Here is a 72,089-nt window from a genome sequence, read left to right as displayed (position 1 = left end):
CCCACCCCCTGCACACCACCATCACCCAGCAGAGGAGCTCCTTCAGTGGCAGACTGCTGTCACCAAGCTCCTCCACTGAGAGACTCAGGACCTCCTTTGTGCCTCGTGCCATCAGGGGGCACAACCACTCTCTCAGGAGGAGGGGGTCTGAAGCCGCAGGGTCATCAAGGTCGGGTGAGAAGGGATAGACGTGGGGGGCCTGGGACGCACTGTGGATTCACTGTGGGACACTTTGTGGGGGTCCTTAATCAGTTCACAGCTCGGCTCATTCACGTGTTACTCATCACACTTCATCGACTCCCAAAGCTCTTTCTTCTCTTCTTCTCCCATGTGCCTATGCTTCCTTCCTTTTATTTTAGGCTATTCTTTTTCCTGTTGTTATAATTATGTAACAGCATGTATATAATGTTACTTATACTTCTGTCATGTGTGTATTTATTGTATTTATTGTATCTCTTGCGAGCAGATGTCACCTGAATTTCCCTTGGGATCATTAAAGTATATATCTATCTATCTATCTATCTATCTAATTTATTGATTGATTGTTAAGATTTTCTGCTCAATCAACATCAGATCAACCAATCCCACACCAGCAGCTACTGCACACCCTCCATAACTGCAAACAAAGACGGATACACACCACCCTCTACAACTGTAAACAGACACATACAGTATAGATATGAAACGTAGCGTTACTTTAGACCGGCCACAGACTCAAGATTAGTTGTCATTCTCAGCTACATCAGCTGTTAGCAGTTAACCTTTAATCAGATCACAAACAGTTGATTCGTCCATTCATTAACAGGTAATACAATGTAAAGGTACATAGAGAAGAAGAACTGATTCGTAGTCAAAGTGTTTGTACATTTTTAAATAGGGTTAAAGGTCCTGAAGCTCCTTATTCTGCCTCTGATTGGTTGGACTGACTGTCTCTCAGGATTTGTTCATGATGCTCTGAATGAGACAAGTCTTGTTTTCTCCTGGGCAGGAGGACTGCGATGGAAAAGCCACTACAGACGAGCCCCCCTCCTGACAGCTGCTCCTGTTCGCCCCCTCATGGACGAACAGGTCAGCATTACAGGACGCTTCCTGCCCCCACACCATCCTGTCACGTTACGTGCACAAATGCACAGTGAGGAGGGCGACCTGTGGGAGGCCTTTGCACATTATAATACCAAAGCAGACGGAACCGTCAACTGTGAGTAAAGCTTCTTTTTGTTCTGTACATTACAGTAATCCATTACCAGAAATGTAATATAGTAGTTATTTACAGTAAGCACGACAGTTATTATAATAACTAGAGACTAAAGGGAGCCCGTGGAAATTCCACGATAGAACAATAATATCAGACTTCATACCAAGCATAACCAATCCAAGAACGAGACTGGGATGCCGTTCCTCCTGGAGGACGACCTTCAAGAGTTCTCCACCAGGGGGCAGCGCATCGATGAGGAACGTAAATGAATGAAGTATTTTCCGCACTATAAGGCGCACCTAAAAGCCCATTATTTTCTCATAAACCCGCAGTGCACCTTATAATACGATGCGCCTTATATATGGATTAAAATTAATATTGGTTAAAAACAAGATCGCTGAAAAAAAGCCGGCAGTCTGGCCAGCAGTCATGCTGCACTACGCCACCATGGGGCACCCTCAGAAGGCACTCGGGCCAGACTACGCCACCTAACAACGGTAGTCAAGGGTCGTCGCTGAAGTTCCAGCTTTCACTGACCTGCTGTCTGAAGGCGGAGCAGCCTGCAGAGAGAGCCCCGGTGACCGGCTACCATCACGTAGAAAAACATTAAGGAACTTTCAAGAAGTCTGTTCATAAAGTTTGACTGACTGATCTCAGTATTTCACAACTACTGTGGCGCCGGAAATAACCCACTTTAAACTTAATTGGTCTAAAAAATTCCATTGTCAAGTGTCAGTACTGTAATCTGGACTCTAGTGATGGTGTGTGTGACTGTGTGAGTGAGAAAAACAGAGAGAGCATGTGTGTGTGTGTGTGTGTGTGTGTGTGTGTGTGTGTGTGTGTGTGTGTGTGTGTGTGTGTGTGTGTGTATGTGTGTGTGTGTGTGTGAGGGACAGCGACACTCCGGCTGCGCTGTGTGTGACTGGCGACAGTCAGTTCTGAGGATGTTCCTTCAGCTATGCCACCTGGGATGGGCTCCAGCTCCCTGTGACCTGCATGAGCGGATGAAGCCGTCAGGAAAATGAATGAATGAATAACAACCACAGTATTGACAAGTTTTACTCGTATTGTGCTCGTACTCGTCAAAAAGGCATTATCCATACCAGATACTCGTCTCAAACGAGTATCGGGTATAATGATAATAATAATAATAATTAATAATAATATATTATTATTCAGTCAGTCAGCAGAGCTCTTGCGATGGGGGCGGGGGGTGTCCCATCCCTGTGTGTTGAGCCAACCAGATGAGTCCGTTGTTTCCAATGCTGGCGATCTGGTACCAGCAGCTCTGCATCCTCAACAGCAACCCCCTGTGGTCGGAGGTCGACGACAATGACGTCAAGCCATCGGGGGCGGGGCTTGCCTCGAGGCGTTTCCAGCTACAGTCTTAGGGTCGAACTGGAGAATGGCTCTTGTTGGGTGACATGACCCAACCAGCAGGTGTGACGTTGCGCCGCCTAGCAAGAAGCTGTGGGCTGGGACGTGGGGGCTCTAAGCACTTTGTTGGAAACCTGCTGGGCCACCTGATGTTTTCGATGGTTCTGAGAGCCCTGCTATCAAAACCATCTATACTGGCTGCCGGGGTCTTATTTAAGGGCCAAGTTTCTGAACTGTAGAGCAGGATGGAGAGGACGGCAGAGTTGTAAATTTGCAGCTTCGTCTTGCGTGAGATGGTCTGGTGCCGCCAGAGTGGCTTCCAGACAGACTGCAGAGGCTCTTATGCTGAGAATCTCTGGTTTAAGTTCCCCATTGTCCGTCACTATGGACCCCAGATACATAAAGCTCTTGACAGGCTCCACTGTCATCAACCAGCTGCAGGGGAGGTGGATCCGGTCCGTCACCAACATGCATGAGTATGGTTTTGGTCCAGATCACTCGAAGACCAAGCTTCTCTGCCTCTATTCTGTGTCCAGGGCATCTCTTAGCTGGCTGTAGGATGTGCTGAGTAGGATGGTGTCCTCAGCATACTCCAGGTCGGTCAGGTGGTAGTTTCCTAGGGACACCCCAGGGACTTGCTCACAGACCCTGGACATCAGATGGTCGATGATACAGTTAAAAAGGTCAGGAGCGGCCACACGGCCCTGGTGAACAACAAAGGAGATGGAGAACCAGTCGGACTCTATATCGTTGATACGGACACAGCTCTCTGCATTTCTGCAGAGCAGCTTGAGCTCTATTATTATTATTATTATTATTATTATTATTATTATTATTATCCATCCATCATCAACTGATTATCCGGGGCCAGGTCGCGGGGGCAACAGTCTCAGCAGGGATGCCCATACTTTCCTCTCCCCAGACACCTCCTTACAGTTCCTCCGGGGGGGAACCCGAGGCATTCCCAGGCCAGCCAAGAGACATAGTCCCTCCAGCGTGTCCTAGGTCTTCCTCGAGGTCTCCTCCCAGTAGGACATACCCCGGAACACCTCCCCAGGGAGGCGTCCAGGAGGCATTCGGAACAAGCACTGGCTCCTTTCCCCCCATCGAGGTGACATTCAATGTCCTAGAGCCAGACTCTTTTTCTGGGGACTGGGTCGTCGAGCCCCATGCTGACAACTGCCACCCAATCCACACTGCACCTGTCCTCTACAGTTTCCTCGGCGGGTAGTGAATCCACCGGAGGTTGGGCCCATGTCGTCCTTTCGGGCTGAGCCCGGCCGGGCCCTGTGGGCAGAGGCCCGGCCACCAGGCGCTCGAGTACGAGCCCCAAACCTGGGCCTGGTTCCAGGTTGGGGCCCCGGTTGCGCCATACCGGGCGACGTCACGGTCCTTGATTTTGTACTCATCATAGGGGTTTTTGTGCTGCCCTTCGTCTGGCCCGTCACCCAGGACCTGTTTGCTAAGGGAGATCCTAGCAGGAGCGTAAAACCCCTGGCAACATAGCTCCTGGGATCATTCGGGTACTGAAACTCCCCCACCACGATAAGGTGGCAGCTCTCGGAGGAGATTATTATTATTATTATTATTATTATTATTATTATTTTTATTATTATTATCCATTTTTTGAGCATGTTGATGTGGAATGTCTGCAACGGCTGTCTGCGCTCCGGCATGTGGATCTGGTACGTCACCGGACCCATCTCCTGCTTGACCTTGTAGGGACCCTGCCACTTTGCCAACAGCTTATGCTGTGACGTCGACAACAGCAACAAGATGTCTTCACCCGGCTGGAGAGTTTGCTGCGTGGCTGACCAGTCATACCACCGTTTCTGCTTCGCCTGGGCCTGGAGAAGATGCTCTTTGGTGATGGCGGTGGACCTCATGAGCTGCTCTCGCATGTTCAGGACGTAGGAAACAACGTTCATGTCCCGTGCTGTAGCCGGAGCCTCCCAGGTCTCCCGGAGCACATCCAGAGGACCTCGGACCTGGTGGGTGTAAAGCAGCTCAAAAGGAGAAAAGCCCGTCGAGGCCTGAGGGACCTCGCGGTAAGCAAACAGCAGATATGGCAGCAATTTGTCCCAGTCTTTACCAGTCTCTGATACAAACTTCCTGAGCATATCTTTCAAAGTCTGGTTGAAATGCTCTACCAGCCCGTCAGTCTGAGGGTGGTAAGGGGTCGTCCTTATTCTCCTAATACCTAACAGCTGATAGGCCTGTGTGAGCATATGGCTCATAAAATTGGGACCCTGGTCTGTCAAGACCTCCCTAGCTATGCCTACCTGAGAGAAAAACTTCAGCAAAGCTGACACTACTTGCCTAGCAGTCACCTCCCTCATGGGGATAGCTTCGGGGTACCTTGTGGCATAGTCACTTATAACCAGAATGAACCTGTTTCCTGATTTGCTTCTCTCCAGGGGCCCCACAACATCTACTCATATTCTTTCAAATGGAGTACCAATGACAGGAAGTGGAATTAGAGGCACCGAGGCTGTAGCTTTCCCTGCTGTTAACTGGCATTCAGGACAGGTTTTACAGTACTCCTTAACCTGGGTATGCATTCCTGGCCAACAAAACCTCTTTGAAATGCGCTGGAGGGTTCTCATAAAGCCTAGGTGACCTGCCCAAGGGATTGCATGAACTACCCTCAGAACCTCATCTCTACAGGGTTTGGGGAGAACCAGCTGTCTGCCATCCTCACTGAGTCTATACAGAAGGTCATTTTATATTACATAGTGCTCACAGTGGGGAAGCATGTCTGTGTGTTCTTTTCCTGTCTCTTTAAAACAGTGCACAAGAGTAGAGTCTTCACGCTGGCACCTAGCAAGATCACAGGGAAGTGATTCTACCTGCAACTCTGGAGCTGGAACTTCTGGCTCTGCCTGCTCTGCAGACTGCTGCATAAGACCTCCCACTTGCTGTCTGTGCCTCTCCAATCTGTCCTCCTGTGTAACTGTGGGCTCCCTTACAACCTCCCCGTGAAATGGCACAAGCTGTAATGTGTCTACCTGTATATTGGGTGTGGTGGGTAGAGTTGGCATAACTGACACTGTCTCAGGTGTAACAGGTGGCTCTGCCTGCTGGATTAAAGAGGATGGTGGTGGCTGCACCTCCGGCTATTGAGCCTGCCTAGATCTGGCACGTGTCACCACACCACAAAACCTTTCCCTGCTCTCATAGATCAGATCATACAGGACTGGTAAATCTGTACCTAGCAGGATGGGGTAGGGCAATTCTGGGACAACACCAACTTTCATGAGGTACACCTGACCTTTAACCTCAAGTTAAAAGAATGCAGTAGGGCTCTGCTCTTCATGGCCATGGACACAGATGACTGAGACTGAGTCTCTATCATTAAACAATTCTTTTGAAACCAGGTGAGACTGCACTAGGGACTGCGAACATCCTGTGTCTAAGAGGGCCATGTATGGCTTGCCATTTAGCTTAAAAGTCGCCAAAGGGGACTCCGGCTGCTCTTCAGGGGGTACAGTGAACTCAGGCCTAAGAACATAGCACAGACTAGTGGATTTGTGCTTTTTGAGGGCGCAAACTGGGCAAGTATAGCCTACCTCACCACAATTATAACACACATTCTGTGACTTATCACCTGGCTGGGCCTTTGTGTTAGCATACTCCTGAACTGGCCTGCCTGAATTAGGTTGGAAAGGAAAACCATTCTGCGGACCACCCCCTTGAACCAACCGTCAGACTTACCCCCTCGCCTGGCGCTGTCCGGCGTAGAGGTAGGACCCTGGACACTTGTGTGCAGAGATGTAGGTGTCAACAAGTTCTGCTTCCTCTTCTGCCATCTCCGGATCCCGTTCTTTGACCCAGACCTTCACTTCTGGGTAGAGGACCCTCAGGTACTGCTCCAAGACCACCATAGAGCAGATGTCTTGCAGACAGATTGTCCCAGCCATTGGTGGATCGAATCCCGCTCCCTCCATGATATCACTGGAGTGTGAGCTGATGGTGGGAGGTGTCAGCTCATCCCCCAGCCACTGCCGAGGTGCCCTTGAGTGAGGTGCCCTTGAGCGAGGCGCCGTCTCCCCTACAAGCTGTTCAATTTGGGGTGCATTCCGGAAGCCGCTGCCTGTCACTCTGCCTCCCAATGTGTGTAGTTTGTTTTGTGTGTATTAACTGCATGCTTGCAGACCCCCCTGTGTGCTGTGTTCAGGGGGCCTGTATACTGGTAAAAACTAACACAGAATGTATACCTTAGTGACAATGTAATTTCCCCTTGTGGGATTAATAAAGTGTACTTATTCTTCATCTATTGTTGTATTGTTTTTGTGTTCCGCGGGGCACCAGCATCACACCCAGAATGTACCCCACTTCTTGTCCCAAAATCGCCGGGATGGGCAACCCCACAACCCACAACAGTGGAAGAAGCAATTAATGAAAATTAACTGCATTTTTTTGTGTTTTCACCTGTGTGCAGGCAGTTAATGGCTTTCTCCTCTGACCTCTCCATAGTGACCAGGGATCACTCAGTCGGGGGTTCATATTTGGGCTGTGAACCGATGGGACTGTTCTGGAGCCAGCAGCCGGCTCCTGGATCAAGAGAAGGTTTAAGGCATGTGATAAAAGTTTTCAGGGAGATCAAAAAAACATCAATTCCTATACTAATAAAATTTACATTTTATCATGTCATATTTAAGTCTGTGTGACAGTTTTCTTGAGCATTGTGGGGACATTTTCATTACGCTAAATGCTCGTTAGCTTTGCAGTTAAAGGTCAGAATAAATGTTTGATGAGAGTTTCCTGAATGAGCTTATCTCTTTTTTACAGGCTAAAAAAAAAAAATGTAGAGACTCCGTTTGTCACGCTGCTTTCCTTACTGGAGGGTCATGTTTCACCCAGTGAGGGGTCGAGCACTGAGCTGGCTGCTACCACTATTGAGCGTTGGTACATGGCACCAGGTGTACAAAGAACAGAGATTCGCCAGGACGGTCTTGTAGCTACGCTGTTTTTGCCACCAGGTGAGATCAAGATTTGAAGCGTTCAGTCACAAGAGCAGCTGGATTGAAACTGTATGGATTGGTTCTGCAGGACCAGGACCATTTCCTGCCATGTTGGACATGTGGGGATTTGGAGGAGGATTTTTGGAATACCGCTCTGCGTTGTTCGCCTCCAGAGGATATGCAAGCCTGTCCCTTACTTACAAAGATCACAAAGATTTACCTGGCCCAAGAGAAAGCATTAATGTTGGTGATCCATATTTCAGGGTAAGATAAGATCTATACTTCATCTTATGATCATTATGATCAGTATTACGTATACGTGTCACTAAATCCATGTATTCTCTAAAAATGTTCTTGTCTGGACAGTCGGCCTTCCAGTTTCTTCAGAATCATCATCAGGTCTGTGCAGACAGAGTTGGGATCATTGGTTTGTCCTTTGGAGTCTACCTGAGTCTTCGAATTGCATCACAGACTGGTATCAATGTACGTCTGATTCTGTCATCCAGTAAATCTACAGTTTGATCAATATATACCTTATGCTCTATGTATGCAAGAAAATTACATGTGTTCATTGAGAAGAATAGGTATAAAATTAAATGTATTACTGAACAATAGAAAGGAAATAATGTCAAATCCATCAATCCATCATCTACCACTTATCCAAGGCTGGGTCGTGGGGGCAACAGTCTCAACAGGGATGCCCATACCTCCCCCACCCCAGACACCTCCTCTAGCTCCTCCAGCCTGAGGCGTTCCCAGGCCAGTCGAGAGACATAGTCCCTCCGGAGTGTCCTAGGTCTTCCTTGAGGTTTCCTCCCGGTAGGACATGCCCGGAACACCTCCCCAGGGAGGAGTCCAGGAGGCATCCGGAACAGATGCCTGAGCCACCTCAGCTGGCTCAGGTCCTTCTTCACCATGACAGACCTATACAGCTACTGCATCACTGCAGAAGCTGCACCGATCCGTCTATCAATCTCACATTCCATCCTTCCCTCACTTGTGAACAAGACCCCAAGATACTTAAACTCCTCCACTTGGGGCAAAGACTCTCCACCGACCTAAAGGGGGCACACCATCCTTTTCTGGTCGAGAACCATGGCCTCGGATTTAGAGGTGCTGATCCTCATTCCACTCGCGTCACACTTGGCTTCAAACCGTCCCAGTGCACGCTGAAGGTCCAAGTTTGATGAGGCCAACAGGAAAACATTGTCTGCAAAAAGCAGAGATGAAATCCTTTGGTCCCCAAACCAGACTCCCTCTGGACCCTGGCTGCGCCTAGAAATTCTGTCCATAAAGATTATGAACAGAACCAGTGATAGAGGGCAGGCCTGCTGGAGTCCAACATGCACCTGGAACAGGTCTGACTTACTGCCGGCAATGCAAACCAAGCTCTGGCTTCGGTCATACAGGGACCGGTCAGCCCTCAGCAAAGGGCCACGGACCCCATTCTCCCGAAGCTTTCCCCACAAGAAACCACGAGGGACACGATCGAATGCCTTCTCCAGATCCACAAAACACATGTGGACTGGTTGGGCAAACTCCCATGAACCCTCGAGCACTCGATGGAGAGTGTAGAGCTGGTCCAGTGGTCCACGAACGGGACAAAATCTGCATTGTTCCTCCTGAATCCGCGGTTCGACAATAGGTCTCATCTTCCTCTCCAGTACCCTGGAAAAGACTTTCCCCGGGAGGCTAAGGAGTGTGTGCCTCATATGGTTGGAACACAACCTCCAGTCCCCCTTTTTGAAAAGAGGGACCACAACCCCAGTCTGCAAATCCAGAGGTACTGTCCCCGACTGCCATGCAATGTTACAGAGATGTGTCAACCATGACAGTCCCTGCACATTCAGAGACTTGAGATACTCAGGGCGAATCTCATCCACCCCAGGTGCTTTGCCACTGAGGAGTTTGGCAACCACCTCGGTGACTTCAGCTTTGGTGATGGACGAGTCCACCTCTGAGATCTCAGCCTCTGCTTCCTCAGTGTAAGACATGGCAGCTGGATTGAGGAGATCCTCAAAGTATTCTTTCCACCTCCCGACAATATCCTCAGTCGAGGTCAGCAGCTCTCCGCCTCTACTGTAAACAGTGTTGGCTGTGCACCACACAGCACGGCATTCCTTACTTCCGGTGTCCACCACTGGGTTCGGGGGTTACTGCCACAACAGGCACCAGAGACCTTGGGACCACAGCTCCGAACAGCCGCTTCGACAATGGAGACAGAGAACATGGTCCACTCTGAGTCAATGTCCCCAGCCTCCTGCGAGATCTGGGAGAAGCTCTTCCAGAGGTGGGAGTTGAAGACCTCACTGACAGATGGTTCTGCCCGACGTTCCCAACAGACTATCAAAACACGTTTGGGCCTGCCGAGTCTGTACGGCCTCCTGCCCTGCCGGCAGATCCAACTCACCACCAGGTGGTGATCGGTTGACAGTTCTGCCCCTCTCTTCACCCGAGTGTCTGATGATATGACAACAAAGTCGATCATCGACCTCTGGCCTAGGGTGTCCTGGTGCAATGTGCACTTATGGACATCCTTGTGGTTGATCAAGGTGTTCTTTGTGGACAAACTGTGACTAGCACAGAAATCCAATAACAGAACACCACTCGTGTTCAGATCGGGGAGGCCGTCCATCCCAATCACCCCTTTCCAGGTCTCACTGTCATTGCCCATGTGAGTGCTGAAGTCCCCAAGGAGAACAATGGAGTCCCCAGTCGGAGCACTATTCAATACTCCTCCCAGGGACTCCAAGAAGGCCGGGTATTCCTCACTGCCATTTGGCCCGTAGGCCGAAACGACAGTGAGACACCTGTCCCCAACCCGAAGGTGCAGGGATGTGACCCTCTCATTCACCGGGGTGAACTCCAACATATGACGGCTGAGCTGTGGGGCCACAAGCAAGCCCACACCAGCCCGCCACATCTCACCTTGGGCAACACCAGAAAAGTGGAGAGCCCAGCCCCTCTCAAGGGTTTGGGTTCTAGAGCCCAAGCTGTAGTTGGAAGTGAGCCCGACTATATCTAGTCGGTACCTCTCAACTTCCCTCACAAGCTTTGGCTCCTTTCCCCCCAGCGAGGTGATATTCCATGTCCCTAGAGGTAGAATCTTTTTCTGGGGATTGGGTCGTCGGGCCCTAAGCTGACGACTGCCACCCAATCCACACTGTGCCCGTCCCCTGCGGTTTCCTCGGCGGGTAGTGAGTCCACGGGAGGTTGGGCCCACGTCATCCTCTCGGGCTAAGCCCAGCCAGGCCCCATAGGCAGAGGCCCAGCCACCAGGCGCTCGCATGCGAGCCCCAAACCCGGGCCTGGCTCCAGGGTGGGGCCCCGGTTGCGCCATACCGGGCTACGTCACGGTCCTTGATTTTGTACTGATCATAGGGGTTTTTGTGCTGCCCTTCGTCTGGCCCGTCACCCAGGAACATAAAGCCCCTGGCAACATAGCTCCTGGGATCATTCTGGTACTCAAACTCCCCCACCACGATAAGGTGGCAGCTCTCAGAGGAGATTATGTGAAATAAATGTATGAAATTTGTAAAATGACGTTCCTGTGGACTTTTAACTATGCACGTTCCCCTTTTCAGCCAGCCTGTTTAATTTGCATCAATGGTCCAGTGGGAAGTTCTGTGAAGCTCTTAGATGAAGAGGGTAGAACTGAAGCATTTGAAAGGTAAATGACCAAAATGTTCTGACTTACAGAATATTTTAAAATCCATATATATAAAGGATTGTCTTGAAATCTTTTTCTATTGTAATATATTTCACATAATTTCACAACATTTTGGATTGAGATTGTATTATCAAGAGATGACTGTGGAATTATTTCACAAAATTAATTGAGTTTAGTTTCAGGCATGAAAATCTTAGCAATTTTTCATTGTTCATGAATTAAATGTTATGTCAATGATTGGGTAAAACAGTTATTCTGGCTTGTCACACAGATTTTATGCACAAGTTACAGATATTTATCACATATATTGTTTTCTATTGTATCTCTGTTTTTCTTTCTTAACTTGTATTTTTAGAAGAAGGAAATATTGGCGGTATGATAGTCAAGGCCATGGCAGTTTTACAGATATGACCTTGCCTGCTAACCTTGACCCAGGGAGCAAAGTGAAGGTAATGTACTCTTTGTCTCTATCCTCCTGTACCCATGTACCCAAACACTCAGGCATGCTTCAATGGTCTGTGCATATAATCAGTTAGGGATGAGCGAGTACACCACTGTCTGTATCTGTATCTGTACTCGTAACGAGCGGGACTTGAATCGGAAGTGGGTGTGGTTTGACCGCAAATTGGTGGGGCTTAAATCGCTACATTATTTTAGGTCTGAAATTGGTATGGATAAATCAGAAATCGCTATATTTATTGTTTATTTTAAAGCTATTTACAGAACAGCCTCAAAATTGAGATTCAAATCAATGTGTTTGATCACAAAAGTAGAACTATTTACAGAACAATTTTTTTATAAACTCAGAACATGAAGTGCATTAATGAATACAGCACATGCAACAGGAAATCATGAACTATTAAATATGCATGAACAAGAATCGTCATTCTCCCGGAGGAGCTGGATGAAGTGGCTAGGGAGAGGGAAGTCTGGGCTTCCCTGCTTAAGCTGCTGCCCCCGCGACCCGACCCCGGATAAGCGGAAGAGAATGGATGGATGGATGGATGGAAGAATCGTCATACAAAAATTTCTATTTTTTTTCTTTTTCTATTTTTTTTTATTTCAATGATCAAATTGTTTGTTGTAAATTATTTATTTAGTTTTACCACCTAATGTTCTTGCCATTTTTTGTCAGTAAAATATCCAAGAATAAATTGGTGGAATAGGTAAAAACACATCAGGACACTAGATTAAAACTATAATGATTGAGTGTTTTATTTATTTAATTGACACGACATAACTTCTCTGCAATTACACATCCAAATAAAAACAAATATAACTCTGTGAAATTAACAATGAAAATTATTAACAATTACGAACAATCCAAAATGCTGTGATGGCTGCCCCCCAGCTGGAGACACTGATGTTACAAAGCCCAGATGGTTTGCTAATGGCTCCCAATAACTCACAGTCAACACAGGTAACCTGTACCTTCCATCTGCAGCTCCCTCGACCTTATGACATGTGACACAATCATCCTTTGCTTTTTTTGCTGACACATTCTGCTCTTGGTACTGTCTTCTCCTCTCCATCTTCTGCTGCTCCAAAGGGACTCTTCTCCATCATCTGTCAGGCTTCTGCTTTCATGTGTCCTGAACAACGTTACTCTGGAGTCGCATCATGAGGTTCCTCTGTGACATCATCTTATTGGTGCACTTCTTAACAGGATGGAAGCATTAATGGCAGCCATGTTCAGAATATTATGACATACCACCGATGATCAAACACATCTACCCCAGCCTGGTTCTGTTGTGGTTCTGGACGTAACCGTCTCCAGTTTAGCCTCGTGGACACTTGTGATGCTGACAGCTGTGTGGATTGTGATTAGAATGGAGACATGTTTTCTTGGTTAGCATTGATAGACTGTTAGGGTTGACTGTCACATGTCAGCCCCTCTTCAGTGTGCAGGGCCCTTTGCTCCTCTACAGATGGAGGAAGCTCTGGTCTACTCTTATTTACTGGACCAACCAGGGGGGCTTTCTGGGCCTTTAGTGCCTTGGAAAGTTCAAGAGGAGTAAAGAAGTTATCAGTGGTGATACCCCCCCCCCCCGCCAACACAAGTTACCTGTGCTGACTGAGTGTTTGTGGGGCATAAGAAACAACCTGGTGTTGTAACATCAGTGTCTCCAGCTGGGGCAGCCATTACAGCATTATTGAATGTTCATAATAGTTAATCATTTTATTGTTATGGTCTCCTGATGACACCAATCTGTTTTGAAGCAGGACACGATTGTTTTAATTTCACACTTTGAGTTTGGATGTGTAATTGTAGAGAAGATTTGTTGTGTCAATTAAATAGATAAACATTCAATCATTATAGTTTTAATTTAGTGTCCTGATTTGTTTTCATATATTCCACCATTTATCCTTGGATATCTTCAATGATAATCCAAATTATATACAAATATTGTTTGAGCAGTCAAAATCACTGCCTATGGGAGTTTTAGAAGTTGCAGAATTCTGGGACGCCGAGTGTTAAGATGTGTGTGTGTGTGTGTGTGTGTGTGTGTGTGTGTGTGTGTGTGTGTGTGTGTGTGTGTGTGTGTGTGTGACGAGTGTCAATGTTTTCATCTTTTTTTATATTTATTTATCCTGTTTTAATTTCTATGCATTCATATCTGCCATATCTACAGTATCTATCTATCCATCCATCCATCCATCCATCTATTTTTTGCACATGTATGTAGGTTTTATCGATGAATGCCTTTTGTTTTTGCAGCTTGAGGAAATCACCTGTCCAGTGATGTACATACGGAGTGAAGACGACCTCAACACTGCAGTCCATGAGAACGCAAATTTGGTAGGTTGTTAAAGTATTTTTTCAGTTAAATTGTGCAATAATTGAAAGTAAATGAAATATTTTTACATTTTAAATGATATTTATGGGCTTGACACATGTTGGTTGTTGGTCATCAGATGGAGGAGACCCTCCGTGCTGCAGGGAAGTCCCACCTGTTTACTTTTTTGTCATATCCTGGTGCCGGTCACCTGATAGAACCACCTTACTCACCACATTCAAGAGTATCTTTTTGGAGCATAAAACCAGAAAAATGTGAGATAATATCTGTCACTGCATTTTTAGTAGAAGAATGGTCATTGTAATTTGTACTAATGATGAAAAGTAACAGAAGAATTGCTTCTCTGGGTTTTACGTCTTGTAGTGTTCTGTCTGTGGGGAGGACATCCAGCACCTCACGCTGCTGCTCAGGAAGATGCCTGGAAAAGAATCCTCAGGTTTATGGAGGACCAGCTATCTGCTAAGTTTTACGTTAAATAATGTCCCAGTTGTCACGACCCACCAGTGACCGGACGCTTGGAAAGACCCTCGGTAGACAGTCTTTGTGCCATCGGTTTATGTAGCTACTGTTTGCAGTTTTTTTGTCGCTTTACATTTGGAACTACACATTAGAATATTCTTCTGAATTTTTTAATGTATAGCTATTTTTGCTGGGGATATGCTTATTTTAAATTGTGTGCAAATCTAAAGTTACCATGCATTGTTCAGGATATAATGAAGCCAGTGAAGCCTATATGTGGTATCAATCTGGTTTATTTTTGTTGGTTCATGTTTTTTTTTTTTCATTTTTGTGTTTTAATTCAATTTTAACAAATACAAGAACAACAACACAAGGGGGAGAGCAAAAAAAGAGTAAATTAGAAAAACAAAAAACACACAAACAGCAGTCCTTCATACACACACCCACAAATTGAAAGAGGTAATCAATCGGGCTACAGGGTATGGCAACATCCAGGTGAAGTCAGATCTTACAGGTTTCGAATATTCTGTCCATTTGGACCAAATCTGATAAAACTTATCTCTTTGTACTTTGAGAGTAAATGGCAACAGTGGGTGGTTCAACCCTTAGCCATTTTCTTGTTGGTTTTTTTACTTGCTGCAAGCAAGATACCAAGCAACTTATCATTGTTACAGTTTGTCAGTTGATACATTTCCCAAATATAAATTTTCACATTTAAAAGAAATGCTTGAAACAAATATATTATTTATGTGTTAATAGTTCTTTTTCCAGTAAGGTTGTATGATGGTACACTTCCAGAAGATACAGTACGAGAGTGGTTAGCTTCATTTGTCCCGTAAAGTCTCCAACAGGCGTCTCCACTACCCTGATACCGTTTCTGAGTTGGTGTAATGAAAAATATCACCACATTCTTCCAACAAAATCCATGCCAAGTATTTGATCCTGTTGCAGTCCACTGCAAACTGAATATTTTGTCCCAACTCCCCTCAGAGATCTCTAAATTTAATTTTTTCTCCAATTTCCTTTCTATGTAGTCTGTGCTCTCAGTTTTGGACTGTTGGATACCATTATATAACACAGAGATTATTATCTTACAATCTTGAGACTGAGTTAATGCTAAGAATGCCTGTAGGAATCCTGTAGCGAGTCCACCCCCCCCCCCCCCCCCGTCTTTTCCGAGTTGTGAATGAAATGGTGTCTAACTAATTTGGTTCTTCCTGAGTATGAGTCCATTTATCACACTCAGCTCTGATCGGATGTTGTAATATTGTTGACTATCACCGCTAGGCCTCTTCTCTTTCAGATTTTTCATGACCCTCTGTAGTATTGGATCCTTCAAGTTTCAGGTTTAAAGTTAATTTATTTTTATATAGCCCAGACTCACTCTTCCTGGACGCCTCTTCCAGGAGTGGACAGACGAAGCAATAGATATGCCATGTACAGATTAACAACACAGTAATAATAACAATGACAATAACAATAATAAATGTATGACAAAGACACGCTGATCCATCCAGTAGAGCGAGTCACCACCAGACGATGAAGCACACAGAGGTCACCGATTGCCGAAGATCCACCACTCTGAGGACAAACCAAACAGTGCCTAAGTCATTGATCTCAAAAAAGTTATAGTTTAAGATTACTCTGCCAAACCCCAAAACCACAGCAGAACCAAATGAGGCAGAACCAGCACTCCCCTAGTGGATGGTGAAACAGGACCATTGTGCAACTTGTGATATCACCAGCCACGGAAGCAGACAGAGGTAGCCGATTGCCGATGATCCACCACACAAAGGCCTGAGAGAGAGAACAGGAGAAGGAGGGAGAGAGACAGAGAGAGAGAGAACAGGGGGAGAGTGGTGCTAGAGGGACCAGAATAGCAGAGGATTAATGGGAGGCAGGGGCCTAACTAAGAAATCCTATGGCTCGTCAGCAGGACTAGGCCAAACCTAAACATTGAGACTGGCACCTCCGCTATTACTTATATGTTAGGTAGAACAGATATGTTTTGAGTCTAGATTTAAAGACATCTATAGATTCAGACTGTCTAATACCTATAGGGAGGTTATTCCACAAGAAAGGGGCACGATAGGAGAAGGCCCTCTGGCCAGCTGACTTCTTTTTAACTCTAGGAACACACAAGAGACCTGTATTCTGAGAGCGGAGAGCCCTAATCGGCGTGTAAGGTTTAACCAGATCAGACAGATAGGTTGGAGCAAGCCCATTAATGCTTTTGTATGTCAATAAGAGTACCTTAAAATCGGATCTAACATTAATCGGGAGCCGATGTAATGCAGCTAATGCTGGGGTGATATGGTCAAATTTCCTAGTTTTAGTTAATATTCTTGCTAATGTAGCCACAAGAGGACACAAGCCAGTGTCTTATTGTGCCAGTCCCAAGCCCGGATAAATACAGAGGGTTGCATCAGGAAAGGCATCCGGCGTAAAACTTTTGCCAAATCAAAGATGCGAATCAAACCTATGACTTCCATACCGGATCGGTCGAGGCCCGGGTTAACAACGACCGCCATCGGCGCTGTTGACCTACAGGGCGCCGGTGGAAATTGGATTACTGTTGGTCGAAGAAGGAGAGGAGGAAAGTGCGTTCGCACGAAGAAAGAGAAGAGGAATACCAAGAGTATAGGACTAAGAGTAGGGACGTTGAATGTTGGAACTATGACAGGAAAAGGTAGAGAGTTGGTTGACATGATGCAGAGAAGGAAGGTAGACATACTGTGTGTCCAGGAGACCAGGTGGAAAGGTAGCAAGGCTAGAAGTTTAGGAGCAGGGTTCAAGTTGTTCTATCATGGTGTAGATGGAAAGAGAAATGGAGTAGGAGTTATCTTGAAGGAGGAGTTTGTTAGGAATGTCCTGGAGGTAAAAAGAGTGTCGGATAGAGTGATGAGTCTGAAGCTAGAAATCGAAGGTGTGATGTTCAATGTTGTTAGCGAGTATGCTCCACAGGTAGGATGTGAGCTGGAGGAGAAGGAGAAATTCTGGTTGGACTTTGATGAAATGATGCAGAGCATGCCTAGAAGGGAGAGAGTTGTCATTGGAGCAGACTTCAATGGACATGTTGGTGCAGGAAACAGAGGTGATGAGGATGTGATGGGCAGGTTTGGTATCCAGGAGAGGAATGCAGAAGGACAGATGGTAGTTGACTTTGCAAAAAGGATGGAAATGGCTGTAGTGAATACTTTCTTCCAGAAGAGGCAGGAACATAGGGTGATCTATAAGAGTGGCGGTAGGAGCACACAGGTAGACTACATCTTGTGTAGACGGTGTAACCTGAAAGAGATCAGTGACTGTAAAGTAGTGGTAGGTGAGAGTGTAGCCAAACAGCATAGGATGGTGGTGTGTAGGATGACTCTGGTGGTGAGGAAGATGAAGAGGGCAAAGGCAGAGCAGAAGACGAAATGGTGGAAGCTGAAAAAGGAAGAGTGTTGCAGGACTTTTAGGAAGGAGTTAAGACAGGCTCTGGGTGGCAAGGAGGTGCTTCCAGATGACTGGACAACTACAGCTAATGTGATCAGGGAGACAGGTAGGAGAGTACTTGGTGTGTCATCTGGAAGGAAAGTAGATAAGGAGACTTGGTGGTGGAATGAGGAGGTACAGGAGTGTATACAGAGAAAGAGGGTAGCTAAGAAGAAGTGGGACACTGAGAGGACTGAGGAGAGTAGACAGGAGTACAGGGAGATGCAGCGTAAGGTGAAGGTAGAGGTAGCAAAGGCCAAACAAGAAGCTTATGAGGACTTGTATGCTAGGTTGGCCAGTAAGGAGGGAGAGACTGATCTATACCGATTGGCAAGACAGAGAGATATAGATGGGAAGGACGTGCAGCAGGTTAGGGTGATTAAGGATAGAGATGGAAGTCTATTGACAGGTGCCAGTAGTGTGATGGGAAGATGGAAAGAGTACTTTGAAGAGTTGATGACCGTGGAACATGAGAGAGAACAAAGACTAGAAGAGGTGACTGTTGTGGACCAGGATGTAGCAAAGATTAGTCAGGATGAAGTGAGGAGGGCATTGAAGAGGATGAAGAGTGGAAAGGCAGTCGGTCCTGATGATATACCTGTAGAGGTTTGGAAGTGTCTAGGAGAGGTGGCAGTAGAGTTTCTGACTGGGTTGTTCAACAGGATCTTAGACAGTGAGAAGATGCCTGAGGAATGGAGGAGAAGTGTGCTGGTGCCCATTTTTAAGAACAAGGGAGATGTGCAGAGTTGTGGCAACTACAGAGGAATAAAGCTGATGAGCCATACAATGGAGTTATGGGAGAGAGTAGTGGAAGCTAGACTAAGGGCAGAAGTGAACATTTGTGAGCAGCAGTATGGTTTCATGCCAAAAAAGAGTACTACAGATGCAGTATTTGCGCTGAGGATTTTGATAGAGAAGTATAGAGAAGGCCAGAGGGAGCTGCATTGTGTTTTTGTAGATCTGGAGAAAGCTTATGACAGGGTGCCCAGAGAGGAACTGTGGTATTGTATGAGGAAGTCTGGAGTGGCAGAGAAGTATGTTAGAGCAGTGCAGGACATGTATGAGGACTGTAAGACAGTGGTGAGGTGTGCTGTAGGTGTGACAGAGGAGTTCAAGGTGGAGGTGGGACTGCATCAGGGATCACACTCTGAGCCCCTTCTTGTTCGCTATGGTGATGGACAGGCTGACAGACGAGGTTAGACAGGAATCTCCATGGACTATGATGTTTGCAGATGACATTGTGATCTGCAGTGAGAGCAGGGAACAGGTGGAGGAGAAGCTAGAGAGGTGGAGGTTTGTCCTGGAAAGGAGAGGAATGAAGGTTAGCCGCAGTAAGACAGAGTACATGTGTGTGAATGAGAGGAACCCAAGTGGAAGAGTGAGGTTACAGGGAGAAGAGATCAAGAAGGTGGAGGATTTTAAGTACTTAGGGTCAACAGTCCAGAGCAATGGAGAGTGTGGAAAAGAGGTGAAGAAGCGTGTACAGGCAGGATGGAACGGATGGAGGAAGGTGTCAGGTGTGATGTGTGATAGAAGAGTTTCAGCTAAAATGAAAGGAAAGGTGTACAAAACGGTGGTGAGACCAGCGGTGTTGTTTGGCCTAGAGACAGTGTCACTGAGGAAAAGACAGGAGACAGAGCTGGAGGTAGCAGAGATGAAGATGCTGTGGTTCTCTCTGGGAGTGACCAGGAAGGATAGGATCAGGAATGAGTACATCAGAGGGACAGCACATGTTAGAGGTTTTGGAGATACAGTCAGAGAGGCCAGACTGAGATGGTTTGGACATGTCCACAGGAGAGATAGTGAACATATTGGTAGACGGATGTTGAGTTTTGAACTGCCAGGCAGGAGGCCTAGAGGAAGACCAAAGAGGAGGTTTATGGATGTAGTGAGGGAAGACATGAAGGTAGTTGGTGTGAGAGAAGAGGATTCAAAGGACAGGACTACATGGAGGAAATTGATTCACTGTGGCGACCCCTGAAGGGAAAAGCCGAAAGGAAAAGAAGAAGAAGAAGTTAATATTCTTGCTGCTGTGTTCTGAACCATCTGAAGGCCACTAGTACCAGACAGAGGCAACCCTGATAACAGAACATTACAATAGTCAAGTCTACAGGACACAAAGGCATGAATCAAAATCTCTGCATCAGCCATGGCTGCCCTTAAAGCCCGACGATCACGGCGCCGTGATCTGAGCGCATGTGTTTTTAAACCCTTCTTAACTAATGAAGTCTGTCATGTGGGTTGCTGTGGTCATGTTTCCGTGACAGTATAGATGTGAAACTTTCTTCCGGTTTTTATTTGGAGCCGATTGACCCCGGAAAACCGGAGATCTGATCATTTACATAAGAACAAAGGAAAGCGCTTCAAAGCGCTCCTTATCCACAGGCGGCCGACGCCGTGTTTCTCTCCATGTAGTCGCCATTATACAAGTGATTCACGTGATGTGAACATGTTTTGCGATTCGTACATGCTTGTCATGTGATGCAAACACGTACCATGATTGGTGCATCTTGTTACGTGACGTAAACGTCACAATAACGCACGCCATTACGCGCACAATTTACGCTTGACGCATGCGCATTCTTACTTTGAAGCACTCCTTTGTAGAGTGGCACAAGTGACAGAAACTACATATAGTAATGTTAGAAGTCTATGGCAACCTTTTTTGAGTTCAAAATCAAATTCAATGAGCATTTTTTGGGGTTTTTATGTACAATAAAATACAATTTGTTCCACTTTCGAATTTGACTGTGTCTATTTGGGCCCAAAAAAACTCCTTCAAGAGTGGCACAAATGACACAAACCTTTTTAGAGTTCAAAATGAATTTGATCAGCATGTTTTTGGTTTTTATGTGCAATTACATAACATTTTTCCATTTCCGGATTTGACTGTGTGTGTGTGTATTTTGCTCCAATATGTCAATATAGTAAGTTATATGGAAATAAAAACTATCTTCAATAGCTGAGGTTGTGCTGAAGATAAACATACCAAGCATGAGTATGTTAAATCATTTTAATGTGGTAATAGAGACAAATATCAAAAGTACCAAAAAACGGCCAAAATAGGTCAGGGCTAAAAGGGCTAAAGAGGACCTAATTTTGGAGATACTACATAGATGAAAGAAGGCGATCTTTGTCACCTCTTTAATATCCTGGTCAAAGGAGAGAGTTGAATCTAGCGTTACTCCTAGGTTCTTGACTGTTGAACTTTGGGTTATAAAGCAGTTATCTACAGATATTGTTAGTTGTTGAAATTGGTTTCTATGTCAGGCAAGGCCAATGATTAACATCTCAGTTTTGTCTGGGTTTATGAGCAAGAAATTACTGGACATCCAACTATTCACGGCAGAAAGACAGGCTTCTAGTTTAATTCAGATCGATCATCTGCTTTTATGGGTATGTAGAGTTGTGTGTCATCAGCATAACAATGGGAACTTATTCCAAAGCTGCGTATAATTTGACCAAGAGGTGCAACATACAGGGAGAATAACAGAGGACCAAGTGTCAGGTTCAGGCAACCTAAAACATTCAAAACACACTCAAAAAGGAGAAGACAACAGTTTATATTTTTTACTCGCGAGGAGAACGGACAGAGATGTGCTCGATACAAACGTCTATCCGCTCTAATGATTTCTCTGCCGAACCCTCTTTTTATTTAGGGCAGTCCCTGTTTACATTTATTTTTCTAAGGGATGGGGGGCAGAAAGACAACAGTAAAACAACATCTGGCATGATGCAATAAAAAAGTGACACAGTCATTCTAATCTGTTTTAGGGCATCCTCTCCTTTGATGATAACAACCAGTGTCACTCTTATTGTCATTCAGAGGTCGCATCCTGCTCAAATGGCTCCCACCAACACTCTGGTGGTCCCCCTGCTGGTTTCGTCTGCCTAGAAAAGAACTTAAAACATAGTAATACACTTCATACAGATATAAACATTAACATGGCCATGCTACAAAGAATAAAGGAATATAAAAAGAGTAAATATGAGATAAATTATATACATTATTCTAACATTTCCCTCCTGTTTATCACATATTTGCTCAAAATCTCATATCGCTGTATCAACTTCTTCATATTGATTTTTAGTTGTCAGTTCATTCTTATGAGCACAAATATGTTTACACTTGGAGATCATGTCTATATGTCTAGGTCAAAATTGTCACTGTCGTCGTCAGTGTAGTCGTCAGGAGCAAGCAAAGGATGCATTTGAGCCATGTTTTCCTCCAAAGGTGAGATTGCTGTGGTGATCAGACGATTAACAAGAGAACGCAGACAGGGTATACAACAACATCCACACAAACTCATAATTGCAGAGAAAACTGCAATTGACACCAAAAATGAGGTTACTAAGCCTCTATACCTGCCAAAGGTATTCATCCAGGAATCTCACATGGACGTGTCGACACCAGAGTGTTCCTTCATCTTGGCATTGAGAGTTCTAAGTCCCTCTATGGCTTTGGTGAGGCTTCCATCAGCAGCTGTGTTATTGGGGATAAAAGTACAACACTCTTCCCCAAACATGGAACAAACCCCTCCCTTCTCTGCCAACAGCATGTCCACGGCTATTCTGTTCTGGAACGCCATAAGGGAGGTTGCTGATAATTGATTGTGAACTGCTTCAAATCCACTCTTTGTCCAGTTCCCCAGTTTTTGGACATTGTAATGGATGTAGTTGATTCTGTCTACATTTTTGTTAATCGTACACCACCAACAAAACAAGGACTCAAATCCTCCTGCTACCTGATTGACTAATTTGTATTCGTCAGGAACCCCACGCGGCACACCAATGGCATCGATATAAGTGGGGTCATTATCATGAAGTGAACGTTTTTGTTTGCGTATCATTGGGAAATCGTCTCTATCAGCTAACGCGGCGACTCTATCAACAGACATTTTGTGAATTGACACCGGCAGCATCAATGTAACCAGAGCACAGGTTCCTGTATAATTGTGTGGCAGTTCGTCAAAGAGTCTGTCGTCCCCACACCACCACCAAATATCTGCTCTAGCTACTGGTTTGAAATTTTTTGGTACTCTAATGATTTTGTCACATACATTTCGAGTAAGATTTCCTAATTGTTTCCCAAGTCCAGTTATATTGATGCAAGAAAAATTACCAGGTGCAACATTTTTAGAGAACAATGGTTTTTCTTTATCAGTAGTGGTAACTGGAAAGACATAATCCCACTTGTCACACTCTGCGTTAGGGTTAGTATTGTTCATGACTTCTATTACACATCGTTTACGGATGACTGCTGGAACCACTTGTAAAATTCTTTTTGCATATTTGATGTTTTGCAGCTGAAATGTGTGAGGCTTTGACACCTCACACAGATACCACATAAAAAGAAAGATTGACAATAAAAAGAAAATCAATGCCCAACATCTTAGAACTTGTTTTAAACATTTAGGGGTCATTTTGGCTGAAATACGATGCCCTCTACCAGGATTGGTGTCTTGTAAGATCTTCACTGACTTTCGGATCTCACCAGTCTCTACACGTCTGGATCCACCCTATTATCAGGCTTTAGCTCACCTCCCCTATAGGGCCTTTCAGCCGAAATGACCTTTTTACAATGTGGTATAATTTTGATGTATCTGTCCTACCATCCCTCCTGTTGAGACATGTGTAACACCATGGCTCAAAATAGTGTGCTGCACACTTACAAATGGCTAAGGTTTTTGGCAGTTGTACTGCTTTTAAAAGATCAGATAAAAGTTCTGCACGTGTCACTGGTTTGCCTGTAGATGTTATCATGCCTTGGTTTTTCCAGTATTGAGCAAAGGTGTGAATTGTAGCAAATGCATACTGACTATCTATATAAATTGTCACATCCCTATCTTCAATTTGCATGCTTCGGTTAATGCTACTAATTTAGCGGCTTGAGCTGAATAATTTGACGGTAAGAATTCGGCCTTTACTACAGTTTTTTGCGTTACTACTGCATATCCTGTTTGCGTTTTACCTAAATCATTTTTCTTAGAGGAACCATCTACAAATAGCACTTCTCCTGTTTCGAGTGGTTGATCTTTTAAATTATTTCTGCTTTTAGATGTCTTTTCTGCTATTTCTTGACAATCATGTTTAATGCCATCATCAGGTAGTGGTAACAATGTAGCTGGATTTAACGTTGTGCACCTCTCTATAGTCAAATGTGGTTGGGATAACAATGTTGCCATGCAAGACAAGTGTCTTGCAGGTGATAAAAATGTCATATTAGTCTGTAGGAGCAGAGCAGAGACAGCATGTGATACTCTCAAAATCAAATGATGAAACAAGACTTAAGTAGCGCTTGTTTCCACAGCCATGGATACTACAATGACTACTTTAACACAGTGTGGCAATGCACACGCAACACTGTCTAATTTAGACGACAACTATGCTATTGGCTTCATTTTATCTCCCCATTGTTGTACCAAAACTGAGGTCATGAAATGACCTTTACAATCTACCATTGAATAAAAGGTTTGCTGTAATCTGGCAAGGCTAGATTCCAGTGCTAGATACCAGAGTTTGCTTTATTTTACAAAAAGGCATATTCATTCTCTACTGTCCATTTTAGAGGTGCTGTTATTTTAAGGTCTTCGTCATACATCATTTTAATCAAAATTGAGGTTATTTCCACATAGTTTGGCATCCAATTTCTGCAATAATTTATCAAGTCTAAAAATTACATCATCTGCTTTTTAGTTTGTGGTATAGGTGATTGAAGTATTGCAGTTTTCCTATCTTCTACTATTGTTCTTCCTCCTGCACTCAGATTATGTCCCAAGTATTTCACCTGTTGTTTGCACATCTGTAACTTATTTTTACTCACTTTATGTCCCTCCTCAGCCAAATGTTTCAATAGGGCCACTGTATCTTTTTTGCATGTTTCTTTGTCAGGTGATGCTAGTAAAACATCATCCACATAAATCAAAATTTGGCTATTTCCTGGAGGTTGGAATTTTGTCATGCTAGCATTCATTGCCTGAGGGTAAATAGTTGGACTCTCACAATACCCTTGGGGTAATCGGGTATAAGTATATCTCTGGCCACCAAAGGTAAATGCAAACCAAAACTGACTGTTCTTATCAACAGGTATAGAGAAAAATGCATTACTGATGTCTACAACAGTGAAAACTTTAGCATCTGGTCTGAGTGAATTTAGCAAAGTGTAAGGGTCTGGGACGCATGGTGCTCTTTGAATGACAGCATTATTTACGGCCTGTAAATCTTGGACCATACGCCATCCTACAGATGGTGCTTGCTTTTTTACTGGGAATATTGGAGTATTACATGGTGAATCATTACATTTTATTATTACACCGGCAGCTATTAAGTCATTAATTACTGGTTTTATGCCTTCATATGCATCCTGTTTTAATGGATATTGTCGCACACAAGGTCTATGTTCAGTTTTAGGTCTAATTTGTACAGGTAGGGTTCCTTTTATTAAACCAACATCAGTGGAATTTCTAGACCATAATTTCTCTGGAACGTCTTTTAACAGTTCTTCCTCTTCTTGTGTGAGCACAAACAGTCATTGGTTAGACAGATTTTTAGTATACATGTGTACGCCTTTTTGTACTTGGATTGTCCAGAACAATGCTTTTCTGGTCAGTCCAGTGGCAGCACTTGTAGCTATGGTGTTAGAGATGTGTTCCCAATCAACTGCATTTTCACCTTCTAGTACTATTTTACTCAAATCTTTCCAATTTTCTGTATTACTTTTATACAAAGCAATAAAAGGTGCTGTCCACATTTTTAACAGTCTTACTGTCTCTGTTGATAACAACTTAACTGCTGCAGCTGCATTAGCTTCCCCATCTGAATAGACATAAGTTACTGTGACTCTTGTTGGCGTGGCTTTAGTTAAACTCTTTTCATAATTTTCATCAGGTCCTGGTGTGGTTTTGTACCAGAGTGTGATATGCAAATCTTCCTCTGACATTTTGTTCTGTATTTTAGGTACTATCTTTTGTCCCTCTGTCATCAGAGCTGTGGCTGTCTCATGAGGTGTTTTATTTGGAATATCAAGGGAGTAATAATAAAACAGTTCACCTGTTCCCTGGAGAACAAAAATGTCTCCCTTTTGAAGGTCTGCTTTTCTCTTTACTACAATGTTTCCCTCAAAACTTGGCACTAATGCTAATCCTAGCAATAGCAGACCGTCACGGCCTAATAGATTTACAGGACAATCAGGAAATATTAATATTGACATTTGACAGGACTGTCCTTGGGGATCTCTCAACCAAACGGGTTCTGATTGTGGTACAGCGGACATTTAGCCATTAGCAGATTTTACTATCACACTCTGGTTACTTTGTCTGGAGCCTGGAATAGACTCCTTACGTATCATTCTTCACGCACCAGTGTCACAGAAGAAAGTCATAGGTTTTCCATTTACCATTAGCAATGTTTCTGGTTTTACTCCATCCATCAAGAACAAATCTTTTAAGTTTATAATTAAGAACTTCCTTTGTCTCACATTCCACTTTAAAGTCTTTCTCTATCTATCTATTTATTTATTTATTTATTTTCTGTCAACGAATCACATTCTCTTAGTCAATCTTAATCTACTCTTTCCTTATCAGGACAATCTCTGGCTACTGTATATGTCCTTCCTTCCCACAACATTAACATTCTGACATGTTCTATGTAGCTCCACCTCTTCCATCTCCTCCTCCATGTCTCCTACCTCCAAAGCTGCCTCTAAAACTTCCCTGATAGAATATTTCTTCTTCTTTCTGATTAAAGGCTCCTGCTGACTTCCTGTTTCTTTTCTTTCACTTATCTTTACCTTCTCTTATCAACGTGCTTAAACTTTCTAAAGAATTCCCGTTCAATATTCCCATTAATGTAAACCCCTTTTTATGATTCGGTGCCAAAATAAAACATTTATAACCTCATATTTACCCCATAATTTGAATTGACTCAATGGGTAATATAAATTTAATACTTATACTTTCAATGGCTTATCAATCACACAATGCACACTCACACTGATCTTCCCATACGTATATGGTTGGATCTTATCAAACACACACTAACTTGGGTGACCTTATTTCAGCCAGGTGGCTGGTATGACACTTTCATACTGAGCAGCTCTCCCCTATAGTATACAGAGAATATATACCAGAAACTGAAAGACTCACCACAAAGTTTATATCACTTATATAATTTATACATTCATATGCCCATTTTATTTCAATGGAATATACAGTATGTGCTAATTCTTTCCTTTTCTTCCTTTGTGTTTATACTTTTCTTTTGTTATTTCTTTTTTTTCTATTTTTATTTTTTCCCCATTATGTTGTAGCTACCCTTTATTATTATTATTGTTATTATTATTATTATTATTTCATGAAGCGCTGCTATTTTTATGTGTTTAATTGACCTCCAATTTATACTATCCTCTATTATCATCTGTCTTAAATTTTAAACTTTTTTTAGGATCCTGTTTTTCAATAAGTTTCCAATCTTAACACTGCAGTGTGTCTTTGGCCTTTATTTGACTTAGTCCTTTCCCCATTTTAAAAATTTAGTCCAGTCTGTCAACACCTAGGGTGTACTAAAGACTGGTTTTCTGTCAGTAGGGCAGCAAATCAATTTCCTGTTGTGGTAATTCTCACTTCAACTCTTTCGAGTGGAGAATTCTTGCCTTTGCATCCACACCAGTCTGCTGCTTACGATCCTACTGTTTTGGTATGAAATAATAACACCTAGTGGTATTTTATTTCCATTCACACTCTCACTTTCTCACATAAACGTTTGTCCACGGAATTTAAGCACCTATCTTGCAGGACTCCGCCATCCTTTGATTTAGTAAGCCAATTTACACGGATCTTCCGGACTCCGTCGTCCAAATTTGTTACACGGAATTTGTCGGACTCCGTCGTCCATCAATTATCACGGAATTTGTCGGACTCCATCGTCCCTCGTTTACCTGCTAGTGACTAGTATTTTCAGGGTTTGTACTCTTCAGCCAATTTACACGGATATTCCGGACTCCGTCGTCCAAATTTAGTTTACTTTGCGCATCGGCCCACATTCATTCATTTCCTTTTAAACAAGCTTGTACTCACCACTGTTGTCTTCCCTCTCGGAATGCCGTCAACCTGTAGATCCCAGCTGGTGACTAGGAGGCCGGTCCTGGAAAGGATCTGTTAGGCTGCTCCTAGGCTAGCCTGCCGTGGCCACGGTCTTTCCGGTGTCCTCGTCACCCGCTGGAATCCTTAGGTGTATTGGCATCCGGTTCGAAGGACCAATTTAATGTCAGGTTCAGGCAACCTAATACATTCAAAACACACTCAAAAAGGAGAAGACAACAGTTTATATTTTTTACTCGCGAGGAGAACGGACAGAGATGTGCTCGATACAAACGTCTATCGGCTCTAAGGATTTCTCTGCCGAACCCTCTTTTTATTTAGGGCAGTCCCTGTTTACATTTATTTTTCTAAGGGATGGGGGGCAGAAAGACAACAGTAAAACAACATCTGGCATGATGCAATAAAAAAGTGACACAGTCATTCTAATCTGTTTTAGGGCATCCTCTCCTTTGAAGATAACAACCAGTGTCACTCTTATTGTCATTCAGAGGTCGCATCCTGCTCAAATGGCTCCCACCAACACTCTGGTGGTCCCCCTGCTGGTTTCGTCTGCCTAGAAAAGAACTTAAAACATAGTAATACACTTCATACAGATATAAACATTAACATGGCCATGCTACAAAGAATAAAGGAATATAAAAAGAGTAAATATGAGATAAATTATATACATTATTCTAACACCAAGTACAGACCCCTGAGGCACGCCATATTTGACGTCGGAGAAGGCAGACGTTTTATTATTATAGGAGACGCATTGTGTCCTATCAGATAGATAAGATTTTAACCAAGCAAGAGCTAACTCACAGACACCAAACTGTCTCTCCGGTCGGTCAAGGAGTATACAGTGATCTATAGTATCAAACCCTGCACTAAGATCCAAAAGATCTTAGACAACCATTACGATACAGTCATTCAGGCCTCCATCCCCCAACTCCGTGGTTTTTGTGGAGCGGATTACGAGAGAGCGCTACAGTGGGGGAGGGCTCGGTACAGACATGTCGGCATTCCCCCCACCACCACCAACGGGACCAGAGGGGGACCCTAGGGGACCCTTGACTCATTCCGTCCTCCCAGCGCGCAGCCCCACCCTGGAGGTGGTGGCTACGGTTCACCACAACTCGGTCCTCACACCCACCCCTCCCTCTCCAGTCCTCCCCATTCCCCTCCTTCACTCAAGTTTCAAGTTTCAAGTTTATTTATTTTTATATAGCCCAGATTCACAAACAATGTCTCAAAGGGCTTTACAATCTGCACATGGACGATATCCCTCTGACCTTTGTGCACTGCAAGCAGTGCGACCCTCGCATCGGATAAGGAACAACTCCCCCCAAAAACCCTTTTAACAGGGGAAAAAATGGATGGGAGAAACCTCAGGAAGACTGCAGAGGAGGGACCCCTCTTCCAGGAGTGGACAGACGAAGCAATAGATACCGCATGTACAGATTAACAACACAATAATAATAACAGTAACAATAACAGTAACAATAAATGTATAACAAAGGCATGCCGATCCATCCAGTAGAGCGAGTCACCACCAGCCGATGAAGCACACAGAGGTCACCGATTGCCGAGGATCACCACTCTGAGGACAGACCAGACAGTGCCTAAGTCATTCAGCTCAAAAAAGTTAAAGTCAAGGTTACTCTGGCAAAACCCCAAAACCACAGCAGAACCAAATGAGGCAGAACCAGCACTCCCCTAGTGGATGGTGAAACAGGACTACTGTACAGCTTGTGCTATCGCCAGCCATGGAAGCAGACAGAGGTAGCCGATTGCCGATGATCCACCACACAAAGGCCTGTGAGAGAGAACAGCAGAAGAAGGAAGAGAGACAGAGATAGCAGAGATAGCAGGGGCGAGAGTGGTGCTAGAGGGACCAGAATAGCAGAGAATTAATGGGAGGCAGGGGCCTAACTAAGAAATCCTATGACTCGTCGGCAGGACTAGGCTAAACCTAAACATTGAGACCGCCATCCCCGATATTACTTATATGTTAGGTCGAACAGATATGTTTTGAGTCTAGATTTAAAGACATTTACAGATTCAGACTGTCTAATATTTATAGGGAGGTTATTCCACAAGAAAGGGGCACGATAGGAGAAGGCCCTCTGGCCAGCTGACTTCTTTTTAAATCTAGGAACACACAAGAGACCAGTATTCTGAGAGCGGAGAGCCCTAGTCGGCGTATAAGGTTTAACAAGATCAGACAGATAGGTTGGAGCAAGCCCATTAAGGCTTTTGTATGTTAATAAGAGTACCTTAAAATCGGATCTAACATGAATCGGGAGCCAGTGTAATGCAGCCAAAACTAGGGTGATATGGTCAAATTTCCTAGTTTTAGTTAATATTCTTGCTGCTGTGTTCTGAACCATCTGAAGGCCCCTAGTTCTAGACCGAGGCAACCCTGATAACAGAACATTACAATAGTCAAGTCCAGAGGACACAAAGGCATGAATCAAAATTTCTGCATCAGCCATGGCTAAAGTGGACCTAATTTTGGAAATATTACGTAGATGAAAGAAGGCGATCTATGTCACCTCTTTAATATGCTTGTCAAAGGCAAGAGTCGAATCTAACGTTACTCCTAGGTTCTTGACTGTTGAACTATGGGTTATAAGACAGTTATCTACAGATATTGTTAGGTTTTGAAATTGGTTTCTATGTCGTGCAGGGCCAATGATTAACATTTCAGTTTTGTCTGGGTTTAGGAGCAGGAAATTACTGGACATCCAACTATTCACAGCAGAAAGACAGGCCTCTAGTTTACTCAATTCAGATCGATCATCTGCTTTTATGGGCATATAAAGTTGTGTGTCATCCGCATAACAGTGGAAACTTATTCCAAAGCTGCGTATAATTTGACCAAGAGGTGCAACATACAGGGAGAATAGTAGAGGACCAAGGACAGACCCCTGAGGTACGCCATATTTGACGTCGGAGAAGGCAGAAGTTTTATTATTGTAAGAGACACATTGTGTCCTATCAGATAGATAAGATTTTAACCAAGCCAGAGCTAACTCACAGACACCAAACTGTCTCTCCAGTCGGTCAAGGAGTATACAGTGATCTATAGTATCAAATGCTGCACTAAGATCCAAAAGAAGGAGAACAGAAGTGGTATCAGAGTCCAGATTTAATAGGAGATCATTCACAACTTTGGTAAGTGCTGTTTCAGTGGAATGGCGGGCCCGAAAAGCTGATTGGAATGGTTCGAAAAGACCGCTTAATGATAAATAATCTAAGAGCTGTTGAGATACTACCCTTTCTAGTATTTTAGATAAGAATGGAAGGTTAGAAACTGGTCTATAATTATTTAAAGACTCTTGGTCGAGATGTGGCTTTTTAAGCAGAGGTTTAACCACGGCCGCTTTAAAGCTAGTGGGAACAACACCAGTTGCAAGAGAAAGATTAACTACATTTAACATAGTAGGGCCCAGCAATGGCCATAATTCTTTAACTAATTTAGCAGGGAGAGGGTCTAAGAGGCATGTAGTAGGTTTGGAGAATGAGACCAACTTCGATAATTCTACCAGAGAGACATTCTCAAAGTGTGTTAAAGAGAGAAGTTGGGTTTTAACACCCAGAGAAGGAACCACATCAAATTTTGATCCAGGTGAAGCTGAAGAAGTAATTTCATGTCTAATGTTATCAATTTTACGGCAGAAAAAATCTTGGAAATCATCAGCCGCCAATAACAAGCTGCTTGCCGTTGACTGTTTCTGGGTCAATCTGGCTACAGTATTAAACAGAAATCGAGGGTTGTGTTTATTTTTACTTATTAATCTGGAGAAATAGGCAGCTTTAGCGGTGGACAGAGCACGTTTGTAATTTAAGACACATTCGTGCCAAGAGATGTAGCATGATTTAGATTTAGATTTACGCCACCTGCGCTCTAAACTCCTACAGGCCCGTCTGAGAGCGCGTGTCTCCTCGTTAAACCATGGTGTAGACCTGCGCACCCCTATGGTTTTAGTTTTTAGAGGTGCAACTGAGTCCAACAGACTAGAAAGAGCTGAGTTTAGATCACTAGTGTAATTTTCGATTGATCCTGTTGCTACAGTAAAAGGAGTCAATACCTCAGGTAGAAGCTCACTAAGTTTAGATACCGTTGACAAGCCGATATGGCGAGTAGTGACTAAATCAGGAGTAATGCTATTTTGACAAGTAAAGGCTGCTTTAAAAGTAATAAGAAAATGGTCAGATATCACTGACGTAAGTCCATTGTTTCCCCCCTTCACCCCTCTCCTTCCGATCCCCTCTCTCCATCCCGTACCTCCTCCCCCCTCCGTTAGGACCTCCTCACCAACGTAATAGCCCCAATCAGTGACTCCATCTCCTCTTCTCCTCTCCCACCCGCAGACAAACTGAGCGTCCAGTCCACTGAGCTGGAGCCGCCGCCAGCCAACTGCTCCGGCAGTCCCCCCCCCCATCCCTGCTGCAACAAATAGTGATCAGTGATGATGAATGACACTCATGTCAGCGAATCAGTGATGAGTTCATCCATAGCGTCTGAGTGCATCACTGTGGCTTCAGGGAATTCCCCAGTGGGGCTCCGCCCTCACCTGGACCCCCAGAACCACACCGACACCCGTCTGCCCTCACCTGGACGCCTGGAACCACACCGACACCCGTCCGCCCTCACCTGGACGCCCGGAACCACACCGACACCCGTCCGCCCTCACCTGGACGGCCGGAACCACACCGACACCCGTCCACCCTCACCTGGAAACCCAGAACCACGCCGGGTCTCACTGTCCACAAACCCATCCTCGTCATCGGCGACTCAAACCTTTCACGTATCCCTACTTTCAAACACCCCACTATCCAAATCAACAGTTTCCCGGGCGCCACCTTCTACCACATCATCTGTATTATAAAAGAACTTCACTTCACTTTTTCAGGTTGTGGACTCGGATCCCATTCACTGGACCCCCCAAATCGCTTCACCATCCTCCATTACTGGTGCAAGCAGTTAAACTTCCAGTGGGGGGTAACAGTGTAACCACGACACCCCATCTCCACAACCCACACTCCAATGTTTTGAATCTTTGTTCCACCTTCCATCTCACACCTGAAATTCAACAGCTGTTAGAGAGGACTCACCTTCATCCCCACTCCACTCTCTCCCTCCCAACCGGACCTCCGAGGGGACCTCCATCTCTTCCACAGACGCCTCTTCCTAATTGATCATTTTGGAACATCAAACATGCAGGAACCAGTGTCGTTCGCCAGGCCGTTCAGGTGGGAACTGAACCCGGACTTGGCGTCCCCGGACCTCCGGGACCTGGTGGACGCCAACCTTCGCTCCCTCAGCCGCTGGTGTCCACACACTCCAACCACCCCCAACATCACCCCGTCACAACAACAGATCATCAAACAATTATCAACCAACACACACACAGTCATCAAACCAGCAGACAAAGGCAACCAAATAGTTCTACAAGACCTCAATAACTACATCCTGGAGGCACACCACCAACTCAACAATACAAATTATTATAAAAAGTTGGAAAAATCATTACAAGCAGAAACGCAAACAATCATCCGATGCATAATATCAGATCTTTACACCAAAAAATACATCACATACAAACAAAAAACCTACCTGGACGGCCCAGACGAACCCCGACCGCGCCTGTTCTACTCCCCAAAATACATAAACCGCCCCAAACCTGGACGGTCCCCTCGGTGGTCCCAGTAGGGAGACCCATTGTCAGTGATTGCGGGTCCGAGTCCCAACACATTGCCGAATACATAGACCACTACATCAACCCCCTCTCCCACCTGCACCCCAGTTACATCAAGGATACGTACACATTCGTCCACCGTCTGTCTTCCCTCCAGGTCCCGCCCCACACTTTTCTCTTTTCAATAGACATCGACTCCCCATACACTAACATAGAAACCCACCTCGGCCTCTCTGCCATCAACAACATCTTCCTCCGTCACCCCACCCCTCCCGACCCGACTCCACCATTTTACAACTTCTAGAAATAACCCTCACGAGGAATGATTTCACCTTCAATAACCAGCACTACCTCTGTGGCTGTGCGATGGGAAGGAAATACTCCCCCTCATACGCCGATATTTATCTGGCCGAGTGGGAGAGGTCCGCAACTGCCCCCACCAGCCGCTTCTCTACGCGAGGTATCTAGATGATATTTTTGGGCTGTGGGACAGATCAGAGACAGAATTTTTACAATTTATTCACATCCTCAACTCCCACCACCCCAAGATCAAGTTAAAACACAAAATCCGCCAGGACTGTATATATACGTTTCAAATCAAATTGCCCCTGAGTTTTAGAAAAACCAACTTAAGTGTATTATGAATCGTATCTTTGCTTTGGGAATCCTTGATTTTATTAATACAAATTTCCTTCTTTGAATTATTACTGTAAAATAAAGCATGCATTTAAAGTTTAGTCATTTTATTGTATATATTTGGAATATAAATGGCACTTAACCGTAGCACTTATTAATATTCATATTGAATATTGTGCACCTGGCAGGGGCAGTAATCTTTTCGAAGGTGGATCACCCGCAAGACATTCCTAAGACTGCTGTCATCACTCCGTTTGGATTATTTGATTTTTTGCGGATGCCGTTCGGCCTTAAAGGGGCAGCGCAGACTTTTCAAAGGATGATGGACTTCGTCCTGCGAGACATGCCCTATATTTTCGTTTACCTGGATGACATCCTGGTGGCCAGTGCTTCTGTAGACGAGCACCTGTCACATCTTCGTTTGCTGTTTGCTCGGTTAAGTGAACATGGACTTATTGTGAACCCGGCCAAGTGTCAGCTTGGCCAGACTGCTATTGACTTCTTGGGACACCATGTCTCGCCCCTGGGAGCCGTCCCCCTGCCTGTCAAGGTTGAGGCCGTTTCTGCCTTTCCTCAACCCCGGACTGCTAGGGCCCTGCAGGAGTTCCTCGGCATGGTGAACTTTTACAGCCGGTTAATTCCCAGGGTGGCTCACCTCATGCGCCCACTGTACGAGGTGCTGAGGGGTCAAAAGGCCAGCGCACCTGTGGACTGGTCGCCGGAGAGGGTGCAGGCTTTTGAGGACGCCAAGGCTGCACTCGCCAATGCTGCCCTGCTGGCACACCCATCAGCTGCTGCTCCTGTGGCCCTGACGACAGATGCCTCAGATTCTGCGGTGGGGGCGGTCTGCGAGCAGTGGGTGATAGGCGCATGGCAGCCCCTGGCCTTCTTCAGCCGGACGCTGAGGGACAGTGAGCGGTGGTACAGTACATTTGACAGGGAGCTGCTGGCTCTTTTCCTGGCTACACGTCACTTCAGGTTCCTGCTGGGGGGCTGCGAATTCACCGCCTTTGTGGACCACAAGCCTCTCACCTTTGCCATGGCCAAGACTACTGAGCCGTGGTCTGCGAGGCAGCAGTGCCACCTCTCTGCCATTTCGGAATTTACAACTGACATTCGCCATGTGGCAGAGAAGGATAACCTGATTGCTGTCTGCCTCTGACTCACCTCTGTGCATTTGGGGGTGGACTACTCTGCCATGGCCGCTGACCAGCTCACAGATGGGGAGATCCAGGCGTTCTGCTCAGCAGAAACTGGACTGCCCCTGGAGGATGTGACTTTTCAGGGCTGCGGGGCCACGCTTCTGTGACGTTTCCCTAGGGCAGCCCCACCCCTTGGTCCCCTCCAGCTGGCGCCGCTGGGTTTTTGACTCTGTGCATGCCCTTTCACACCCGGGCTCTGTGCATGCCCTTTCACACCCGGTAAAGCTTCGGTAAAGCTGGTGGAGGCAAGGTTCGTCTGGCCGGGCCTCCTGAAGGACGTCCGGGGATGGGCTGCTGCCTGCGTGCCCTGTCAGCGTGCCAAGGTGCACAAACACACTAAAGCACCTCTGGAGCCGTTTTTCATTCTACAGAAACGGTTTCTGTGTCAACGTGGACCTGGTGGGTCCGCTTCCCCCATCTGGGGGTTTTACTCACCTCCTGACCATGGCAGACAGGACCACCAGGTGCCCGGAGGTGGTGCCCCTGTGTTCCACCGCAACAGTGGAGGTTCCCCGGGCGTTCATTTTTGCCTGGGTGGCCAGGTTTGGTACATCCTCTGACCTGACGTCCGACCGGGGACCACAGTTTACCTCTGAGCTCTGGACGGCAGTAGCGGGGAGCTTGGGCGTGAAGCTCCATCGCACTACGGCGTACAACCCACAGGCTGATGGGCTGTGCGAGCGTTTTCACCAGTCCCTGAAGGCAGCGCTCCAAGCGGCACTCAGACGGCAACTGGATTGATCAACTGCCATGGGTCTTGCTCGGCCTGTGTTCCCCGCCAAAGGAGGACCTGCAGTCTTCATCAGCGGAGTTAGTCTACGGCCAGCAGCTGAGGGCCCTTGGGGAGTTCCTGCCGGAGGGTTCGGTTTGGCATCCCAAAGGACCTTCTCGCTGCAGAATATGTTTTCATCCAGCGCAATGCTCACCATTCTCCACTCCGGCCTCCTTACAATGGGCCCTTCAGGGTGATTGAGGCAGGGCCGAAGTCCTTCAAAGTAGAAGTGGGGGGACGTTCAGAGCGGGTTTCTGTGGACCGCCTTAAGGCTGCGCATCTACTGTCAGAGGAACTGGTCACGGTGGCTCAGCCCCCGCGCCACGGCCGGCCGCCCCTTGTTTCATCTCGTAAAACTTCTGCTCTTGTTCATGCCTGTCTTAGAGGTCGTGCCTCTAAGACAGCCCGCCGGCCAGAGGAGCTGCCCCCGACCCCTGCACGGCCCCTGCCCGCTGTTAGCCGTAATCGTTGGGCCGAATTATCAGGCCGCCCGTGCGGGGCTGAGACTTTTTCGGTGGTTGGCCTATTCTGGATGTTCAGGGGGGGGCGCTGTGTAGTGGACACTTGGAGAGTTGTTTCACACCAGGCAGGCACAAAGGAGGTGTGATGTCACGGGGTTAAGGGGTGTGATAGAGGAAGTGGGTATTTAAAGGAACGGTGTTGGTTGTTGTGTTACACTTGTGAATACACTGAACTCACCCGCACCCTTGCCTCGTTCCTGCGAACCTCCACAATATCACATTTTAAGTTATTCTTTTACTAGAAGGGGAGCTAAATTTTATTACAGTACTAATTTATTGCTCATTATTGTTATTTTATTTATTTGATATTTTTCCTTCCAACCCCCCCCCCCTTTTTTTTTCCCCCAACCGGAACCCCCATCCGCCCCTTTTCCATAGCCTTCTAACCCCCAAATCTTCCTTCCCTTTCCCTCACCCCAAGCAGTCGTACTTAGATCAATTGTTTGCCCATTTTGGTACCCCCCAGGATGGTGTGGAGGTAACATCCACACCTCATAAATGAAGACTGAGGGTTCGAACCCCAGAAGGACAGCAGTTGTTTTTCTCATCATGTTTTTAACTCATGTGTGTATCTTTCCACAGACACCACAGAAAAGGCATAGCTCAATGCACTAAACAGAAGCTTCACAGTTGGGGGGGGGCAGGGTTCAAGTCCTGCCCCCTCCACCACTTGTTTTTTATTTCTAGTGTGTTTTATTGTGGACCAGTTCAAGCATTCTTCAGCTGTCCTGCTCCATTTTCCTTTTCATAAGAGTGCTTTTTAAATTCTTGTGTCCATCTAATCCAACCCCCCCCCCCCCCTTTTTCCTCACTCCTTACCTCCCTCCCCCCCCCCTGCTAATTTTAATTGATTTCAATTCTTTTAAATCCTTGATTTTATCAATGGCATTCTGAGGTGACCCCACTCCCGGACCCCACGTGCCGGTGCACTTCATGGTTCCTTTGAAGGAACCACACTATCTACCTTACCTAACCCCTAACCCCCAAAAACCAGAAGGCCTGAGTCCACGTGGTTTTTAAACACCACTAAGACATTTTAACTGTGGGTTTGAACTGGTCGTTTTTACCCCCCCTTCCCCTTTTCTCATTTTTTAAAATAGCACAAAAAAAACCTCTACCCTCCCTCCCCTTACCCCTCCCTCTCTCTCCTTTCCCTTAATTACCCCCCCTCTATCACTCCCTCGTTTGTTCCACTTAATTTAAAGCCGCTGAATTTGGTTTAACATTTGGTACTGTGGAAGCGAAATAATGCATGTGTGGGTCACATTTCAAATCAGAGGAAACACATTTTCAAGTTTGGCAGCGAATAACCAGATTGTCCGAAAAACAGGAAAACAGGAAGCTTGTCAACCTGACATGGGCTGGTTACCTAGATTTGGACAGTTGCCGGGAACAATTGGTTTCCTGTTTTCTCATGAATAGGACACGTACAAAGCTCACGCACACACAAATGGAGGACTGTGACTATAAAAGTGTCAGGAGACATGCATCCAGGGGCTGTTCCCGATTGATCTGTACTGATGATCTGCGTATCAATAAAAGAATTCCCGTTTTGGCTGTAACATCATCCTCGTTGTACTTTGGTTTTTATTTTGGTATTTTGCTGGACAAAACACTCTCACCACAGTACTCTTAAACTTACCCATTTTGTCGCCTCCCTCAATCCCGTTTATCATTTAAAAACCTTTTATGCTTTAATATTTTTACTTTTTACCAACTGATTTTAGTCCATTTTATAACCAGCCGGTTTTTCATTGTTTTCTTACCCTTATTGGCTCTTATTTACTTTCTTAAAGTTCAGCTTTTTAAACTTTAAATTTCTATTATTATTATTTTTATTTGGATTTATTTTAATTGATTTTTAATTTATTTTATAATCAGTCCGCTTTTATATGGTTTTTTTCGCTGTTGTCTGCTGTTTCTTATTCATTCAATTTCTTTTAATAATGCCTTTAAAGTTTACTAAAAAATTAAGATTTAAATGGGTTAATTTAGTATGAGTATGAGAGTATGAGTCCAATAACATCATCGATGATATTGACAGACAGACAGGTTCAACAAACAGACAAGTTCAACAAATACTTATCTAAGCATGATGAGAGCTCTGGAGACGATGAAAGAGTTCCTCCGGTGTGTTGTTGCAGAGTACTCTGGGTACAGGAAAAAACTTCAAGTACAAACTAGAAAATGGATCACATCTCTTTTTATACCATAAAGGTGTGACTAGGGGGGGTATTAACCTCCTCCCATCTGCTGAGGACTGCCAACCACTCAGTGTGGTGGAGGACGAGGGGTTCAGGGAACTCATCCAGGTCCTTGAGCCCTCATATGTTTTACCAACCAGAAAGGTTTGTATAGAACATTTCTAGAGTAGTAGTTGATATATCCACTTTGTTTAATAATTCATTTCAATGTATTGACTTACTTTTGGTTGAACTTAATTTTCAGACTGTAAAGGAAATGGTGGCCAAAAGGTACGAGGAGGAACGCGAACGAGTGAAATTGGAAGTATAGCAAGCTGTGGCAGTAAGTATACCAGCTGACATGTGGACATCTGTGAACATGGAGGCGTACCTGGCTCTAACCTGTCACTACATAAATGAGAATATGCAGTTGTGTACATCTGTGTTAGGAGTGCAGTACTTTCCATAAAGTCACACTGCTGACAATTTGTCCCAGGTCATAAGGGGCATGATGGAGGACTGGGCCATAACCAGTAAAGTGTTTTGTGACCGGCGCAGCAGCAAACATGGTCGCATCCACTAAACAGCTCATAATTCTGGACTCAATTTGCATTGCACATAGATTAAATTTAATAGTTAGAAAATCATGTGACGACATCCCCACACTGACATCCATCAGACACAAAGTTAGGAACATTGTCACATACTTCAGATCCAGCACCACAGCCAAGGAGAAACTCGCTCACGTGCAGCGACAGATGGGACGGCCAACCCAGAAACTCATCAATGAGGTGGCAACACGCTGGAACAGCACATATGAAATGCTGGCGAGGCTGCATGATGAGAGGGAGCCAGTGTGGGTGGCGCTCACCTCATTGAACTCAGGCATACCTCCGCTGTCGGATGATGAGATTACCAACATCGGAGAAGCACTTCTTGTGCTTGCTCCGTTCCATCAAGCCACAGTGGAGATGTCTGAAGAGAAGAGGGTTTCAGGGTCAAAGGTCATCCCGATAATGCTATATCTCTCACTTGAGTGTAACTCCTCTAATTTGCACACACCCACAGCAACACAGTTACAGCAACACCTCAAGCGTCGAGTCACAGAGGCTGCCTCCAATCTGGAGTCATGGAGTGTGCTGACCCTATCGACACTTCTAGACCCCAGATATAAGTCACTCGGGTTTCCTAGTTCCTCCAAGTGCTCGGAGGCCATCAATAGGCTAAAAGCTGAATGTGCAGCTGTGATTGGGCGCACAGCAGAGGAGCCACAGCTGGGACCATTGTCACAACAGCTGTCTGCAAAAACGTCAGGCATGTTATTCAGCTTCATTTGTGCATTTGTTTGTAAATCATATACTAAAATGCCATTTGTTGTTTCTTAGACCTGTGGAGCCACCTGGACGAGGAGGTCAGCAGACGGACCAGCAGCTCCACAGCAGATGCTATTGTGGAGGTTCAGCGGTACCTGGCAGTGGGCAATGCTGCTAGGTCTGCTGATCCTCTGCAATATTGGGGCAGCCAGAGGAACACCTTTCCACACCTCTTCTGGTTGTCCCTCAACAATCTATGTACACCAGCGTCGTCTGTGCCGTGTGAGGGTATTCTCCAAGGCAGGGGAACTTGCTTCAAAAAAGAGAAACCGCTTACATCCAAAGACCTTAGAGCACCTTTTATTTTTAAACAAAGAATTATAATAAAAATCACCCAAATCTTCTCTTTACTTTGATTTTCACATGTTATGACCTTATATACAGTCAAGTTAAGTTTCCTTTATTGACCCCCTCAGGGAAATTCAGAATCACAGCAGCCCCATGTGGGGGTGGGGGGGGGTAACAATAGACAGTCACAGAACAAAGAACACATAACAACAAACAGATAGCACATAGTTATCATTGGTTTTTATACACACATTCACACTATTTATTGATTGTATATAAAGGTAAAGATATTTAATATTAAATGAAGATATGAAATATTACAATATACAGTATAAAATACAATAACTTAAATAGTATTATACACATTATACATTATACAGGTCATTGCTTCTGTATGTCAGTTGGGCTGACTAGGTTGCCTGTAATGATTTTTAATGATTTCCAGTAGGTGTCGGTATTGAGCAACACAGTATCAACACAGTATCAACACAGTATCAACACAGTATCAACACAGTATCAACACAGTATCAACACAGTTTGGAAGTGTGCCACAACACCTCATGAGGCCTCATCTACCCATCACTAGCTGTCAGCATCACAAGTGTCCACGAGGCTAAACTGGAGACGGTTACGTCCAGAACCACAACAGAACCAGGCTGGGGTAGATGTGTTTGATCAGATGGGGGGGGGGGTATTCAGTGTGAGCTCCTACATGATGAGGGCCATCGGTGGTGTGTCATAATATTCTGAACCTGGCTTCCATTAATGCTTCCATCCTGTTAAGAAGTGCACCAATAAGATGATGTCACAGAGGAACCTCATGATGCGACTCCAGAGTAACGTTGTTCAGGACACATGAAAGCAGAAGCCTGACAGATGATGGAGAAGAGCCCCTTTGGAGTAGCAGAAGATGGAGAGGAGAAGACAGTACCAAGAGGAGAATGTGTCATAAAAATAAAGTAAAGGATGATTGTGTCACATGTCATAAGGTTGAGGGAGCTGCAGATGGAAGGTACAGGTTACCTGTGTTGACGGTGAGTGACTGGGAGCCATTAGCAAACCATCTTGGTATGGTAACATCAGTGTCTCCAGCTGGGGGGCAGCCATCACATGGTTATTGAATGTTCATGATAATTAATGTTTTCATTGTTAAGGTCTAATGATGACACCAACTTGTTTTCAAGCAGGAAAATGAGAAAGCTGTGGTGATCATGCGATGAGAGGGTCAAGGGGTTTGTTCATGGTGAAGATCAATTAGTTAGGTACGTGTGTTATACAAGTACCTTATTGCCACACTGTAGGGTGAGGGAAAGTGTGTGTGTGTGTGTGTGTGTGTGTGTGTGTGTGTGTGTGTGTGTGTGTGTGTGTGTGTGTGTGTAATCCGCGCTGAGTGAATGCTGTAGCAGATAATTAAAATGAAGGAAATCTAAGAACGAGTGTTTTTAATAATGTTTTTTATTGTTATTAAATCACACGGATGTGCAGTTTCCTTTTTTTTTGACTAACGTGACCGTTCTGAGGAATTGCTCTCTTTGTGTGTTTGTGTAAGCGCTACCATTTGTTCTCTTTAAAGTGATAATTATTATTTCTGTCCATTTTAATGAATACCCAGAGGAAAAATTTACTGCTCAAAACTTGCTCTTCTATTGGTCAGGAGACAAGTTTGAGATTCATACCTCAGTCTCATTTTAGTTTCCATTTCTCTAAAATGTTTCTCACGTGTTTCTCCTAAATTTCACTCGGAGAAATGGCGGGACGGCCTGCTAATCTCAAGGGAGTGTTTTTCATGGCTCCTTTGTTTTCCTTTGGAGTGTCTCACCTATTACTATGGAGCCATACATGAGCCCCCCTCTCATCCCCACACACACACATCCATATCTTGTCACTATGGGGGAGAGGTAAAGTTAATGAATTACCCGATGAACAAGTGGGGGTAGTTATGAGTACAACAAAAATGTTTTTTGTATAAATGTATAAACGTGTCAGGCGGCCTTTGACAGAAGATGAGAAGCTGTGCAAGGGAGAGGTGTTTCTTCATTTTCAATTTGATGTCCAACGACGATTGCTGTGACATGGGGAGTCTGACTCTTCATAGTGACGTCACGTTCAGCGATGTCGATCAATTTGAGCAGCTGTTAGATTGTAAAATCGTGATATTTTACCAAGATACTGATGAGAATAACCGTAGAAACAACCTGGCTACCTTTCAAACAGGAACTCCTTCATGTGAAAAAACTTACTACTGTATATGCTCTTGCACAATAATCACTATTATGGGATATGTAATATTAAAGGGTTTCTAGGAGTGAAATTCTTTTGTGAACACTGTTACACCGGTTATGATAACCGCTACAGACATTCCTGCGTCAGAAGCTGTAAAGTGTGCGGGACAAATTGTAAAGATACTCCAGCTCAGAGAACCTACTGTACAGCTGGTAACAGGTTCTGTACAAATATCCAGTGTTTCAACAGTCATCTTGAACCGGGCTGGCGTCAGAAACTTGAAAAAGCAGTCTCCAGTTGTGAAACTTATAAAAGATGTCCAAGATGTAAAATTGTCTACTACACTTCTGTTAAAACCCCCGCGTCCATAAATGTGCCGTTAGACTGTGTCCAATCTGTAAGCAGCCTAAAACCGCTTTACCCCCTCAGGGTGAAGACTCAACACCGCGCGTTGTCTCCACTATTCAGAACTCTGATTCTGTTGTGGATGAGGATGAAAATCATAAATGTTTTATCCGTGTGAAACCTGTCAGGTTCAGGCAACCTAAAACATTCAAACACACTCAAAAAGGAGAAGACAACAGTTAGACTCGCGAGGGGAAACGAACAGAGATGTGCCCAGTTACAGATGTCTATCCGCTCCCAGGATTTCTCTGCCGAACCCCCTTTTTATTTAGGGCAGTCCCTGTTTACATTTATTTTTCTAAGGGATGGGGGGCAGAAAGACAACAGTAAAACAACATCTGGCATGAAGCAATAAAAAAGTGACACAGTCATTCTAATCTGTTTTAGGGCATCCTCTCCTTTGAAGATAACAACCAGTGTCATTCTTATTGTCATTCAGAGGTCGCATCCTGCTCAAATGGCTCCCACCAACACTCTGGTGGTCCCCCTGCTGGTTTCGTCTGCCTAGAAAAGAACTTAAAACATAGTAATACACTTCATACAGATATAAACATTAACATGGCCATGCTACAAAGAATAAAAGAATATAAAAAGAGTAAATATGAGATAAATTATATACATTATTCTAACATTTCCCTCCTGTTTATCACATATTTGCTCAAAATCTCATATCGCTGTATCAACTTCTTCATATTGATTTTTAGTTGTCAGTTCATTCTTATGAGCACAAATATGTTTAACACTTGGAGATCATGTCTATATGTCTAGGTCAAAATTGTCACTGTCGTCGTCAGTGTAGTCGTCAGGAGCAAGCAAAGGATGCATTTGAGCCATGTTTTCCTCCAAAGGTGAGATTGCTGTGGTGATCAGACGATTAACAAGAGAACGCAGACAGGGTATACAACAACATCCACACAAACTCATAATTGCAGAGAAAACTGCAATTGACACCAAAAATGAGGTTACTAAGCCTCTATACCTGCCAAAGGTATTCATCCAGGAATCCCACATGGACGTGTCGACACCAGAGTGTTCCTTCATCTTGCCATTGAGAGTTCTAAGTCCCTCTATGGCTTTGGTGAGGCTTCCATCAGCAGCTGTGTTATTGGGGATAAAAGTACAACACCCTTCCCCAAACATGGAACAAACCCCTCCCTTCTCTGCCAACAGCATGTCCACGGCTATTCTGTTCTGGAACGCCATAAGGGAGGTTGCTGATAATTGATTGTGAACTGCTTCAAATCCACTCTGTGTCCAGTTCCCCAGTTTTTGGACATTGTAATGGATGTAGTTGATTCTGTCTACATTTTTGTTAATCGTACACCACCAACAAAACAAGGACTCAAATCCTCCTGCTACCTGATTGACTAATTTGTATTCGTCAGGAACCCCACGCGGCACACCAATGGCATCGATATAAGTGGGGTCATTATCATGAAGTGAACGTTTTTGTTTGCGTATCATTGGGAAATCGTCTCTATCAGCTAACGCGGCGACTCTATCAACAGACATTTTGTGAATTGACACCGGCAGCATCAATGTAACCAGAGCACAGGTTCCTGTATAATTGTGTGGCAGTTTGTCAAAGAGTCTGTCGTCCCCACACCACCACCAAATATCTGCTCTAGCTACTGGTTTGAAATTTTTTGGTACTCTAATGATTTTGTCACATAAATTTCGAGTAAGATTTCCTAATTGTTTCCCAAGTCCAGTTATATTGATGCAAGAAAAATTACCAGGTGCAACATTTTTAGAGAACAATGTTTTTTCTTTATCAGTAGTGGTAACTGGAAAGACATAATCCCACTTGTCACACTCTGCGTTAGGGTTAGTATTGTTCATGACTTCTATTACACATCGTTTAGGGATGACTGCTGGAACCACTTGTAAAATCGGTCTTGGTCCCATGCATACAACGCAGTCACTGTTTGTCACTTTAGCAGCCTGTTCTACCATAAGCAGCCAATTGTTATTTATTCCACTAACACAGGTTTTAACGTGTAGCCAACCATCGACATTGTCAAAAGATACACTGACGGCTCTAACGCCAGCTTGTTGCGTGTAGTTATTCATTTTTGGTTGTTCCTTTGATTCCATGGTGCTGTTTACGCACACAACAACAGGGAAATAAGGGTCTGATCCTTGGGACCAGGCCCACAGCAGTAATCCCCAACAAGATGTGTTAAATAATGTGGCATTTGGGGGCCGTATTTCACCATCTGGAAGGGAAAAGGTTCATCTGAGTTGGTCTCCTAAATGACTGAGGGTCACTCTATCTTTAAAAAAGGTGGCCTCTTCACTATGACCAGGTGGCCAGTACTGCCCATCTTGGGTCGTAATAAAAGCGCTCCAATCAAGTCGTAAAATGTGTCCCGTCAAGTACCACCAATAGCCTGTCCAATATTTACCCAAGGTTTCTGTTTTACTCCAGAATCCTTTCAATGCTGTTATGGGAATATCTACAGAGGTCGTAGTATTAGGAGGCACAGTAAGGGTTATCGAGTTGTTATACACCCAGGATGTTATCCATGGAATGTAAGTTTCCGGTGCAACGTTTCTTTTTGCATATTTGATGTTTTGCAGCTGAAATGTGTGAGGCTTTGACACCTCACACAGATACCACATAAAAAGAAAGATTGACAATAAAAAGAAAATCAATGCCCAACATCTTAGAACTTGTTTTAAACATTTAGGGGTCATTTTGGCTGAAATACGATGCCCTCTACCAGGATTGGTGTCTTGTAAGATCCTCACTGACTTTCGGATCTCACCAGTCTCTACACGTCTGGATCCACCCTATTATCAGGCTTTTGCTCACCTCCCCTATAGGGCCTTTCAGCCGAAATGACCTTTTTACAATGTGGTATAATTTTGATGTATCTGTCCTACCATCCCTCCTGTTGAGACATGTGTAACACCATGGCTCAAAATAGTGTGCTGCACACTTACAAATGGCTAAGGTTTTTGGCAGTTGTACTGCTTTTAAAAGATCAGATAAAAGTTCTGCATGTGTCACTGGTTTGCCTGTAGATGTTATCATGCCTTGGTTTTTCCAGTATCGAGCAAAAGTGTGAATTGTAGCAAATGCATATTGACTATCTATATAAATTGTCACATCCCTATCTTCGATTTGCATGCTTCGGTTAATGCTACTAATTTAGCGGCTTGAGCTGAATAATTTGACGGTAAGAATTCGGCCTTTACTACAGTTTTTTGCGTTACTACTGCATATCCTGTTTGCGTTTTACCTAAATCATTTTTCTTAGAGGAACCATCTACAAATAGCACTTCTCCTGTTTCGAGTGGTTGATCTTTTAAATTATTTCTGCTTTTAGATGTCTTTTCTGCTATTTCTTGACAATCATGTTTAATGCCATCATCAGGTAGTGGTAACAATGTAGCTGGATTTAACGTTGTGCACCTCTCTATAGTCAAATGTGGTTGGGATAACAATGTTGCCATGCAAGACAAGTGTCTTGCAGGTGATAAAAATGTCATATTAGTCTGTAGGAGCAGAGCAGAGACAGCATGTGGTACTCTCAAAATCAAATGATGAAACAAGACTTAAGTAGCGCTTGTTTCCACAGCCATGGATACTACAATGACTACTTTAACACAGTGTGGCAATGCACATGCCACACTGTCCAATTTAGATGAGGCATACGGTATTGTCTTCATTTTATCTCCGCATTGTTGTACCAAAACTGAGGTCATAAAATGACCTTTACAATCTACCATCTGAATAAAAGGTTTAATATAATTTGGCAAGGCTAATGCAGTGCTAGATACCAGAGTTTGCTTTATTTCACAAAAGGCATTTTCAGCCTCTACTGTCCATTTCAAAGGTGAGGTCATTTTAAGGTCTTCATCATACATTATTTTACTCAAAGGTGAGATTATCTCTGCATAATTTGGCACCCAGTTTTCTACAATAATTTGTCAAACCTAAAAATGACATCATTTGCTTTTTAGTTTGTGGTATAGGTGATTGAAGTATTGCAGTTTTCCTATCTTCTACTATTGTTCTTCCTCCTGCACTCAGATTATGTCCCAAGTATTTCACCTGTTGTTTGCACATCTGTAACTTATTTTTACTCACTTTATGTCCCTCCTCAGCCAAATGTTTCAATAGGGCCACTGTATCTTTTTTGCATGTTTCTTTGTCAGGTGATGCTAGTAAAACATCATCCACATAAATCAAAATTTGGCTATTTCCTGGAGGTTGGAATTTTGTCATGCTAGCATTCATTGCCTGAGGGTAAATAGTTGGACTCTCACAATACCCTTGGGGTAATCGGGTATAAGTATATCTCTGGCCACCAAAGGTAAATGCAAACCAAAACTGACTGTTCTTATCAACAGGTATAGAGAAAAATGCATTACTGATGTCTACAACAGTGAAAACTTTAGCATCTGGTCTGAGTGAATTTAGCAAAGTGTAAGGGTCTGGGACGCATGGTGCTCTTTGAACGACAGCATTATTTACGGCCTGTAAATCTTGGACCATACGCCATCCTACAGATGGTGCTTGCTTTTTTACTGGGAATATTGGAGTATTACATGGTGAATCATTACATTTTATTATTACACCGGCAGCTATTAAGTCATTAATTACTGGTTTTATGCCTTCATATACATCCTGTTTTAATGGATATTGTCGCACACAAGGTCTATGTTCAGTTTTAGGTCTAATTTGTACAGGTAGGGTTCCTTTTATTTAACCAACATCAGTGGAATTTCTAGACCATAATTTCTCTGGAACGTCTTTTAACAGTTCTTCCTCTTCTTGTGTGAGCACAAACAGTCATTGGTTAGACAGATTTTTAGTATACATGTGTACGCCTTTTTGTACTTGGATTGTCCAGAACAATGCTTTTCTGGTCAGTCCAGTGGCAGCACTTATAACCATAGTATCAGAGATGTGTTCCCAATCAACTGCATTTTCACCTTTTACCACCATTTTACTCAAATCTTTCCAATTTTCTGTATTACTTTTATACAAAGCAATAAAAGGTGCTGTCCACATTTTTAACAGTCTTACTGTCTCTGTTGATAACAACTTAACTGCTGCAGCTGCATTAGCTTCCCCATCTGAATAGACATAAGTTACTGTGACTCTTGTTGGCGGGGCTTTAGTTAAACTCTTTTCATAATTTTCATCAGGTCCTGGTGTGGTTTTGTACCAGAGTGTGATATGCAAATCTTCTTCTGACATTTTGTTCTGTATTTTAGGTACTATCTTTTGTCCCTCTGTCATCAGAGCTGTGGCTGTCTCATGAGCTGTTTTATTTGGAATATCAAGGGAGCAATAATAAAACAGTTCACCTGTTCCCTGGAGAACAAAAATGTCTCCCTTTTGAAGGTCTGCTCTTCTCTTTACTACAATGTTTCCCTCAAAACTTGGCACTAATGCTAATCCTAGCAATAGCAGACCGTCACGGCCTAATAGATTTACAGGACAATCAGGAAACATTAATATTGACATTTGACAGGACTGTCCTTGGGGATCTCTCAACCAAACGGGTTCTGATTGTGGTACAGCGGACATTTAGCCATTAGCAGATTTTACTATCACACTACTTTGTCTGGAGCCTGGAATAGACTCCTTACGTATCATTCTTCACGCACCAGTGTCACAGAAGAAAGTCATAGGTTTTCCATTTACCATTAGCAATGTTTCTGGTTTTACTCCATCCATCAAGAACAAATCTTTTAAGTTTATAATTAAGAACTTCTTTTGTCTCACATTCCACTTTAAAGTCTTTCTCTATTTATTTATTTATTTATTTATTTATTTTCTGTCAACGAATCACATTCTCTTAGTCAATCTTAATCTACTCTTTCCTTATCAGGACAATCTCTGGCTACTGTATATATCCTTCCTTCCCACAACATTAACATTCTGACATGTTCTATGTAGCTCCACCTCTTCCATCTCCTCCTCCATGTCTCTTACCTCCAAAGCTGCCTCTAAAACTTCCCTGATAGAATATTTCTTCTTCTTTCTGATTAAAGGCTCCTGCTGACTTCCTGTTTCTTTTCTTTCACTTATCTTTACTTTCTCTTATCAACGTGCTTAAACTTTCTAAAGAATTCCCGTTCAATATTCCCATTAATGTAAACCCCTTTTTATGATTCGGTGCCAAAACAAAACATTTATAACCTCATATTTACCCCATAATTTGAATTGACTCAATGGGTAATATAAATTTAATACTTATACTTTCAATGGCTTATCAATCACACAATGCACACTCACACTGATCTTCCCATACGTATATGGTTGGATCTTATCAAACACACACTAACTTGGGTGACCTTATTTCAGCCAGGTGGCTGGTATGACACTTTCATACTGAGCAGCTCTCCCCTATAGTATACAGAGAATATATACCAGAAACTGAAAGACTCACCACAAAGTTTATATCACTTATATAATTTATACATTCATATGCCCATTTTATTTCAATGGAATATACAGTATGTGCTAATTCTTTCCTTTTCTTACTTTGTGTTTATACTTTTCTTTTGTTATTTCTTTTTTTTCTATTTTTATTTTTTCCCCATTATGTTGTAGCTACCCTTTATTATTATTATTGTTATTATTATTATTATTATTTCATGAAGCGCTGCTATTTTTATGTGTTTAATTGACCTCCAATTTATACTATCCTCTATTATCATCTGTCTTAAATTTTAAACTTTTTTTAGGATCCTGTTTTTCAATAAGTTTCCAATCTTAACACTGCAGTGTATCTTTGGCCTTTATTTGACTTAGTCCTTTCCCCATTTTAAAAATTTAGTCCAGTCTGTCAACACCTAGGGTGTTCTAAAAACTGGTTTTCTGTCAGTAGGGCAGCAAATCAATTTCCTGTTGTGGTAATTCTCACTTCAACTCTTTCGAGTGGAGAATTCTTGCCTTTGCATCCACACCAGTCTGCTGCTTACGATCCTACTGTTTTGGTATGAAATAATAACACCTAGTGGTATTTTATTTCCATTCACACTCTCACTTTCTCACACAAACGTTTGTCCACGGAATTTAAGCACCTATTTTGCAGGACTCCGCCATCCTTTGATTTAGTAAGCCAATTTACACGGATCTTCCGGACTCCGTCGTCCAAATTTGTTACACGGAATTTATCGGACTCCGTCGTCCCTCGTTTACCTGCTAGTGACTAGTATTTTCAGGGTTTGTACTCTTCAGCCAATTTACACGGATATTCCGGACTCCGTCGTCCAAATTTAGTTTACTTTGCGCATCGGCCCACATTCATTCATTTCTTTTTAAACAAGCTTGTACTCACCACTGTTGTCTTCCCTCTCTCGGAATGCCGTCAACCCGTGGATCCCAGCTGGTGACTAGGAGGCCGGTCCTGGAAAGGATCTGTTAGGCTGCTCCTAGGCTAACCTGCCGTGGCCACGGTCTTTCCGGTGTCCTCGTCACCCGCTGGAATCCTTAGGTATATTGGCATCCGGCTCGAAGGACCAATTTAATGTCAGGTTCAGGCAACCTAAAACATTCAAACACACTCAAAAAGGAGAAGACAACAGTTAGACTCGCGAAGGGAAACGAACAGAGATGTGCCCAGTTACAGATGTCTATCCGCTCCCAGGATTTCTCTGCCGAACCCTCTTTTTATTTAGGGCAGTCCCTGTTTACATTTATTTTTCTAAGGGATGGGGGGCAGAAAGACAACAGTAAAACAACATCTGGCATGAAGCAATAAAAAAGTGACACAGTCATTCTAATCTGTTTTAGGGCATCCTCTCCTTTGAAGATAACAACCAGTGTCACTCTTATTGTCATTCAGAGGTCGCATCCTGCTCAAATGGCTCCCACCAACACTCTGGTGGTCCCCCTGCTGGTTTCGTCTGCCTAAAAAAGAACTTAAAACATAGTAATACACTTCATACAGATATAAACATTAACATGGCCATGCTACAAAGAATAAAGGAATATAAAAAGAGTAAATATGAGATAAATTATATACATTATTCTAACAAAACCCGTTAAACTGGAAGAAAAAATGTATGAAAGAAAACTTGTATTTTTTGATTTTGAAACCGCTCAAACCAGCGGCACCCATCTTCCAGTCCTTGTTGTGGCTCATTCATCAGATGGGGGGGCGACACATCTGACTGTGGTTTAGTGTTCCTCCTCCATTACCGGAAGAAAAAATACAAAAACACAACCTTCATCTCACATTATGGGAAAGGTTTCGACCATCACATAATTTTAAACACTTACGTTAAACAGGGTATAGCGCCATTCGTCATAGGTCAAGGGAGTAAAATAATTCTGATTAGTGACAACGAGTTTCAGCTGAAATTTATTGATTCATTTTCTTTCATCCCAATCCCGCTCAGAGACTTTCCTAAAGCACTAGGATGTAAAGCAGAGCTTAAAAAAGGCTTCTTTCCACACAAATTCACCGATAATTCAAGAAAAGGGTACAGGGGGAGGTACCCACCCCCTGAGATGTATGGGGCTGATGAAATGACTCCTAAACAGAGTTTATTTGAATGGTACGAGAGTGTGAAAGATCAAGAGTTTAACTACGATCGCGAGTTAGTATTGTGAAAATGATGTACAAATACTCGGAGGGCGCCATGACATTTCGCGACGAATTTATCCAAACAACAAAGTGTGATCCCTTTGATAACGTAACCATTGCTTCTGCAGCACTGACTGTTTTCCAAACCTTCTTCCTACAACCCAATTCCGTGTCCTAATAATTATCGGACATCATTCAAAGCTTTCTCACACGCTTCAATCCAATGACCAGAGTTTGAGGCATTCTCACAGGGGATTTCAATTCGACACGCCTTGAACGGGGGTGAGGTTAAAATCGGCCGGTATTTTGTGGACGGGTATGCACAGGTAGATGGGCGGTTGACGGTCTATTCGTTCAACGGTTGCTTTTTTCACGGCTGCAATCTGTTTTAATCCACATGACAAATCTCCTCTCACAGGTGAACGTTTTAGCGAGACGTACTCGAACACCATGAAAAGAATCGATGGTTTACAAACGGAGTACAAGGTTGATTCTGTAGTCGTGATGTGGGAACATGACTGGGATTTCAAGAAAAAAACAGATGAGTGTGTTAAATCATTCTTAGAGCAGTTTCAACAACTGCTTCCTTTAGAATCCAGAGACGCCCTATATGGGGGGGGGGGGGACTGCCGCTATTCAGCTACGTCTGGCAGGGGAACATGAAAAATTCTTATATTCTGACTTCTGCTCATTGTACCCACATCTGCAGGCTATCTGTAAGTTTCCAATTGGACATCCAAAAATAAATAGAGACAATTTTGATGTTAAATTACTTTGGTCTGATCCGTGCTAAAGTCTATCCTCCTCGTAAACTATTTTCCCCCATACCTCCCAGCAGAAACGATAAAGGGAAGCTTATTTTCACGCTGTGCCGTTCGTGCGGACTCGTGAACAATCAGACTTCTGAATGTAAACACAATGACGACGACAGATCGTTAACAGGTGTGGACGTCGGCTGAAATATTGATGGGGCGGACAAAAGGATACATTCTGGCAGAAATTTATGAAGTGTGACATTTTGAAGAAAAGTCTGAGCAACTCTTTAAAGAATACATTTACACCTTCCTGAAACAGAAACAAGAAGCCTCTGGGTACCCTCTGAAGGCTGATGACGTCACAAGTCAACGCGCATACATAAATGAGTATGAAGAGAACTCTAGCTCAGGTCGGTCACCACGGACCTGAAGCGGTGACATATTTCCTGTATCGCTGTTCCGCTCTCACTCTGTCCTTCTGTTTGATTATTGCCCTTTTTACTGTTATTTAATGGTTATTACGGCTGGTTCTAGTTGCTCTGCAGTTCTAGATAGGATGTCTCTGCTAGAGAGACGTGTCCGTGAGCTAGAGCAGCTCTTTGGAGGTAATGTTAGTATAGATACCATGGACACTGTAGCTAGCGTTAGCACGGCCGTTAGCTTATCCTCGTCGGTAGTGGCTCAGCAGTTTGTCACCGTGGATTGTGGGGGGGGGGGCGGCGGTCTGGTCCGGTCTGCGCTTGCCTCCCCTGGCGGCCGGCCGGCCGGGCTGCGGTCCCGGCTCGCCCGGTTTCCTCGGCCCCGGCCTCCCCCTCTTCCGCCCGCGGGGCTAAACCCGGTCAGCCTAGACAGCATAGCACGTTAGTCATAGGCGACTCCATTACCCGCAATATTAGATTAGTGACGCCAGCAACAGTACGCTGTCTACCAGGGGCCAGAGCTCCCGACATAGAAGCTAACCTCAGGGTGCTGGCATCAGCTAGGGAGAAGAAGGGCAGTCAGAAACACTCCACCAATCCACCTACGAACATTGTTATTCATGTTGGCACCAATGATATTAGGCTCCGGCAGTCAGAGGTAACAAAGAATAGCTTGGTTAGGGCTCTGGACTGCGCTAGGAAGATGTGTCGGCATCCAGTAATAGTCTCTGGCCTCTTGCCTGTGAGGGGAATGATGAGACTTATAATAGGTTAACAGCTATGAACTGCTGGCTGGCGCTACTGTAGGGAACAGGGTTTAGGCTTCGTAGATAACTGGCCTTCCTTCTGGGGCCGCCCCGAGCTGCTGAGAGCTGACGGCCTGCCTCCTGCTGGGGCAGGGGCAGCTCTTTTGTCCAGGAATACAGACAGGGCCTTACAGCGTGTTTAACACTAGCCATGCAGCGCTCTGGCTGCAGGTGATTAGAGAACCTGCTAGAGTAGTTGTTGGTGCGGTTGTGGAGTCTAGACTAGGAAACCATCAGACTGATGGAATAGTTAGTAACACTGAGACTGTCTCCTTCCCTCGGATTTTTAATAAAATGGCCCGGGACTTAAACATGTACATTAAGCACAAGAATCTCACTTCTGCTGCTATCACCAGTGACAATGTATTGTTCAGTGAAGCACCTGATCAGGTTATACAAGATTCAATACCTGAAAGTATCCCAGTTATTTTATCACATCGTGTGTATAGGTCATTACCTCCCAGATTCATTGAGACGTGGCGTCTGATTAAGATTAATACATCCTCAGCTGTTAAACCGTTTAACAATAATGTTAGTGACACTACCACATTTCAATTTGGCCTCTTAAATATTAGATCAATGTCATCTAAGGCCTTGCTTGTGAACGATTTAATTATTTAACATGGCCTGGATATGATTGCTTTATGTGAAACATGGCTAAAACCAAATGTCTTCTTACCGTTAAGTGAAGCTTCACCACCTGATTTTACATATGCTCATGCCTCAAGGGCTGATAAACAGGGTGGAGGTGTTGCTTTAGTCTGCAAATCTATTCTGAACCTTACTTCTAAACTAGATATTAATTTTACCTCTTTTGAGGCTCTTGTTCTAAAACCATCGCCTACAGCTGTAAACAGCAGGCTTCATATTGTAGTAGTCTATAGACCACCTGTTCCCTATTCTTTATTCTTAGAAGAATTTGGTGAATTCATTTCGGATCTAATTACTCAATCTGACGAGGTTATAGTGACTGGTCATTTTAACATTCATTTAAATAACGCTAGTGATTCGTTGTGTAAAGCTTTCTTAACCCTCCTTGACATGTTAGGTTTCACTCAGTGGGTACATGAAGCAACTCATTCCAGTGGTAATACCCTAGATCTGATTCTATCGCATGGTATAAATGTTACTGCTGTGACTGTCTCCTCTTACGTCAGTGATATCTGACCATTTTCTTATTACTTTTAAAGCAGACTTTATTTGTCCAGATGGCATTACTCCTGATTTAGTCACTACTCACCATACCGGCTTGTCAACGGTATCTAAACTTAGTGAGCTTCTACCTGAGGTATTGACTCCTTTTACTGTAGATTCAGGATCAATTGAAAACTACACCACTGATCTAAACTCAGCTCTTTCTAGTCTGTTGGACTCAGTTGCACCTCTAAAAACTAAAACCATAGGGGTGCGCAGGTCTACACCATGGTTTAACGAGGAGACACGCGCTCTCAGACGGGCCTGTAGGAGTTTAGAGCGCAGGTGGCGTGAATCAAAATCTCAGTTAAGCTATTTCTCTTGGCATGAGTGTCTTAAACTACAAGCGTGCTCTGTCGACCGCTAACACTGCCTATTTCTCCAGATTAATAAACAAAAATAAACACAATCCTCGATTTCTGTTTAATACCGTAACCAGATTGACCCAGAAACAGCCAACGGCAAGCAGCTTGTTATTTACAGCTCATGATAATGATCATGTAATGATCATGTAATGTAGCCACAAGAGGACACAAGCCAGTGTCTTATTGTGCCGGTCCCAAGCCCGGATAAATACAGAGGGTTGCGTCAGGAAGGGCATCCGGCGTAAAACTTTTGCCAAATCAAAGATGCGAATCAAACCTATGACTTCCATACCGGATCGGTCGAGGCCCGGGTTAACAACGACCGCCATCGGCGCTGTTGACCTACAGGGCGCCGGTGGAAATTGGATTACTGTTGGTCGAAGAAGGAGAGGAGGAAAGTGCGTTCGCACGAAGAAAGAGAAGAGGAACACCAAGAGTATAGGACTGAGAGTAGGGACGTTGAATGTTGGAACTATGACAGGAAAAGGTAGAGAGTTGGTTGACATGATGCAGAGAAGGAAGGTAGACATACTGTGTGTCCAGGAGACCAGGTGGAAAAGTAGCAAGGCTAGAAGTTTAGGAGCAGGGTTCAAGTTGTTCTATCATGGTGTAGATGGGAAGAGAAATGGAGTAGGAGTTATCTTGAAGGAGGAGTTTGTTAGGAATGTCCTGGAGGTAAAAAGAGTGTCGGATAGAGTGATGAGTCTGAAGCTAGAAATAGAAGGTGTGATATTCAATGTTGTTAGCGGGTATGCTCCACAGGTAGGATGTGAGCTGGAGGAGAAGGATAAATTCTGGTCGGACCTTGATGAAGTGATGCAGAGCATGCCTAGAAGTGAGAGAGTTGTCATTGGAGCAGACTTCAATGGACATGTTGGTGCAGGAAACAGAGGTGATGAGGATGTGATGGGCAGGTTTGGTATCCAGGAGAGGAATGCAGAAGGACAGATGGTAGTTGACTTTGCAAAAAGGATGGAAATGGCTGTAGTGAATACTTTCTTCCAGAAGAGGCAGGAACATAGAGTGACCTATAAGAGTGGCGGTAGGAGCACACAGGTAGACTACATCTTGTGTAGACGGTGTAACCTGAAAGAGATCAGTGACTGCAAAGTAGTGGTAGGTGAGAGTGTAGCCAAACAGCATAGGATGGTGGTGTGTAGGATGACTCTGGTGGTGAGGAAGATCAAGAGGGCAAAGGCAAAGAGAAGACGAAATGGTGGAAGCTGAAAAAGGAAGAGTGTTGCATGACTTTTAGGAAGGAGTTAAGACAGGCTCTGGGTGGTGAGGAGGTGCTTCCAGATGACTGGACAACTACAGCTAATGTGATCAGGGAGACAGGTAGGAGAGTACTTGGTGTGTCATCTGGAAGGAAAGCAGATAAGGAAACTTGGTGGTGGAATGAGGAGGTACAGGAGTGTATACAGAGAAAGAGGTTAGCTAAGAGGAAGTGGGACACTGAGAGGACTGAGGAGAGTAGACAAGAGTACAGGGAGATGCAGCGTAAGGTGAAGGTAGAGGTAGCAAAGGCCAAACAAGAAGCTTATGATGACTTGTATGCTAGGTTGGCCAGTAAGGAGGGAGAGACTGATCTATACCGGTTGGCAAGACAGAGAGATAGAGATGGGAAGGACGTGCAGCAGGTTAGGGTGATTAAGGATAGGGATGGAAGTCTATTGACAGGTGCCAGTAGTGTGATGGTGTGGTGAGAGTGTTTCGTCCAGCAAAATACCAAAATAAAACCAAAGTACAACGAGGATGATGTTACAGCCAAAACGGGAATTATTTTATTGATACGCAGATCATCAGTACAGATCAATCGGGAACAGCCCCTGGATGCATGTCTCCTCACACTTTTATAGTCACAGTCCTCCATTTGTGTGTGCGTGAGCTTTGTTCGTGTCCTATTCATGAGAAAACAGGAAACCAATTGTTCCTGGTAACTGTCCAAACCTAAGTAACCATCCCATGTCAGGTTGACCCGCTTCCTGTCTTCCTGTTTTTCGGACAATCTGGTTATTCGCTGCCAAACTTGAAAATGTGTTTCCTCTGATTTGAAATGTGACCCACACATGCATTATTTCGCTTCCACAATGGGAAGATGGAAAGAGTACTTTGAAGAGTTGATGAACGTGGAAAATGAGAGAGAACAAAGACTAGAAGAGGTTACTGTTGTGGACCAGGATGTAGCAAAGATTAGTCAGGATGAAGTGAGGAGGGCATTGAAGAGGATGAAGAGTGGAAAGGCAGTCGGTCCTGATGATATACCTGTAGAGGTTTGGAAGTGTCTAGGAGAGGTGGCAGTAGAGTTTCTGACTGGGTTGTTCAACAGGATCTTAGATAGTGAGAAGATGCCTGAGGAATGGAGGAGAAGTGTGCTGGTGCCCATTTTTAAGAACAAGGGAGATGTGCAGAGTTGTGGCAACTACAGAGGAATAAAGCTGATGAGCCATACAATAAAGTTATGGGAGAGAGTAGTGGAAGCTAGACTAAGGGCAGAAGTGAACATTTGTGAGCAGCAGTATGGTTTCATGCCAAAAAAGAGTACTACAGATGCAGTATTTGCGTTGAGGATGTTGATAGAGAAGTATAGAGAAGGCCAGAGGGAGCTGCATTGTGTTTTTGTAGATCTGGAGAAAGCTTACGACAGGGTGCCCAGAGAGGAACTGTGGTATTGTATGAGGAAGTCTGGAGTGGCAGAGAAATATGTTAGAGCGGTGCAGGACATGTATGAGGACTGTAAGACAGTGGTGAGGTGTGCTGTAGGTGTGACAGAGGAGTTCAAGGTGGAGGTGGGACTGCATCAGGGATCAGCTCTGAGCCCCTTCTTGTTCGCTATGGTGATGGACAGGCTGACAGACGAGGTTAGACAGGAATCTCCATGGACTATGATGTTTCCAGATGACATTGTGATCTGTAGTGAGAGCAGGGAACAGGTGGAGGAGAAGCTAGAGAGGTGGAGGTTTGTCCTGGAAAGGAGGGGAATGAAGGTTAGCCGCAGTAAGACAGAGTACATGTGTGTGAATGAGAGGAACCCAAGTGGAAGAGTGAGGTTACAGGGAGAAGAGATCAAGAAGGTGGAGGATTTTAAGTACTTAGGCTCAACAGTCAGAGCAATGGAGAGTGTGGAAAAGAGGTGAAGAAGCGTGTCAAGGCAGGATGGAACGGGTGGAGGAAAGTGTCAGGTGTGATGTGTGATAGAAGAGTTTAAGCTAAAATGAAAGGAAAGGTGTACAAAATTGTGGTGAGACCAGCGATGTTGTTTGGTCTAGAGACAGTGTCACTGAAGAAAAGACAGGAGACAGAGCTGGAGGTAGCAGAGATGAAGATGCTGAGGTTCTCTCTGGGAGTGACCAGGAAGGATAGGATCAGGAATGAGTACATCAGAGGGACAGCACATGTTAGAAGTTTTGGAGATAAAGTGAGAGAGGCCAGACTGAGATGGTTTGGACATATCCAGAGGAGAGATAGTGAACATATTGGTAGACGGATGTTGAGTTTTGAACTGCCAGGCAGGAGGCCTAGAGGAAGACCAAAGAGGAGGTTTATGGATGTAGTGAGGGAAGACATGAAGGTAGTTGGTGTGAGAGAAGAGGATTCAAAGGACAGGGCTAGATGGAGAAAATTGATTCGCTGTGGCGACCCCTGAAGGGAAAAGCCGAAAGGAAAAGAAGAAGAAGAAGAAGAAGATAAGCAAGATTATGTCCCTACTCAGCGACAGCACGACCTATGAGACCCTGAAGCCGACCCAACCAGCAGCTACAAAAAGAAGGTTGTGGACTGCCTACAGAAGCTACAGAAGGAGGAAACTTTAAACAGCCTGCTCTACTTTCGCCTGCACCCTGGGGAGGCTATACCATGCATATATGGCCTCCCCAAAATTCATGAAGGAACACCCACTCAGATTCATCGTCAGCAGCATCAACTCTGTCACTTACAACGTTGCCAAGCATGTTGCAACCATCTTGGCCCTGCTAGTGGGTAACAACCCCTATCATATAGAGAATTCCATGGACTTTGTGGAAAAGGAGAGAGGACTGAGATTGGATACAGATGAGACCATGGTATCCTACGACGTCACCTCCCTGTTCACATGTGTCCCCACAATGGAGGCTGTGGAAGCGGTGAGACAACGGCTTTCACAGGACACCACCCTCAGCGACAGGACAAACCTCAACCCCAACCAGATCTGCAAACTTATGAACCTCTGCCTCAACACAACCTACTTCCAGTACAGAGGGAACTTCTATAGGCAGAAACACAGATGTCCCATGGGTGCGCCGGTGTCTCCTATCGTGGCCAACTTGTACATGGAAGAGGTGGAACACAAGGCCCTTACCTCGTTCAACAGAACACCACCAAGCCACTGGTTCCGGTATGTGGACGACACATGGGTTAAGGTAAAAATCCACGAGGCGTAACCTTTCACCGAACACATCAACTCGGTGGACAGTGACATCAAGTTCACCAGAGAGGATGTAAAGGACAACAGTTTGCCCTTTTTGGATTGTGAGGTTGGCATAAAAGATGACAGAAGTCTGTATGTCGGGGTATATAGGAAACCAACACACACGGACCTGCTTTTTGACTCTCACCACCCACTGGAGCACAAGCTGGGCGTCATCAGGACCCTGCAAGACAGGGCTGATAAGCTACCAATTAGTACCCAAGACGAGGTGAAAGAACACCAACACCTGAAAGGGGCACTGAAAACCTGTGGATATCCTGACTGGACCTTCGAGAAAGTCCACACAAGTTCCAGAAAGGAGAACAACCCAGTGAGGACGGAAGATAACAAACAATGGTATAGTGATCTGTATGTGTCTGGAGTGTCTGAAAAGCTGAGGAGGATCTTTAACAAACACAAGGTCCCTGTGTATTTTAAGCCGGGAAACACCCTCCGACAGAGACTGGTCCACCCAAAAGACCCCCCACCACACAGTCAGAAGAGCAATCTGGTGTATGCAGTTAAATGCAGCGAGGAATGCTCAGAAGTCTACATGGGGGAAACCAAACAACCACTACACAGACGCATGGCTCAACACAGAAGAGCCAACACATCAGGACAGGACTCGGCAGTCTGCCCCCCCGAAGGAAGAGGGACACTCATTTCAGGACACTGATGTTCAGATCTTGGACAGGGAAGATAAATGGTTTGAGAGACGAGTGAAAGAGGCCATCCACGTCAAAGTGGAGAAGCCATCTCTGAACAGGGGGGTGGTCTGTGACATCACCTTTCTCCCATTTACAATCATGTCCTTTCAAAACTCCCAAAAAGATTATAAGCGGATTGACCCAGGTGATGTGACTGGAGTTACAGCTGTGGGTAAGGGGGTTCCAACACACACACAGTCCCCCCGATTATATCTCCAATAGGTGGTGATTACACGGAGGACTCATTAAAATAATGAAAACAAAACAATACAGAAAGTTAGACCTGCTTCTCTCTGCAAAGACAGTGAAGGAAAGAAGACGCAACATCACCAATCATTAATTCAACTCCTGCATTTACCAATTAACCGTGAGGAGTCATGTGATGTGATCGATAGTGAACAGACAGGCTGTTGTGCAGGTATGTGAACTCCAATGAGCAGCAAAAAGAAACGATAGTTAATAGCACGGCTTGTTTAGAACATGTTACCTAAACATGCTCAATAAAAGTCTCCAGGAGCAGAAACACCGTTTTTTCATTGGTTGTCATTGGAGCTCCAGCTGACTGTATTCATCAGGGATGAACAGCGAGCCCCCCCCCCCCCCCTGAAAGAGTCCAGAGATGACGACACCCCCAATCACCATCACACTGAACAGGGATTACTGTATTTAGGAGTGATCGTCGATACGCGAGCTGCATTTGGGAGCAGATTTAACAAGTTCATCAATACAGAACATAATACAATAATATAGTAATGAAAGGTAAACTTTAAACACCAAATATGGTACAACAGAGTAGTCATGTGGTGTCACTCTCCAGGATGCGCTGCATGGAAATTAAATAATCATGAATCTCATTATGTATTTGTAGACTAGTCAGTCAATTATATACTAGGTTCATATAGCCAATATACACACTTAGAGCTTGTGTTGCCTTCATATAAAGCTTATACTATTTTGCGGCTCCAGGCAGGTTTGATTTTATTTTTTTTTGGTTCAATTTGGCTCTTTGAACGTTTAAGGTTGCTGACGCCTGAGCTAGATTTACTCCAAGAAAGTGTTTGTATTGTGACACAGATTTCAATCGTATACACTTCACTCCTAGCGATGGACATAACCCTCCGCTCGGAAACTATTTGGGAGAGTTGATTAGAATTAGATCCACATGACTTTATTTAATTGTGGAGTGCTGCCGGCCCCAGATCATATGCACATGTAACAGATCGCACCAAGGGGATTACACAGAATTATGAAAATTGTAAAAAAAATGGTTTTGACAGTTTTGGTAGAAACGTATCTTAAAGAGCGTGACACAGCGTAAAATCCCTGCTTGATACAGAAAAATTAAGAAAAATGCGATGAGAGAGGCCCAGCAGGCAGTGAGACTCTGCCTGAGGGAGGCAAAAGACAACTATAGAAGGACGCTGGAGAACCAGCTTGGGAGCAACCAGGTGCGGGAGGTCTGGAGTGGCATGAGGGCCACCACCGGCTATGGAGAGGGCCGCAGTACAGTGGAGGGGAACGTGGAGCGAGCTGATGAACTTACAGCTTTTTAATCGGTTCAGCTCCCCCACCACTCCATGCCCAGAGTTCCCCCGGCCCAGCTGATCTGACTCCACGTGACTCCTTCTCCCCCTCTCCGTCCAGCTCATCTGCCTCCCCCTCTCCCTCTCCGTCCACCTCTCCCTCTCTGCCCACCTCACCCATCTACCCCAGTTCAAACCCAGACCCTTCCACCACCTCAACTGCCAGACCCCCGGCCGGAGGGACCAACGTGCCACGCCCCCACATACGGCCATCACTGTGGAACAGGTGACGTCTGCGTTGAGGAGGCTTCGCCCAAGGAAGGCGGCCGGACCAGACCAGATCCCCCCAAGACTCCTCAAGGCCTGCGCTGCCGAACTGGGCGAACCCCTACACCAGGTCTTCGACCTCAGTCTCCGGCTGGGGAGGGTCCCGTCCTTGTGGAAGATATCCTGCATCGTCCCTGTACCCAAGCAGAGATGCCCCACTGAGCTCAACGACTATCGACCAGTCACTCTCACCTCACACGTGATGAAGACCCTAGAGCGACTGGTCCTGGAGCTCATGCGTCCCCAGGTGCAGGGTGCGATGGACCCTCTCCAGTGCGCCTACTGGCCACAAGTTGGGGCTGACGATGCAGTCCTGTACCTCCTCCACCGGGCCCTCTCCTACTTGGATGTCGGGAGTTGTGCAGTGAGGGTGCTCTTTTTTGACTTCTCGAGCGCCTTCAACACCATCCAGCCCCGGCTCCTGCAGGAGAAACTCATCCATGGCCGTGGATCCCTATCTGGTGAGCTGGATCACGGACTATCTAACGGACAGACCCCAGTACATCCGTATGGGGAACTGTCTGTTATCAGTGGTGACCAGCAGCACAGGGGCCCCGCAGGGAACGGTACTCTCCACCCTTCTCTTCACCCTCTACACAACAGACTTCCAATATAACTCGGGTACGTGCCATATGCAGAAGTTCTCTGACGACACTGCAATTGTGGCATGTATCAGGGAGGGTGATGAGAGGGAGTACAGGAGAGTGGTGATGGACTTTGTGGGGTGGTGTCAGCAGAACGAGCTTCAGCTGAACATCTCCAAAACCAAGGAGATGGTGCTGGATTTCCGGCGGGCACCACCCTCCACACAGCCAGTAGTCATCGGGGGTAAGGAGGTGGAGGTAGGGGGGACTTATGAGTACCTGGGGCTGCAGCTGGACAGTAGACTGGACTGGTCGCACAACCTGGACTGTGTATATAAGAAGGGTCAGAGTAGGTTGTACTTCCTAAGGAGGCTGGCCTCCTTCAACATCAGCTCTAATCTGCTCAGACTGTTTTACCAGTCCATTGTGTCCAGTGTGCTGTCCTACGCTATTGTGTGTTGGGGTGGTGGTGCAAGGAAATGGGACACAGAGAGACTCGACAGGCTCATCCGGAGGGCTGGTTCTGTGATCTCAGAACATTGGACGACCAGCTCTACTGCCTGCTTTACCACTGAGCCACTGCCGCCCCCCTTTCTGTCTTATCCAGTTCCTGAGTGTACAAAAATTGAAAGATTACCTTGGCCTACGTTTGTCAAGGCCCAGATCATTTCACTGTCATCCCCTTTGCTGCCCGAATAGTGTGCGTTTTCTTTCATCTTTTTTGTATCATCTTTATATCTGCAACAGTTATTTGGATGACAGGTGTTAACATGTCATCCAGATAACATCAAAGTCATCAAAGTCTTCTGGGATGTAGAGTGTATATATATGTGGACGAGAGAGACGATTGTGTCATTTCAAATTAGGTTAATCAGGTAAGACTCTCCAGAAGCAAACCAGAACACTTTGCCTCACATCAGAAATGTAGTCAACAGCATCACATATGATCTGGACTGATGTTACTTTATCTATGATGCAGTCTTTAACATGTTGAAACAGTAGTCAATCTACATGGACCTGCACATTTCTGCTGTGAATGGACTTCCTGTTCACATCATCAGCTTCATTATGTGAGGATCCTGGATGGGACTGTGGGTACCGTCTACAGTATGTAGCCAATTACATCGGGAAATCCTAAAATAAATGAAAGTTACTAATTTAAGTCTGAGGTTAGAGCACAATGTCATTAAGTATCACATGATACACGTCTGTTGTTCTCCTCTAATACAGGCAAAAACTAGAACCAAGGCAGTCACAGACTGCAACATCCCACGACACCCCTGAATTCAACATTTTACCCTGATCTACTTGCATAGGTCAGGGTAGATCATGGCTTTGGTCTACAGTCTTATTCACCCGCACTGGCCTTCTCCCTAGTCTTTTTAATTAAAAAACATGGACCTGCACATTTCTGCTGTGAATTGACTTCCTGTCCACATCATCAGCTTCATTATGTGAGGATCCTGGATGGGAATGTGGGTACCATTTACACTGTAGACACTTTCTCAGCCTGAGAGCTACTTATTACATGAGCGAGTCAAAATGATCTACCACCTACTAAAATGCAAACACATTTATGAATATACTGGGGATTATTTTTATATGTACAGTATATGCTGGTGTACGTTGAATTACTGCATCAACCCATATAGCACAATACAACTCTACATTTTTTTTTGTCATTACCTTACTCTGATGACTTCCACTGAATGGAATCAGCCAGGGATGTATAGTCCGGACAGTAGCTGCTGATAGCAGCATCAAGCAGACTTCCAGATGCTCATCAGTCATGGTGAAGCGGTACTTGGACTTAACGATCTTCATGTGGGAAAAGGCTGAGTCACATTAATAAGTGGAGCCAAATAATGCCGCCAAAAAGGTAGCACATTTCCTGATGTTGGGGTATTTGTCTTCTGTGAGTTCCAGAATGGTCCATGTGCTCTGGCCTTCAGCTGAACATCGGCTTGAAGTGTTAGAATCTCATTCTCTGCTCCAGAAGAGTTCAGGTGAAACAGTGAAACAACCTCAGCATCTTCCTGGAAAGGGGAGCACATGAATGTAGCGCCTGGCTCGAGTAAAGTAAAGTCTTGAAAGCGTCTGTCCAACTCTGACAGACGATTGTCCATCTGCTCTATGTAGCGTGTGCTGTCACGCGGCGCACATGACTGCTTGTGTGTCTCCAGCACTGCCGTGAGGTTCTGGAAGTTTACCAAATCATGGCGGTGGAGCTTTGAGGAGAGATGTTGCTTTTTTCGTCTGAAAGCATTACCTGAGCTGATCACATTGATCAGTTATGTCTTTTCCTTGCAGCTCTAAGTCTAAGGTCCTTCAACATGTTGGTCAGATCAGTTAAAATACCTAGTCCAGCATCCACTGATGGTCATTTAGTTGGTTATAATCTGCATGTTTACCTTCATGGACAAACTCCTTAATCTGCAGCAAGAGCTCTCTAAATCTTTGCAGGACTTTCCCTCGACTTGGCCGTCTCACGTCGGTGTGCAACAACAATCAGTGGTCGCTCTCAGCCTTCTCCAGGTGAGCACGGAACAGCCGTCTGAGGAGATCTGGCCCCAATAGAACAGATCATTGTGGCCACATCCATTATCTCTTTCATGTTGAGCATTTTTGCACATGCGTGTTGGTGTATAATACAGCGGTAATTGAGGAAGTCTGGAAAATCATCGTTGGCGATAAATCAACTGGAGCGGCCAGCCATGGTGTGTGTGCCATCTGTGGTGATGGACACCAGTTTGCAGACTGGGGGCTGGGTTTTATCGATAAAGTTTTTGAAAGACTGAAACATGTCCTCCTCGAGTGTGTTCTTTCATGGCCAGTACTGTTAGCAGCTCCTCTTTTGCAGTCATGTCAGTAAAACTCCAACTGCAGTGAGAAACAGTCACAGTCTGCGATGTCCTTCCAGAGTTGTTGTGTCAAATCCTCAGCCATGGCTTCACTGCGCCGTGTTACTGGACTCTGATAGCTGGAGAGCTGTGATCGCAGCTAGTATTTGTGGTTTGGTTTTAATGTCTCGGAACAACAAGTCGGCGCTTCAACAAAGGCTTCTTTGCCATCTCTCCATCTTAGAAGGATTTCTAGTTTTTAATGATGAAGTGACTCACCCAGAACGATGCTTCAGTGGCTGCCCTTGCCTCTGATGTTAGCTGTTTGAGAAATGGCTGCTGTCCGGACAGCTGGAATTGTGGTTCCTTCACCTTTCTCCTTCTCAGCTGGCTTATCGGAGGGAACTCGGTGTCGTAGTTTTGATGAACAGTCTGAAAATAGCGCTCCACATTTCCCTCCTTCCGTAAAGCAATTGTAGACTGACAGATGAGGCAAACACACTTAGAAAATGACATTGTGAAGAAGTCCTCCTCCCAGTCTGGATGGTCGTGGTAGGTCTTGGCTTTTTGCTTGGTCCAGCTTTTCCACTCTTTTATATCCCCTTTCTTACTCGCTAGCTTGCAAGAGTTTTGCAGCACTTAGCGCTGTTGTATGTGCATGCGCATGCAGTGATGCGTGACGGCATGCGTCACTGCGTACGAATGATAGGCTGGCGCCGACTTTTTTTAATGCCATGCGATCTACCCAAAATGCCTGTGATCGACCAGTAGATCGCGATCGCCGTAATGGTCACCCCTGATACAGTATGTAGCTAATAACATGATAGTTAACATGATAGCTACTAATCCAAGTCTGAGGCTACAGCACAATGTCATTAAGAGAATATGTCATATTAATTTCTACATCGTTCACCTGGAGTCCTGTGGAACTCCCTGATGATTCTGACGGATTTATCTGCAATGAGGTTGACAAACGAGGGTAAAAGAATGGAAACTGCAGTTGCATGTGTCTGATTGTATACAGCAGGTTTAAAGGGAGAAAATAATCAAACTTATGATGTAGAAGTCTAAAAATTCCAAAAGGCCGACTGTCAAATATGATTCACTTGGCTTTAGAGGCTGATAGATGTTGAAAATGATCATCAAACAGTTAAATGTTGATTTCAGGCTTCATTCCTTAAGAATTCTTTGTGGCGACACACACACACACACACACACACAAACACACACACACACACACACACACAAACACACACACACATACACACACAGTTCAAATCTCTGTGTAACCATTGAAATGGGGGGGATCTGGACACTGTGTGTGTGCGTGTGTGTGTGTGTGTGTGTGTGTGTGTGTGTGTGTGTGTGTGTGTGTGTGTGTGTGTGTGTGTGTTACACTTGATTATAGCACAGATCTCAGCATGTCAGGTCATGTCATGTCATATCCTGTGACTTTAATGAATGATGCCAACTGTTGCCCTCCCCCACCCAACAGCCCCAGATCGCCCCACAGACGTCAGCCCCCAGAGGCCATGGTTCTGGCGTCAGCCTCCAGCACAGCCTCCAGCTGGTTGGACAGGATGGTCGTCGTCCTGGTTCTGGTCTCTGTTCTCCTGTCCGGCGGTGAGACCCTGGATCTTGTCTATTCTTCACCTGCTTCCATTTAATGGTTTGTCTAACTGTTTTATTTTCTTGACCCAAGGCTTCGTTCCAGAGACAGACGCACAGAAACGTAAGTATGATCTCCAACCAGAGACAAGTCCACACAGATGATGAGGGTCTTCACAACCTTCTAGATGAGGTGTGGTGTTTTAGAAAAGCTGTCCACAGTGAAAACCTTTGGTTACTGTGGAAAAGCGTTGGGAAACTGCTGGTGAACAGAGTCCCACACCTTTTTAATCACATGTTAAAGCCTGATGAGTTCTATAAAAGCAAAACAAGGGCCAAAACACAGACAAACGGATGTTTTTAAGAGAATTAATGCAATACAGGTGAACCTGTTTACTGAACTTTATTAATGAATGCATTTTAATAATATTTGGTTAATTATGAATATTTTAAGTTTAAAAAAACACATTTTATTTAATATAGTACAGGAAGTCGTTATTAGCCGCATCACCCTGTCCATTGAGCCCCATTCTGAAGTCCAGCGAGACACCAACGTGATCCTGAGATGCTGGACCAAAGTCAATACGTTCGGGCAGGAGGGGTTGACTGGAGAATTCACCATATATAAGAACAATAAGCCCCTGTATACCAAGACCTCGAAGACTTCAGGATATGTGCTGTTCTCACTGCCCCACACCCGAGCCTCCAACAGCGGATCCTATAGCTGTGGCCTCAAGGTTCAGGGTCAACAGAAGAGGAGCAGGCAACAGAAGCTCACAGTGAAAGGTCTGGTTGTTGTCATGCAGCTTTATCTCAGGTTGATTTGAACGTGTGCATTTCCATTTCCAGGTTTTGTGTTTTAGATGGTAAAAAAAACTCATGTTTGCAGGACTGGAACACGACCCGGTTCCATCTGTTCTCATCTCACCACATTTCTCTGTTCCAGGCTTATCAAAACCCGTCCTCCATCTTGACCAAAGTGTGGTCCTGGAGCAGGAGGAGCTAACAGCCACGTGCACGGCGCCTGGAGAGACAGGTGATATTATATTCACCTTCTATGACAACGGCACAGAGATTGCAAGGGAGGGGAGGAACTCCAACAAGGTGGAGGTAAAGTTTGACCTTGAAGGCAAAGGCTTTCACCAGATCCACTGTGACTATGAAGTCATCTCCTTTAAGTCCAGCCAGAGTAACTCCGTCATGGTTCAGGTCAAAGGTAAGAGGCTGTCAGAATCCCTTTGGAAACACCGGACCTGTCTCAGGGCTTTGTCTTCATGAGGTGTCTCTCCTCAGAACTGCCCTTCACACTGGTTATGGAGATCACCCCGCAGTCTGGGATTTATGTGGGAGACACGTTCTTCATCTCCTGCACCGTTAGCAACAGCTCTGAAGACCCCTACCTCAACTCTAAACAGCCCAGGCTCACCCTGCACCAAGGAATAAAGACACTCGCCACAGGAGCCACCGAACTCAACCACAGCATGGTGGGACTGACCAGCGGCCCCCAGGAGTTTGAGTGTGAATTCAGTATTGGATATGTAGTTTTAGAAATCCTGGAGACGCTTCTGGTGTCATGTGAGTGGATCTTTAGAGACCCGTTTATGTGTTCTGGTTATTGACCTACCCAGGCTCTCATAGTAGGAATGTTGTTGACCCTCTTGTTTTTGCTTATCTTTTATCCAAAGGGCGCCTGGATGCTGACACCATTTATTGGATAGTGGTCGCAATTGTGACCGTGGCAGCTATCTTCATCATTGTCGTGATATGGTGGTGCTACAGAAAACGTAGGAGAGCTAGAACGTCCTCCAATCTTTCGGTGGAATGGAACCTGTCTTGAACAGACTTTTCTCCTGCTGCTCATCCCACTCCTTTATCGTAGGCTGCTGAGTTCAGTGTGAGTTGGCTCCACTACTTGTTTCCCTGAATGTGATGGTTGAACTTCACAAAGAACCACACTGGCTGTTTTGTGTATATATATTCAGTGGCAAGAACATGTGCATATCCTTCTACTTCCAGCTCTCAATGGAAGCAGATGTCTCTCTTCTGTCTCCTGTTGTTGCTATCTAGCTATCTTATACCCATACCCATAATGACTCAATGATCTCTGCTAAATGACGAGAGGAAGAGGGAAATCAAGAGTATAAAAACCCATTTCTATTACTTATTTTCACCAAGGAAATCAATATATAATAGCTTACATTTCTGACATTCATAAACAACACAAAAACAAATCAATAGCCAAGGACACTCAGAAGCCTGCCATCCATGGATTCTGTCAGTGTTTTGATCTGTTCACGATCAACATTGCGCGCAGCAGCAACCACAGCCTCCCAGACACTGTCCAGGGAGGTGTACTGTTTTCCCTCCTTGTAAATCTCACATTTGATGAGGGACCACAGGTTCTCTATGGGGTTCAGATCAGGTGAACCAGGAGGCCATGTCATTAGTTTTTCTTCTTTTAGACCCTTTCTACCAGCCACACTGTGGAGTACTTGGATTTGATGGAGCATTGTCCTGCATGAAAATCGTGTTTTTCTGGAAGGATGCGGACTTCTTCCTGTACCACTGCTTGAAGGTGTCTCCCAGAAACTGGCAGTAGGACTAGGAGTTGAGCTTGACTCCATCCTCAACCCGAAACGGCCCCACAAGCTCATCTTTGATGATACCAGTCCACACCAGTACCCCACCTCCACCTTGCTGGTGTCTGAGTCGGTTTGGAGCTCTCTACCCTTTATCGATCCAGTCAGGGGCCCATCCATCTGGTCCATCAAGATTCGCTCTCATTTTATCAGTCCATAAAACCTTAGAAAAATCAGTCTTGAATATCTCTTGGCCCAGTCTTGACGTTTCAGCTTGTGTGTCTTGTTCAGTGGTGGTCGTTCTTCAGCCTTTCTTACCTTGGCCATGTCTCTGAGTATTGCACACCTTGTGCTTTTCGGCATTCGAGTGATGTTGCAGCTCTGAAGTATGGCGAAACTGGTGGCAAGTGGCATCTTGGCAGCTGCACACTTGACTTTTCTCAGTTCATGAAGCTTTGCAATTTTAAGAGTGCTACATCGCTCTGCAAGATCTTTCACTATTTTTGACTTTTCGGGGCCCGTCAAGTCCCTCTTCTGACCAATTTTGCCGAAGGAAAGGACGTTGCCCTAATAATTATGCACAGTAATAGTCACCTGCACACACAGATATCCTCCTAAAATAACTAAAACTAAAAAAGCCCCACTCCAACTTCCAAAAGTATTCAGCTTTGATATCAATGAGGCTTTTGGGTTCATGAGGAACATGGTTTTTGTTCAATAACAAAATTAATCCTCAAAAATACAACTTGCCTAATGAAGCGAAGTCCGACCTACTAGCTTCGCAGCGCGTTGGTCAGATGATCAGGGCAGACAGATGACTCTTGAGACGATGGCTGTAAGTTCACGGTACTTTACCTACAGAGCTCCGGGTCGTTCTCCAATACTACAGAACAACGGTGAATGCGGTACGAGAAGGACAAATTCTTACCTGAAGACAGTGGTATTTATACTGTTGAAGACAGGCATGATGTCACATGACTCTTTTACAGGAATGCAATTAAATTCAAAGGGACAGTTTGAGAAACAAATAGTGAAGGGACAGTGAAACAGACAAATGGTGAAGGCATGATAACCTCAGGGTCCATAAACTACATCTTAAAGGCAGGAAACAGGTTATTTAAGTGTTGATTGTCTCCTGTGAGCAGACCTCATTTTACAGTTAAACAAAAGAACCACGTGTGTGTGTGTGGGGGGGGGGGTAAATCCTGTGGAAGGATTTCACCAAATGTTCTTCTAGCCCTAAATGTTAGAAGGTCTTGGAATGTTATCAGTATTTCATATGCAATAACCCTGAGCAATAAACCAGAACAACCCTGGAGAACAAAACTAAGGGTGAGAAGATGACCAAAGGATTTAAATGATTTTCCCATGGAAAAACCCGAACAAAGAAATTAAAATTTTCTTCACTAATAATTCTGTACTGTGGTGGAAAGTTTTTAATACAATAATATAACAACATAATATCATCTAAGTGAACCAAAGATCTGGATTGTTGTGTGTGTCATATTATTCAGCTCTTGTGAAGGTGGCCCCAGGATGTCTCGAGGTCATGAAGACGCTGCATGAAAATAATTCCTGTTAGACCATATTTGGAAATGCTTGCATGACTGTGGGTATCCTTGAAGAAGTTAGACACTGACAGAAGCAGCTAGCCAGATAATTTCATACACTGTACCTGAAATTAGAATGTATGTTTCTGCACAGGGTCATCCAGAGAATTTCTGCAGCAGATCCTCACAGGGGTCACGTGACTGATTATGTTATGTCATCAAATAGTTTCGTGAAACTGTCGACTTGATATTTCTGGTAACGTCTGGAGGTCATGACGTACCAACTGAGAGCCGTAAAGAACTGGTTGAAAGCAGATGGGCCGAGGTTAATACCTCCCCCTGGTCGGCAGTGGCTCAGCGGTAGAGCAGATGTCTTTGAAGACGGATCGCCTGGCCATCGGTGGATCGATTCCCCCTCCCGCCATGACATCCCTTGGAGTGTGAGCTGACAGTGGGAGGTGTCAGCTCACCTCCCAGCCACTGCCGAGGCGCCCTTGAGCAAGGCG

General features: G+C 44.7%; 1 pseudogene; it reads left to right on the top strand.

Annotated features, from left to right (window-relative positions):
- The first annotated feature begins 39,312 nt into the window (after positions 1 to 39,312).
- LOC137601371 (uncharacterized) lies at positions 39,313 to 60,703 on the top strand (annotated as a pseudogene).
- The last annotated feature ends 11,386 nt before the right edge of the window (positions 60,704 to 72,089 follow it).

Source organism: Antennarius striatus, chromosome 9, assembly GCF_040054535.1.
Source record: "Antennarius striatus isolate MH-2024 chromosome 9, ASM4005453v1, whole genome shotgun sequence".
NCBI lineage: Eukaryota > Metazoa > Chordata > Actinopteri > Lophiiformes > Antennariidae > Antennarius > Antennarius striatus.
Note: the sequence above shows the minus strand (reverse complement) of the source record. Positions and strands in the feature narration are given on the sequence as shown.